General features: G+C 42.9%; 4 protein-coding genes and 1 non-coding gene across 11 annotated transcripts; all 5 read right to left on the reverse strand.

The window, feature by feature from the left end:
• Positions 1-20,405: 20,405 nt before the first annotated feature.
• Positions 20,406-25,150, reverse strand: lg4h2orf42 (linkage group 4 C2orf42 homolog). Of its 3 annotated transcripts, none has more exons than XM_029644554.2 (8): positions 25,020-25,149; positions 23,378-24,609; positions 23,152-23,265; positions 22,503-22,607; positions 22,306-22,413; positions 21,213-21,313; positions 20,872-21,034; positions 20,406-20,769 (listed from the first exon to the last, which is right to left on the reverse strand). In XM_029644554.2, the coding sequence occupies exons 2-8, from the start codon at positions 24,570-24,572 to the stop codon at positions 20,543-20,545; spliced, it is 2,013 nt and encodes a 670-aa protein (XP_029500414.1). In that variant the 5' UTR covers positions 24,573-24,609; positions 25,020-25,149; the 3' UTR covers positions 20,406-20,542. The 3 variants fall into 3 exon arrangements, with proteins under 3 accessions (XP_029500414.1, XP_029500413.1, XP_064873464.1); XM_029644553.2 differs by having other exon boundaries at positions 23,378-24,627; XM_065017392.1 differs by having other exon boundaries at positions 20,703-20,789; positions 23,378-24,627; positions 25,020-25,150.
• Positions 25,151-27,303: 2,153 nt separating this feature from the next.
• Positions 27,304-38,799, reverse strand: LOC115116073 (TIA1 cytotoxic granule-associated RNA binding protein). 4 transcript variants are annotated; one of them, XM_029644558.2, is made up of 12 exons: positions 38,546-38,799; positions 37,025-37,121; positions 35,857-35,955; positions 34,120-34,174; positions 33,786-33,873; positions 32,187-32,262; positions 31,829-31,937; positions 31,598-31,693; positions 31,397-31,481; positions 31,035-31,173; positions 30,597-30,742; positions 27,304-30,335 (listed from the first exon to the last, which is right to left on the reverse strand). In XM_029644558.2, the coding sequence occupies exons 1-12, from the start codon at positions 38,572-38,574 to the stop codon at positions 30,197-30,199; spliced, it is 1,158 nt and encodes a 385-aa protein (XP_029500418.1). In that variant the 5' UTR covers positions 38,575-38,799; the 3' UTR covers positions 27,304-30,196. The 4 variants fall into 4 exon arrangements, with proteins under 4 accessions (XP_029500418.1, XP_029500416.1, XP_029500415.1 ...); XM_029644556.2 differs by having other exon boundaries at positions 31,023-31,173; XM_029644555.2 differs by having other exon boundaries at positions 30,597-30,745; positions 31,023-31,173.
• A 204-nt stretch (positions 38,800-39,003) lies between these two features.
• Positions 39,004-39,074, reverse strand: trnag-ccc (transfer RNA glycine (anticodon CCC)). Its single transcript has one exon. It is a non-coding gene; the product is annotated as a tRNA-Gly (tRNA).
• A 740-nt stretch (positions 39,075-39,814) lies between these two features.
• Positions 39,815-52,618, reverse strand: dtwd2 (DTW domain containing 2). The gene is made up of 6 exons (XM_029644562.2): positions 52,376-52,618; positions 49,898-49,988; positions 47,887-47,981; positions 44,914-45,136; positions 43,562-43,693; positions 39,815-40,242 (listed from the first exon to the last, which is right to left on the reverse strand). The coding sequence occupies exons 1-6, from the start codon at positions 52,570-52,572 to the stop codon at positions 40,063-40,065; spliced, it is 918 nt and encodes a 305-aa protein (XP_029500422.1). The 5' UTR covers positions 52,573-52,618; the 3' UTR covers positions 39,815-40,062.
• A 9,437-nt stretch (positions 52,619-62,055) lies between these two features.
• Positions 62,056-67,056, reverse strand: si:ch1073-398f15.1 (cardiomyopathy-associated protein 5). Of its 2 annotated transcripts, none has more exons than XM_029644560.2 (4): positions 66,403-67,056; positions 65,362-65,723; positions 64,981-65,252; positions 62,056-64,854 (listed from the first exon to the last, which is right to left on the reverse strand). In XM_029644560.2, exons 1-4 carry the CDS (start codon positions 66,528-66,530, stop codon positions 63,019-63,021), a joined length of 2,598 nt encoding a protein of 865 aa, XP_029500420.1. In that variant the 5' UTR covers positions 66,531-67,056; the 3' UTR covers positions 62,056-63,018. The 2 variants fall into 2 exon arrangements, with proteins under 2 accessions (XP_029500420.1, XP_064873465.1); XM_065017393.1 differs by having other exon boundaries at positions 64,981-65,247; positions 65,345-65,723; positions 66,403-67,055.
• Between the last annotated feature and the right edge of the window lie 4,085 nt (positions 67,057-71,141).

Below are 71,141 nucleotides of genomic sequence, written 5' to 3' on the forward strand. Positions count from 1 at the left end.
ACCTCAGCCACGCTCAAGGTACTAAACGATATCATTACCGCCATCGATAAAAGACAGTACTGTGCAGCCGTCTTCATCGACCTCGCCAAGGCTTTCGACTCTGTCAATCACCATATTCTTATCGGCAGACTCAATAGCCTCGGTTTCTCGGATGACTGCCTTGCCTGGTTCACCAATTACTTTGCAGACAGAGTTCAGTGTGTCAAATCGGAGGGCATGCTGTCCGGTCCTCTGGCAGTCTCTATGGGGGTGCCACAGGGTTCAATTCTCGGGCCGACTCTTTTCTCTGTATATATCAATGATGTTGCTCTTGCTGCGGGCGATTCCCTGATCCACCTCTACGCAGACGACACCATTCTATATACTTTCGGCCCGTCATTGGACACTGTGCTATCTAACCTCCAAACGAGCTTCAATGCCATACAGCACTCCTTCCGTGGCCTCCAACTGCTCTTAAACGCGAGTAAAACCAAATGCATGCTTTTCAACCGATCGCTGCCTGCACCCGCATGCCCGACTAGCATCACCACCCTGGATGGTTCCGACCTTGAATATGTGGACATCTATAAGTACCTAGGTGTCTGGCTAGACTGCAAACTCTCCTTCCAGACTCACATCAAACATCTCCAATCGAAAATCAAATCAAGAGTCGGCTTTCTATTCCGCAACAAAGCCTCCTTCACTCACGCCGCCAAGCTTACCCTAGTAAAACTGACTATCCTACCGATCCTCGATTTCGGCGATGTCATCTACAAAATGGCTTCCAACACTCTACTCAGCAAACTGGATGCAGTCTATCATAGTGCCATCCGTTTTGTCACCAAAGCACCTTATACCACCCACCACTGCGACTTGTATGCTCTAGTCGGCTGGCCCTCGCTACATATTAGGTCGCCAGACCCACTGGCTCCAGGTCATCTACAAGTCCATGCTAGGTAAAGCTCCGCCTTATCTCAGTTCACTGGTCACGATGGCAACACCCATCCGTAGCACACGCTCCAGCAGGTGTATCTCACTGATCATCCCTAAAGCCAACACCTCATTTGGCCGCCTTTCGTTCCAGTACTCTGCTGCCTGTGACTGGAACGAACTGCAAAAATCGCTGAAGTTGGAGACTTTTATCTCCCTCACCAACTTCAAACATCAGCTATCCGAGCAGCTAACCGATCGCTGCAGCTGTACATAGTCTATTGGTAAATAGCCCACCCATTTTCACCTACCTCATTCCCATACTGTTTTTATACTGTTTTTTTATTTATTTATTTACTTTTCTGCTCTTTTGCACACCAATATCTCTACCTGTACATGACCATCTGATCATTTATCACCCCAGTGTTAATCTGCAAAATTGTATTATTCGCCTACCTTCTCATGCCTTTTGCACACATTGTATATAGACTGCCCATTTTTTTTTCTACTGTGTTATTGACTTGTTAATTGTTTATTCCATGTGTAACTCTGTGTTGTCTGTTCACACTGCTATGCCTTATCTTGGCCAGGTCGCAGTTGCAAATGAGAACTTGTTCTCAACTAGCCTACCTGGTTAAATAAAGGTGAAATAAAAAAAATTAAAAAAATAAAAACAACAGTGTTGTATTGTGAACCCATGAGTGGACAGAGCGGGACATTTCATGCCAGGCTTCACAGATTCTGTAATTCACAGCGCCCCCTTTCAACCCATCACAGAACAAACAAACTGCTCTTCCCACAATCCTGTTATGACTCTGAATGCCAGGCTGGTTGTCAGGAGACAGTCAGCAGACCCCTTTTACAACTTGCATGTATTAAGGGAGGGAGGTCATCCGAGAGGCGCCACAGCTATGTTCCAACAAAATAACGCTTTTTTCCTCACTCTTCTTAATTAACAAGGAGAAAATGTCAAGAGAAAAAAAGGTCACATTTGCCCTCCTCAGACTATGTACCTCGTCCTAGAGATAGTTCTCACATTCAAAAACACTTTTTTGTATTTTGTGAAAACTTATGAGTAACTTTCATGTTTATCGCCTATGAAAATGGATATGCCAAATCTTGACAATCAACGGGGCATTCCCTTGTTGCATAACTGGGCCGTTAGACCCTGCCTTCTGTGATTCTGATTTTAAATAAGAGGACTTACTAACCAGAAATCAAATCAGATCTTTGTGAGGTGTAGGCCATGCCTTGAAGATTCAATGATCCATCTCCTTGGAAACCAAAACATCGCTGCGAGAAACCTACGCAACTTTGATTTGCAACATCCTATTCCAACAGAAGATTCACCTGAGAGGAACCGTTGAGTCTTCATCGCTCCCAAACAAAACCCGTACCAACATTATATTACACCCCAGTATCTTAACAAACTTTATCTTGTTGAACTGAACGAACTGAGAACTGAACTGAGAGAGCCTATGTTTGAGCTTCTATGAGGGCCTTCTTTGACTGAAAGCTCCAAACGCCAGGACCACAGACCTTTTCCCTGTGTCCCACTGCATCATAACAGAAACTCGACTGAACAAGACGACACTCAAATCCACGTAAATACCTTGTTGCGTTGCATTTTCCTTTTTTGTGACGCTGTCTGTGTAAAAGTGGTGGCAGTAACAGATTATTGTAAGACTGTTAGTCTTAATTAGATATCATAATTAATACTGTTAAGGCATTGTCCACATTTGGATGTGAACTGATAGCCTAGCCACTGGCAACTCTTGGTGGATGAACCTATAATTCCACAATGGTGACGACTATCAGTTAATAAGACCATGTCATCCTCAAAAGTATGGTGAATGTATGTACTGTTGTATTTGCTCAGTTCAAGTACAGAAGTTAATTTATGTTGGCCTGTGGAGATTCTCACTTCAATGATTGTGTTGTATTCTGTTAGCCTGGACCCTGCCTTACTCTGTTCTGCCATATTGTTAATATAGGATTGGTATAACGGTTAATGATAACTACGGACAGAGTTCATTCAAGGGATCTCTATATTTTTTTTAAACTTGATGGTGCACAACCTTTGATTAATTTGGATAAGATAACCAAGTTTAAATTACAAGAAATTACATACATTAATTATTCCAGTAATTAATCAGTAAATTATCTTTAATAGCCATAGCTAAAGTCACAACAGCAGATTTACGAGACAGCCTCTCCTCTATCGCTCTCTATGTCAGCTTGCAGACCAGAGTCGTTGTGGGGGACAGGACCTGGCATTTCCTTCCATGCACCCGATCTCCTGTGTGTGAGTGTGTGTGTCACGGAGGCTGTCACTCGTCACTCGTCCTCTGATAGCTGATGGACAGCAAGGGGGAGTAGTGCTGTGACAGGATGACAGAGGGGACATCTCTCTCTCTCTCTGTCTCTCTCCTACGTTGATCGGATTCAGTTAGTGGGCAGAATCATTGACCAAAATATGCATTCATTTTATGATGCACATTATGAACTTTCATTAATCTGATGAAGTTTTACACATTACTGAGACTCAACTGAATTACAGTACATCTGTTTTCTTCCACGAGAAACAAGTTAATTGAGTTTGTTATTAAAAGCAACTTTCTTACCATCTCTGTCTCTTCCCCTTTTCCCTTGCTGTCTGTCAGCTGCTCAAATACTAGTCTGTCTATTCATTCATCTGGAGGCAAAGGGAGGCTCTGAGGGGAAATATTGACTCAGGTCCACTGATGCAGCAGAATATGAATGGTCCTCATTTCAGCTTGTCATGTTAGCCTGTGCTCTGCACCTCCCTGTGCCAAACACACACGCACACGCCTGCTGCATGGTGTGGCTGGAAAATTGAGCTGATGGCAGCCCTGTCTGTCTGGCGGCATGTTGGGATGTGTTGTACTGCACCACACTCTTCCACAGGGGTTATGTCACATTGTGTACCCCCGCGATCAGCTGTGACCCAGCTGTCAGGCTGCCCATGCTGGAGGTGATGTAGTAATGTGTATGTCTGAGTCTGTGTTGTCTGAGCGTGTGCTAAGATTCCCCTTGCTTAATTGAATCTGGTGTGTTCATACTGGGCTGGAACAAAAGCCTGTACAGCGTATAGTCATTCAGGCCACCTACACTAGTAAGTGAGCAGGGTGTAATTTATGGTTTGTTTGCTCAACACATCCAATCTAATTCCATTCCCAGCCCAGAGCCTGTAAGAAAGGTTTAATGGTGGCGCGGAGAGAAAGAATTAGAGATTACTAACGAGGTTAGAAAAGCTTTAGAGTTTGGGAGGCATGGCTGGCTGCCTAACGACTCCCTGGCTGTTTAAACAAATCAGTTTTTCCCACTGGAGCTGGTGCTCAGCACAATTATACCCACAGTTAACCTCTCTTTTTACCAGGGCTGCCTCTCTCAACTGGCCTCTAACTGGAGATGCTAAGGCCAAGTAGATCTTTGAAAATGACTAATAACGCTACTATATCAATGGCCCAATGAGTCCGTTATTAAGCTGGCTAATGTAGTGATAGAGGGGATACAGCCAATGTGGTGTGTGAACCAGCAATCCTGAGATTATGGGTCAAGTGCTCTACCATAAAAGCCTGGGCCTCTTGGCAGAAGCAGTAAGTGAGTTTCCTTTCAAAAACACATGGTAGAAAGAGATGACCTGTTAATTTAATTATAAGGGATATCAAGTTTTTGATTGGTTGTAAATATGCATATACAGCCACATCACTACATCAGGTGTAGAAGATAGGAGAATGAAGTGAGAGAAGGCAAGACAGAGAGAGAGAGAGAGCGTAAAAGAGATGGAGGAGGAGGGGACAAGCTGGTATTGATTTTGTGCCCGGCGTGATGGATAAAACCATAAGTGGTAGGAGCCAGTGGAGGAGAGGAGAGAGTGATTCTGTTTTTCACAGGTCAAAGGAGGCAGAGGAGGGCCAGTGTCCAGACCTTCGCCACATGATAGACTGATCTGTCCGGATGAAAGACAAACATAGAGGGAGGAAAGGGAGAAGAGGGACTCCAGTCTGACTCCAGTCACAAATTTGATGCCCTGATACTCGACTTGATATAAAATATAATGACTTTACTTGGACCTGGAGCCTCAAGACTCGGGACTCGACATTGACTTGAGACTGATGACTTGAAATGATCTAGCCAGGTTTTGTAATGTTTTGTAACTCATTTTGTGGCACAGAGTCTTCGTTGATTGCTCTCCACGCAGCCAGAGACAGTAGCCACAGGCAGCATCGCAGATTGGCTAGTGAAACGCACACTCAGCCTTCTGATTAGACCAACAAACTGTCAATCAACACATGTCCAGTGAGCCACTGCAGTGGATCTCAAAGTGGAGAACATTCTGGGGTGTCATGAGTATGAAACTGAATGGGAAAAATAACTAATCTGGTACCAAGAAGCAAACAAGTAGCCTAATATCTAGGTTATTACGGTGTAATTACCATTTTACCTTGTGATTCAAGTACACTGAACAAAGATATAAACGCAACATATAAAGTGTTGGTCCCATGTTTCATGAGCTAAAGTAAAAAATGTAAAAGTATACATATTTTAATTGGCTACATATACAGTGCATACTATTTTATATTTAATAACCATTCATCAGCATTAGAGCGCAAAGCCGGACGTGCATATCCAGATTATCCAGATTAGTCTCAAAAAAGCATTTGTTTCATCTACTATGGACGCATCTTTCCCAGAACAATAACAATAGGCTACCTGGATATCATTTTCATTGAATATTTTCCGATTTCAGATAGTCGTAGTTTGGGTGGCTACTGGCCATAAAAACGCAGTTTATTTATGTGTCTTGCATTTTTAAAATGCATCACTGTTTATGTCTGTAATGCAGTGGAGGCTCCTCAGAGGAGGAAGGGGAGGACTGTCCTCCTCAGTGAATTTTATAAAAAATAAGGTATCCTTTTTAGATAAAACTATACTAAATATATTCACATTGTTCACATCACCAAATAATTTATTTAAACACACTGTTTTGCAATGGTCTACAGTATCCTCAACAGCAATATGTAGGGTACCACAGAGGACAGCTAGTTTCTGTCCTCCTCTGGGTACATTGACTTCAATACAAAACCTAGGAGGCTCATGGTTCTCACCCCCTTCCATAGACTTATGACAACTTCCGGAGGACGTCCTCCAACCTTTCAGAGCTCTTGCAGCTTGAACTGACACATAATCAAAGGATCAGAGAATGAATATAGTACTGAAAGCATAAGCTACAGCTAGCTAGCACTGCAGTGCATAAAATGTGGTGAGTAGGTGACTAAGAGAGAAAGATAATAGTTGAACAGTTTATAACAAATTAATTCCTTCCAAAATGAGGGAGATGTAAGAGAGAGAACAAGAGAGACAGCTAGCTATATTTCATTGTATATTGTTTTTTGCTTTCACTTATCTAGCAAATGCAGGTAGCTAGTTTAGCCTACTCAAACACCCAGCTAAACAGAGAGTGATGCAATGTTAGTTAGCAGGCTATGGCTATCCAACACTGGAACTCACCCAGGTCATGGTAAGTTTTAGGTTTAATTCATTTATTGCCACGAGGCCCGCCGGTGTAACTGCTAAAGTGCTCGCTGACTGTACACTGTACTGCATGATTGTAGCAGGTTTACTAACACTTTAGCTCTAGTAGCTATGTTGACTATGACATTAGCTAATATGATGACAACAATGTGTGTAGATGTTAGTGGTTATGATATTGTCGTGTCTTGACTATCATTAATGTGTTTGGCTGTTATTTTATCAGTTAATTACATACCACGTTAAATTATTATGTGATTGAATTAATCATATAACAATGAATTCATTATTAATCTGGGGCACCACGGGAAATTATTTAATGAGTTACTATCTCCCGACTAAACTCTAATGATATAAATATCTCTTACATCAGTAACACTCAATTCATTCATTCTTATTTACCTTCAGTCTCATTGTGAATGTTGCAAAATCCTTGGATATCTCCACGAACCCTAGCATAAATGATGAATCAGCGATATACAAATTGGCTTAATTATTTATTTACTAACTAACTAACTAACTAAATAATCACACAGAATTACATAAACACACAAACAGGATAGCTTACACATTGATTACTACACAATGCAATGAAAAGTCCCTAGTGGACTAAACCGATATGATGGCTTGTTACACTAAATGGTGGATTCAAAAGAGAGGGAGAGGGAAAGGAATTCCACTATCGTGATCCAGCCTTTTGGTGTTGTAGTTTTGGCAGGAGGAATCTCCTTCTAACAAAAGGTTTCTTTCCCCTCAATCCTGCAGAGCCCAAAGGCAGAGTTTCTACAAGGTAGTTACGACCGTCATAAAACGGCCAACTTCACCCCTCTCCCTCTCTGCTGGAGAGAGAGGTCGCTGTAGAGCAGACTCACTGTAACCTGATCCTTCGTGTCCTCACAGGAGAGGCATGGCAATATGAAGGTTTGGCCTGGAAAGGTTTTTTCTTCTGGTCACATACAGCTGATGTGTTGTGCACTGAATTCCACAAGCGAAGGAAAAAGGTGAGAGGAGGAGAGCGCGTAGATGTGAGAAGGAATTATACAATGAACAAATTATCCTGCAGTTTATGGGTGGTCTGTTGGAATAATGATTTCATCCTAGATTAGCTAGATGCAGGCAAGAGTAGGCAAAGTGGTATTGAATCTGTCACCTTGATTACAAAAAAATGTATCTCGACCTGTGTTGTAAACTTTCATTCATAGGCTAGGTTGTAGCAACCTCATGATGGGTATAGGGAGAATTTGAGCATCGTGTATTAGCCTAAACCTATCGATGTTACATTGAACTGGGTGAATGAAATTTGAACGACAGTCATCCAATATGCTTTAATAGAAATAAGGCCATGCTCTTAAAAAAATGTATAATCCTCCCTCATCTTAAACGGCACCGACCGCCACTGCTGTAATGACAGACTACATTTGCACAGAAATTGTGTGCGCGTGTATGTGCGTCTTTGGTGCTTGGGGTCGCCACCTTTGAACCACTCCTTTTAGGGGTTTGCCGGTCAAAAAGTTTCAGAACCACTGAGCTAGCAAATAGATTGCAGATTTACTGCAGCTATACAGGATTGGGTGGATTAGAATGGACAACTTGGACTTGACTCGAGACTCAACCCATTCCACTTGGGCATCAACTTGAGACAGAGACAGAAACGAAGGGAGGAGAAGAGAAGAAGAGAGATGGAGAGGAGGGTCTGGAAAGAAGAGAAGATAGATGAAGGGATGTGATAGAGGGGTGAAAAGAGTTGAAGAGAGCATTGATGAACTGGTGAGAGAGAGAGAGAGAGAGAGAGAGAGAGAGAGAGAGAGATTAAGGAAGGGGTTGATATTGCAGTCAGTTCAACATTATTAATGGCAAAAGAGAGGAGAGGGAGTTATGACAGAATGAGTGTGAAGGGGGTATGAAGTCTCCACGAATAAATTATTTGACTGTATTAGTGATTTAAATACTTGGATGCCTCACAATTTCCTCCAGCTAAATCACGACAAGACCTATGTTCTTATTGTTGGAGCCATATCACAGAGAGAGAATCTAGCCGTACATTTGAATTCACAGGCAATAAAGATAAAACACCAGGTAAAAAACCTAGGTGTTATTTTAGATTCTGAACTAAATTTCAAATCACACATTAGGACCAAACGAGTGTTTTACCACCTGAGGAACATTGCCAAAGTGTGGCCATTTCTCTCTCAGGCAGATACAGAGAGACTGATCCAGGATTTTATTACAAGCAGGTTTGACTACTGTAATGCTCTCCGGTCTGGTCTACCCAAGAAAGCCATTGGTCAACTGCAAAACATACAGAATGCTACACGGGTACTGACCAAGACCAGACGGAGAGAACACATTACACCGATTTTAAGGTCTCTGCACTGGCTACCTGCAAGTTTTATAATTAATTTTAAGATTATTCTATTGGTTTTAAAATCAATCCACGATTGTGCACCCCAATACATGTCAGACACGCTTTTAAGTTATGTGCCCAGTAAGGTCCTCTGGCACTTCCATTTTAACTATCCCAGAACCTGAGGGGGGATGAAACTGTGGACATATTTTAAAGAGATCTTAAAATACATATTTTTAGCTTTGCTTTTCCTTAGGTTCTGCTTAGTTAATCAGTTTGTGTCGTTCTTGAGTTTTTTATCTTATGTTTGTTGTGTAGTATATATTTCAGATTTTATTTTCATTGTTTATTATTTTTTCCTGTAAAGCACATTGTGTTGCATTCCATGTCTGAAATGGGCTGTATAAATCAAGCTTGATTTGATTTGAAGGAGGGAGGGGGGGGATGAGAGGAGAAGTGATGTATGCCCCTTCTGGCAATCCAATAATAACACTGAAGAATGGCCCAGCAGATGGAAGGAGGGAGAGAGGGATGGAAAGATGGAGAGAGGGAGGGTAGGATAGGATGGATAGAGACCAGACTGGGTGTAGAGGACTGTGGCCAGAAGGGGGCATCATTACAAAACATTGTCATAGTGAAGTGTGTCTTTTCAATCTTTTCATTACCTTTATTCACAGTTTAAACAGGCTATTTCAGAAGGGGGGGATACTGTGTATGATATTAGGCAGTTATAAGATATATTTACTGTAATAATGCAGACATTTAAAAAATATAATTTTAGAGAACCTTTATTTTTGCTTTATTTGGAAGAGTGGGTGTAGTCGCACATGCACACACGCCCCCGAGCTTGCATGCACACACTCCTCTGAGCTTGCATGCACACACGCCCCCGAGCTTGCATGCACACACGCCCCCGAGCTTGCATGCACACAATGGGGTTGAGGAGTGGTTATGATTGTGATCCCAGCCAGAACCATGCATCAGGTAACATCTAGCAGCCCAGCCAGGAGACACACAAACATAATAGATATATACCGTAACCAAGTCACTTCCAGGCCCCATATACTCATATACTAACTGTTCTCTCTCTTTCTTTCTTTCTCTCTCTCTCTAATTTCTAGGGCTTTATTGGCATGGGAAACATGTTTACATTGCCAAACAAAGTGTAATAGATAATAAACAAAAGTTAAAGAAAAACATTCAAAAATTAACAGTAAACATTACACTCACAAAAGTTTCAAAAGAAACTGTGGCGACAGGTCACAAAATCTTGCTTACTGTGATGGCATCACTGTGGTACTTCACCCAATATATTTCTCTCTCTCGCTCTCTCATAACATTATATGACACCAGTCAGACACAGACATCTCTCTCCTCTGTCTAGCTCTTCTATTTCTCCCATCAACAAAGAGAGAGGGATAGAGGTTGCCAGACATAGATAGAAAAAAAGAGGAAGAGAGGAGGGGCAGACCCTAGACAATCTCATTAAATTGAATAAAGAAGGAATGATTCAAAAGGGAGAGAAGGAGAGAGGGAGAGTGAAAGTGGCAGAGAGCCCAGCCCAGCTTAGTTTGGTCTGATAAAGACAGATATAGGTGGCCAAACGAAGGAAGGATGAGTAGAGCGAGGGGAAAGAATGGATGAGGAAGAGGAGAGAGGAGGGGTTGGGCCCAGACAAGCTCATTAAGTAGAGGTCCGTGGTGTGACATAAGATGCATCTGGCAGCATCCCTCCACTCTCTGTCTGGAGGAAGATGTATGGCCGCGTGTGTCAGTGTGCGTGGAGTCGTGTGAGTGTTTGTGGAGAAAAATAAACAATTAAATGCAAGGGTCAACTCAGATAGTCCGTTAAATATATTCTGGCAAAAATTACAGACAGTAGCTTATTAGCAAAATATAACTTTATTGAGAGTGTGTGGGGAGAGGCCAGGACCCGCTTTCCTAATAGTGATGGAACTTCAGCTTATGAGTGTATTAATGATGCAGCATTCCTACAACGGCCGAAGATGTAACAAGATTTTCCCAAAACACCACGCAGAGAGAACGTTTCCTAAACGCGTAGTTAGACTATGTGTCAATACCATCGCTTCTCTTGGATCAGCTTTCTCCATTCAAGTCTTACCTTACCGTACAGTGCCTTCAGAAAGGATTCACACCCTTGACTTCTTCCACATTTTGATGTGTTACAGCCTGAATTTAAAATGCATTAAATTGAGATGTTTTTGTCTCTGACATACACACAATACCCCATAATGTCAAAGTGGAATTCTGTTTTTCTAAATTTTTACAAATGAATTAAGACAACCCCTTTGTTATGGAAATCAGAGTCTACAGTCCATTACGGATTAAGAAGGAAGGCCTAACCGTGATCTGCCCAACGATGCCTCTCTACCAGACAAACTCAATGCCTTTTATGCATACTTTGACAATAACAACATCAAGCCGGATGTGAAGGCCGTCACCTACCAAGTGGACTTGGTGACTCGCTCTCCAAGGCCGACGTGAGAAGGGTCTTTAATTAGGTCAACACCTTCAAGGCCGCGGGCCCCGACGGTATTCCAGGGCGTGTTCTCAGAGCATGCGCAGAACAGCTGGCAGGCATGTTCACGGTAATGTTCAACCTCTCCTGGTCCCAGTCTGTAATCCACATGTCTTAAGATGACCACAATCATTCCTGTTCCTAAGAACTCTAAGACTTCATGCCACAATGATTACTGCGCTGTAGCACTCATTTCTGTAATCATGAAGTGCTGTGAAAGGCTGGTTATGGCACACATTAACTCCATCATCCCAGCCACCCTAGACCCACTCCAATTTGCATACGGTCCCAACAGATCCATAGACGATGCAATCTCAATTACTCTCCATACTGCCCTCACCAACCTAGATCACAGGAATACCGATGGAAGAATGCTGTTCATTGACTAAAGCTCAGCATTCAACACCATAGTGCCCTCCAAGTTCATCACCAAGGTTAGGACTTGGGACTAGGACTTCCTGACAAGCCAACCCCAGGTGGTGAGGGTAGCCAGCATCACCTCTACCATGCTGACCCTTAACACAGGGGCCGCACAGGGGTGTGTGAATACTACCCTCCTGTACTCCCTGTTCACCCAACACCATTGTCAAGTTTGCTGACGATACGACGGTGGTATGCCTGATCACCGGCGATGATGAGTCAGCCTACAGGGAGGTGATCAGTGACCTGGAAGTGTATTGCTAGAGCAACAACCTCTTCCTCAACATCAGCAAGAAGAAGGAGCTGATTGTGGACAACAGGAAACAAGGGCGGGGCGTGCACACCCCCTTCCACATTGACGGAGTGGCACTGAAGTACGTAGACAGCTTCAATTTCCTCGGTGTACAAATCATTAAAGACTTAAAATGGTCCAAACACACATGCACAGTCGTGAAGAAGGCGTGACAGTGCCTCTTCCCCCTCAGGAGGATTGAAAAGGTGTGGCATGGGCCCTCAAATCCTTAAAAGGTTCTACAACTGTACAATTGAGAGCATATTGACTGGCTGCATCACTGCTTGGTATGGCATTAGCGCTGCCCAATCGCATGGTGCTACAGAGTGTTGTGCGACAGCCCAGTACATCACTGGGGCCAAGCTCCCTGCCATCCAGGACCTATATATCAGGCGGTGTGAAAAGAAGGCCTGGAAAATCGTCAAACACCCCAACCACTCAAGCCATAGACTATTTTCTCTGCTGCCGCAAGGCAAGGGTTACTGGTGCCACAAGTCTGACACCTACAGGCTATTAAACAACTTCTATTCCCTAGCATTACAACTGATAAGTAGCTAAGAAAATACACAGACCGAGTTTCCCTTGCATCTTTATTTACCTTTTATTTCAATATTTACACTGTCTCTATGCACACTCACAGGGCCCTATACACTCACAGGGCCCTACACACTCACAGGGCCCTACACACTCACAAACACTGTCACTACCAACACACACACAAACACTGTCACTACCAACACACACACAAACTGACTCTACACACCCGCACACTCAAATACATGCAAGCTGCTGCTACTCTGTCTATCTTATATCCTGTTTCCTTGTCCCTTTACCCCTATACATACAGCACCAGTCAAAAGTTTGAACATACCTACTCATTCCAGGGTTTCTTTATATTTACTATTTTCTACACTGTACAATAATAGTGAAGACATCAAAACTATGAAATAACACATGTGGAATCATGTAGTAACCAAAAAAAGTGTTAAACAAATCCAAATATATTTTATATTTGAGATTCTTCAAAGTAGGCACCCTTTGCCTTGAGGACAGCTTTGCACACTCTTGGCATTTTGTTGGGTTACTACATGATTCCATATGTGTTATTTCATAGTTTTGATATCTTCACTATTATTCTACAATGTAAAAAAAATGAAAAATAAAAAAAAATCTTGAATGAGTAGGTGTGTCCAAACTTTTGACTGGTACTGTATCTTGCTCCATCTCTCCAGTTTCCCTGCATATGTAAATATGGTATTGGAACTGACTTTTTAAATATTTCCTGTATATATAGTATGCTTAATTACTTACTGTAAGTAAAAAGCCTAAGTAAGTCCACATAAGTTGCATGGACTCACTCTGTTTGCAATAATAGTGATTAACATGTTTTTTTGATTGACTACCTCATTTCTGTACCCCACTCATACAATTATCTGTAAGGTCCCTCAGTCGAGAAGTGAATTTCAAACACAGATTCAACCACAAAGACCAGGGAGGTTTTCCAATACCTTGCACAGAAGGGCACCTATTGGTAGATGTATAAACAAATATATATTAAATATCCCATGGTGAAGTTATTGATTACACTTTGGATGGTGTATCAATACACCCAGTCACTACAGATACAGGACTCTTTGCCGGAGAGGAAAGAAACCGCTCAGGGATTTCACCATGAGGCCAATGGTGACTTTAAAACAGTTACAGAGTTTAATGGCTTTGAAAGAAAAAAACTGTGGATGGATCAACAACATTATAGTTACTCCCCAATATTATCCAAATTATCCAAAAAATATTCCAAATCATGTATCCTGTTTAAAACAAGGCATTAAAGTAATACTGTAAAAAAAAATGTGACAAAGAAATGAACTTTTTTTCCTGAATACAAAGTGTTATGTTTAGGGCAAATCCAATACAACACATCACTGAGTACCACTCTCCATATTTTCAAGCATGTTTTTGGCTGCATCATCTTATCAAATCAAATTTATTTATATAGCCCTTCGTACATCAGCTGATATCTTAAAGTGCTGTACAGAAACCCAGCCTAAAACCCCAAACAGCAAGCAATGCAGGTGTTGAAGCACGTTGGCTAGGAAAAACTCCCTAGAAAGCCCAAAACCTAGGAAGAAACCTAGAGAGGAACCAGGCTATGAGGGGTGGCCAGTCCTCTTCTGGCTGTGCCGGGTGGAGATTATAACAGAACATGGCCAAGATGTTCAAATGTTCATAAATGACCAGCATGGTCAAATAATAGGTCTGGTACAGGTAGCACGTCCGGTGAACAGGTCAGGATTCCATAGCCGCAGGCAGAACAGTTGAAACTGGAGCAGCAGCACGGCCAGGTGGACTGGGGACAGCAAGGAGTCATCATGCCAGGTAGTCCTGAGTTTTTTGGAAACAATTGGGAATGGCTTCGGGAAGATGTATACCATGAGGATTAAGCGTGATCAGAAAATGGCTGACTGCCAGACACCTGATAGATTCTACTTTCATTCACTCCCACAACACAGTAGAAGTCTCATTCAAATTTCTATAGATGGTTGACATCTAGTGAAACCCGTAGGCAGTGCAACATCATTAATATCTCAAGGGGATTTCATTGTGAACTGTGGTGAATACATACAAAGCTCAGATTTCTCACTTCCTGTTTTGATTTCTCCTCGGGATTTTGCCTGCCAAATGAGTTCTGTTATACTCACAGACATCATTCAAACAGTTTTAGAAACTTTATAGTGTTTTCTATCCAATACTAATAATACTATGCATATATTAGCAACTGAGACTGAGGAGCAGGCCGTTTACTTTGAACAGCTTATTCATCCAAGCTACTCAATACTGCCCCCCAGCCATAAGAAGTTAAGAGGTGGGGATCATACAAGAGTAATAAAGGCCCAGTGCACAAATTTTGAGGGATTTTTTTCTGATTTATCATGGGGTGCTGCAGCACCCTCAACACCCCAACTCCCCGTGGCACTGCAGCTCTGAGAATTAGCAATGTTCCTACTAAGGTTCTAACGGTGAACTTAACCTTAAGATGCATTTGGGAAACTGGGCCCAGGGCCGCCAGTTCACTGATGGATGGGAGGAGAGAGGGAAGAGAGGTGATTAGATAGCTGTGCTTATCATCCCTTCATGATAGAGAGAGAGAGAGAGAGAGAGAGAGAGAGAGAGAGAGAGAGAGAGAGAGAGAGAGAGAGAGAGAAAGCTTCAATAAAAACGAGAAGCACAAAGAGAAAGAAGAAAGAGGATGAGCAGAAGAGAATAATAAGGGAGGGAGGGAGGGAGGGAGGGAGGGAGGGAGGGAGGGAGGGAGGGAGGGGGAGGGGAGGGAGGGAGGGAGGGAGAAAAAGAGAAGAAGTTTGTTGAGATTCTGGCAGCGACACTGGGACTATCATTTCAATACATCAGGACAATGAATGAGGCTTTCAGCGAGCTGTAATAAGAATTTGATAAATCATGAGACCAGAATTAACCAGACGTCACAACAATGAGACTCCTCTGATGGATGGAGGGAGGGCCACGGCACAGATTACTCATAGAGGAAGAGAGGAGAGTGGGAAGGAGAAGGGGAGGAGAGGAGGATGCATTGGGTCCAGCAAGGTCAAAACAGGGTCTGAGAGAGAGGAAAGGAGATGTGCCAGGCAAAGAGAGGGGAGAAGAAAGGGAGATAGGGATGGGAAAAGAGAGAGAAAAGAGGTAACAGACTGCAACTGAGAAGATATAGGAGGACAGAGATAAGAAAGGTGGGGCAGTGAGAAATAAAGAGAGGAAGAGAGGGGGGGTGAGGGAGTGGACACTATGGGAGGCAGACATTATATCTGCCATATCTCTGGTAATGATCTTTGTAGTACTACAGTTATCACAGAACAGTTTATCTCTCACTCCCCTCTCCCTCCCTAACTCCCTCACACTCTGCCTCCCTCCACCTCCCTCCCTCTTTCCTTCCTTCCTTCCCTCCCTCTATCCAGCCCTCTTCTCTCTCTATTTATTTAACCTTTATTTAACTAGGCAAGCCAGTTAAGAACAAATTCTTATTTACAATGACGGCCTACCTGGCTGAGGGATGTTTATTTAATGAGCGCAGTCTGGAGGGGGTAATGGAATCTGCCCTAACACCATTAACCATGAGGCTTATCAGCTCTGCTCTGCATGGGGACACACGTCAGGACACTGCACCCCTTCGTTCTCTACACCAGTGTTCTCTACACCACTCCAGTCCTCCAGTACCCCCAACAAAACACATTTTATTGTAGCCCTGGACAAGCACACCTGATTCAACTAATCGTCAAGCTCTCGATCAGTTAAATCAGGTGTTTTTGTTCGGGGCTACAGCAAAAATGTGGCTGCTAACACAGGTCTGGGATCAGATTACCCATGTAACTGCAGCCTAACCCTGAGTGTGAGGTTTTACAAAAAAGTGGTAAAAAGCTAAACGTGACTAGAGAACAGTCTTAAAGGGGTAACTGTTTATATGTTGTTGTTGCTAAGTTGACATGGAGGACAGTCTTGTGATAAAGGGTTAGGAGGACTAGAGTAAGTTATGGTTAGTATTAGTTCAAGTACAAGTTATAGTTAACTTGCCATATTCCAGGTCAAGTTTATTGGCCATACCCAAGTTACATTTTACCATATATAGTAACTACATTGGAAATAGAGGTCTCCCATTAAAACAGCCTTACATTAGAGAGGTCTGATGATGGCTACACAGCCATGTAAATGAGCAGAGAGTTCTCATCAGTCATCCTGCCAGTCTCTCAGAATTATGACCATAATTGGCCCATGTATCCTCAGGCTACTGACTCCTCTCCTCTCTGATGGAACTACTTACAGCCCTACTCAGCCCAGCCACTCAACACTACACTACTTTGTGTGTGTGTGTGTGTGTGTGTGTGTGTGTGTGTGTGTGTGTGTGTGTGTGTGTGTGTGTGTGTGTGTGTGTGTGTGTGTGTGTGTGTGTGTGTGTGTGTGTGTGTGTGTGTGTGTGTGTGTGTGAGAGCTGGGTTGGACTGGTGTGTGTGATGTCATATGAGCTGATTTGTTGTGATCACCACAGGACTGTGTACTGGAGATCAGAAGGATCCCACTCCCTTTGTGATCAAGTGAATCCCAGACATGCCACACTTTAATACTATTAGTAAATTAGCCAAGCTGAACAGAACGAGACAATGCATGGCTTCATGACCTTCTATAGTAATACTGTACCCTGGACACAACGTCTGAGTGGGAGAAACAAGCAAATAGAGAAGAGAAGAAATGTCTCTCATATGAAGCTCACTGGGATACTAATGGTCCTTATGAGAGTACAACATCACAACAATATAAATGGTTTTAATATTATAATTTTGAACATATATGTTGTGCCATTCTTCTTAGTACATGTACTCACCCTTTACCCCCTCCGTATCTCCTCTTCTCACCTCACCCCTTCACCTCACTATATCTCTTCCACTCTCTGTATCTCTGTAGGGGCCTATTTGTAACAGACAAAGGGTTGAGTTAACCTATTGAGAGCCACAGTCACATTTTGGACTTCTAACTCCTTTTAAACAGTGTTTTTGATCGGTTGTACCGTTGGATTAGTCTATTTCCTCTGCGTCTGCTGATACTAACCAATAGTCTGTGATTAATGAGGGCTGAGTTAGAGCGCTGTTTGTGAGACAAGGGCAGGTCCCGAAGGGGTCCGGGATGGTTCTTCTCACAAAAACATCTGAAGTGTCCAAATGGGTTGAGCTAAAAACTACTATGACCCATCTATGAAAAGCTGAGACTCTCACGAACACACACATGTACTGCTCTATGACTCTCAGAAGCCACACAAGAGTTGTTCGAAGGTAAGGGGTTCCTCTACATAGAAGATCATAGGAAATCCCAGGACATTGTGTCTATAATACTGTAATAAGCTCACATACTTTCACTGACGAGTAAGATATTCATTTCTCATAGAGCAAACCATTTCTGTAGTCTTATAAATACATTTTTATCAGGTTTTTGCTTAGAAGACCTTATTGGTTTGACATTAGTCAATAAAACTCATTAATGCAACTGTTTGTCAAATAGTTTTGTGTTCTACTTGTAACCCTGGTTGTCCTGAAAAATAAAATGGTCAAATACATCAATGTGATGCAGAATATGAGGGCAGAACAAGCATATTCATCAAATGAGTGAATTTCAACTTGTTTTGCTGTGGGAAGCCTGGTTACAATGGAGGAAAACAGGTGGGATAAATGGTGCTGTAATGGGACAGAGAGAGGAACACAGGGTCAGAGAGGATCATTCAAACTAGGGACGAGTGGGGTCACCACTGAACCCAGCACCCCGTCAGTAACCACCAACATTCCAGAGAGAGAGAGACTGAGATAGGGGGGAGAAGGGTGGACAGAGAGAGAAAGAGGGCAGTGGGGGAGGGAGGGAGGGAGGGAGGGAGGGAGGGAGGGAGGGTGGTATTGGCAGGTGAGTGATGTGTGATTGGGTTGGTTGGTTTAATGATTGACAGCCAGGCCTTAGAGGTCAGTAGTTAAGTGATCCATTGAGTCTCAGAGGTACTGATTGACATCTGCTAATTACTTCATTGTCTCAGTGTTCTTTAATTAGACTGTGGGTGAATCTCAAGTCTCAATACTCTCTGAAGTCTGCACTTACTCGCTCCCCATCTTGGATTGGACTAAGCTGAAGGACCTAGAGGGAGTGTCCAAAGGAAGTGTAAAAAATGTTGCACGTAGTACCTGAACATGTATTAAATAATATAAATATGTACAGTATCTCCATCTCGACCACCTGCAGGTTTTCCCTGTATGGTTTGAGTGTGAGCCCCTTTGGATTCTATTTTGTTTTTTACCCTTAGCCGTGTACTATATAGCTTAGGTGCAGACTGACACTCATTTTCTCTGTAATTGAGAAGAACAAGGCTAAGAGAGAGCTGTCGTCTCAGTGTGTCTGTAGGCTGGCGTTGACAGACACAGAGACACATGCACACAGTCACAGAGCGCTGGCTCCTCACAATTCCATCATTAAAGGACACATACACACTACACTAGTGCGCACACAAACACACACTGCGCACCAGCTAAAATAATTTTGTGACCCTGAGATTTGAATCATATTCTACTTGACATGTGGCCTTCGCTCCAATTATTTTACCAATGTAATTCTCTCCCTCCCTCCCTCTTTCCAGCCCGCTCCTTCATCCTCATCCAACTTTCAAGCTCGCTTTCATGCTGTCAAACAGGATGTTTCTCTTCTCTCGCTTAGTGTCACACACTCTTGTGGAGGTTGTCTCCCGGGGGTCTGAGAGGGAGGACGAATAGGGCCGGGAGCCATCGATGTTCTGACACCCACACACACCTCTGATACACTAATGTCCTCCTCCTACTCCGTACATCACTAATTTGGCATGTGGTTCACTAAGGAGCATTAACTGAATCAATTAGTCCATGTAAAAGTGGATCTTATTCTGAGACTGTGTGGTTATGATAATATCCTGAGAAGGAGTGTGTAATTGAAGTGAGCTGTCTGTTCATCGGGGGATGGAGCCATGGCCAAACATTGGACAGTTACGTTTCTATAAAGCAAAACATAATTTCTCTCTTCTGTTGGCACTAGTCCAGTTTGTGGAACACTGGTGTGAAATTGTTAGCCAATGTCACCACCTGGTGGACAAAGACTAAGCTCAACACTTTGGCAGAAAAAAAGCAACATCTAGGACACAAGTGTGCACACTCTTTAATCAGTAAAATAAGTAATGTAAAGGATGGGAGGGAGCATAGCTAAGAAATAGAAAAAGTTGATTTTCAGAGAAGAAAGACGGTCTATTCTCAAAGTCAATAAATGTATTAATCTACACTACAAACAAACAAAAAGACAACAAACCATTATGTTATTCTGTAACTACGGGCACAAATGTAAATGTTCTACTCGACAGTGAATTAGATCACTACACACCAGAAAGTTCTTATTCATTGTACACCACTTATAAATGCACTCAAACATGCAAAGGTTATTCAATCAGATGTCATTCATTTACAATCCTTCAGACACACACATAAGCCTCACACACGTTTGTCATTTGATTAACTCAATGACTTGATATTACATTCAGATGCTACTTCTCTGCAGAGTAGCTAATGTTATCAAGCACCTGCGATTTGATACATAGAAGTCATGTAATAGCGTGAATGAACACAAATCCACGTTAGCTGCAATGGAAGGGACATAGGGTAACTTGGAGAATAGGGTAACTTGGAGGCTAACTGGGAGAAGAGTGTGCAAACAGTGATATAAAAAATACAATTCTTGGCCATCAGCAGCACTCTTTCACATCTCTTCTTTCCTTCTCTCAAAATGCCCCCCCAATTCTCTCTCTAAAAACTGGTCCCCCTTCATCTCCCTCTATCTAAAAACAATGCTCTAGACTTTCATAATTCCCAGAACTATTAACTAACAGATCCTCCAGTGATTTCTCATGGGACAGTTGCCTGTGGAACTTTTTACTTGGGAAGGGAGGTCTCTGATGATGACTTGCAACCCCCCCTCTCTGTCCCCCCTCCCGCTCCGGTGCGTCTCGGCGTTCCATCACAGTATTCCGTCTGTCCTCCGTGCTGGTGACCATACTGGAAGCGGATGCGGAGCTCTCCGACGCGACAGCGAGGCAGGATGTCTGGGATCCACTCGATCACAAAGGGAGTGGGATCCTTCTGATCTCCAGTATACAGTCCTGTGGTGATCACAACAAATCTGATCATATGACATCACACATAGCAGTCCAGCCCAGCTCTCACTCACTCACTCACTCACTCAAACACACACACACACTGACCGACTTGGAGAAAGGTGCGTAGCTCCAGGGGTCGTATGGCCTGGGATCTGTCCGTCCGGCTGTAGCCCTCAGTGGGGTGAGGATGAAGAGGCTCGGGGCAGCGGAACGGAGAGTAGGAACCATCACTGTTCTTCACAAAACTCTGGGTCAACTCCAGGGGCAGCTAGACAGACAGAGGAAGACAGAGAGTGGGAGAAGGATGCATGGTGAGATAGAAAGTCACAGAGTGACTAAGACCAAAACATACCAACACCCTGTGGTAAATACATGACACGAGCTGAAGACCGTGTGAGTGGATGAGATGAAGGAGGGAGATGGGGAGGAGTGAAGAGGGAGCTGACCTCTGGGGTGTCGAAGATGCGTTTCACCTGCATCAGGTTGGTGATGTGCCAGGTGTACTTGGGGAAGGAGCCATGGTGCAGATCATCATTCCTCACAAACGCTGACCAAAGAAAACAAAAAGATAAGATAACAAAACATGTTTCCCTTGTAACTCAGTCTAAAACTGGTGGTTACTTTAGTGTTATGTTTGGTGTTGGGTTAAGGTTTACCTGTAGTTGCATTAGGGTTAGTCTCGTGAGGCCATCTTTCCAAATCTCATCTTGATGACTCAAATATTGGAAGTATAGAGAACTTCAGTATTGGATTTTGCATTTGAATGGGAGTGCTGGCTGTTAAAGCTCACATTTGATTGTCTCAGAGTAGAAATTCAAATTAGTTGTTTTTTCCTAGTTTTGATTGTGCCTCTTTTCCTACCGGTTAGACAACATTTTAGTAGCCTATTCTGCCTTCTTTTTTGTATCGTATGCTAGTTAGCTTGTTGCAAGTCAGAAAATGTTTTAGAAACATAACCTCTGTTTAGAGCTCCACCCAATCAAAATGTTTGATGGTGGCAATGTGTCACTAGCATTCATCTAGACTCCACCGTATTTTTGGCATCTTTCGGCTGACAAGTTCCCCAGGAGTTCGGAACAATGTAAACAAAGCCTGGGTGTCCGAGGCTGTTAGGGTTAGAGTAGGCTCATTTGTAGCGTTATACAGTGAGCTCCAAAAGTATTGGGACAGTGACAATTTTTTGTTGTTGTTTTGGTTCTGTACTCCAGCATTTTAAATGATACAATGACTATGAGGTTAAGTGCAGACTGTCAGCTTTAATTTGAAGTTATTTTCATCCATATGGTGGGAAACAGTTTAGAAATTATGACACTTTTGGTACATACTGCCCCCATTTCAGGGGACCAAAAGTATTTGTACCCTCAAATTAAAGCTGACAGTCTGAACATTAACCTCATAGTCATTGTGTCATTTAAAATCCAAAGTGCTGAAGTACAGAACCAAAACAACAACAAACAAGGGTCACTGTCCCAGTACTTTTGGAGCTCACTATAGTTGAATTCGGGATGGCGTTGGGTTGTGGTTAGGGTTAAGGGTTACCTGAGGTAGCATTAGGCAGCCGTCTCTTCTTGGAGCCCAGGGACAGACGATACTGCAGGGCATTGAAGAACACATGGGGGATGTGGAACACCAGAGGCTCCGGCTGACCTGGAGACAACAACATTTACATCTTTATCATCATCATCAATTAGACAAACACAGAGGCACGGAGGGCTGTGTGTGTGTGTGTGTGTTACCATCAAACTGGTAGTGCATGGTCAGGTGGATCCTCTCTGTAACGCTGGCTAGCCACTGCTGGAAGCCCAGGGTCACCAGGCTCTCATCCACAGGCTGACTGCTCCCTGACACACACACGTCGTAATTAATTAAATTAATTAAAAGAGAATAATATAATATGACCTTTTAATGCTCAAGAATCTGTGGTTTATTGGATACCGTTAAGGGGCAGAAAGGCAGTGAGAAAGTGAGAAAGGCAGTGAGAAAGGCAGTGAGAGACAGAAAGGGAGGACAGATGGACAGGACAGACGCAGTGGTTAAGAGAAAGGAGGCAGGCAGGCTGCACCTGCGTTCTTGAGCCCAATAGAAACAGGAGCACAACGACCAGGAGGTTTCCTCTGACAAGGCCTCCTCTACCCATCCTACCCCTACCCACCCTATAGGACATACAGCTGAATGGAGGGAGGAGAGAGAAGGAAGGAGGGACTTACAGGGGAAAATGAAGAAGAAAGGAGTGACAGAGGAAAAAGAGGATAGATGATAACAGAGGACAGATCGAGAGAACAAAATTGTGCTCAGGCAGATTTCAAAGAACATAAAAAATATCCTATTTTCATGAGGCACTCGCACTTCTATTGGATGAACAGTGTGATTGACAGGGCAGCTCACCAATGAGGTGCTCTTCCAGACGGAGTCTCTTGGTTTTGTGAGCGGTGATTGGTTCAGGCAGCTGAGGTGGGCTGGAGCCACAGAGGACTGTGCAGTCAGCATTCTGTTGTACACCTGTAGTACAGATGACAACATAGTCTCCTACAGGTACTGCAGTGAACACATACATACACCATGAAATATTACACAAAGATCACACACATCAATCCCTCTCCTAGGGACCTACCATTGGAGCTGTAGTTGAGGAAACCTGTGAACTCTGAGGCCAGTTTCTCGTCGCTGGTGAAGGCGCAAACACAGGCATAGAAGTGGAGGCAGAGGTATGGAGCTGTAGGGCCAGCATCAGCACCAGGCCGAGAGGTGGAGTCAGGTAAGACACCAGAGGAGACGCCACCTGAGGACCCTCTCACCTCCCCATCCCCATTCTGGGAGGTTTCCACGGCCACTCTTCCCCCTGCCGTACCTCCTCTGACACCCCCTTGACAGGAACACTGAAACACAGCCCCCTCTCTGACCTTCCCCTTCCCCTTCCCCCCAACAGCAGACCCCCCCGCGCCTACAGTTAGGTGCAGCAGCCCCAGAGGATGACTTGGTCCACTGTGACATTTCACCACCAGAGTATCTTTGTTCACCCGCTGAACCAGGGGTCCCGGGGACTCAGTAGCCAACCTCCAGAGCTCTTCCCTGGCCTCGGCTGAGGCCTGAAGCCCCTCCAGGATAGAGCTCTTCAGGGGGAGAGGGGTGGCCTGCACCTGGCACTCCATGGCCTGCTTCACGTGGACACAGGGAGTGACGGAGTTAGACACGCCATGCTTGGTGGGGGGGTTGGTCAGAACAGCTGCCTGCTGTGACTGGCTCTGGCCTGACCTTTGACCGTTGGCATGGCGGCAGGTGGGCAGGAAGCAGCGGCCCATGTTGACCCGGGTCAGCAGAGTCGCCCCTTCACTCGTGGCAATGGCCGTATCCGTGGGGACAAGCTCTATGAACCCCCGCTGTGTTGCAGCCGCTCCCACCCCTCTCACTCGCTGACAGACAGAGAACACCTGCGCACCTCCACCTGAGGATTCACCACATCTTCCTTCATCTCCCTCTTCATCTTCCCCTCCTCCGTCAATCACCACCCGCACCACCTCCATTGCTCCTCTCTTGGCCCCTCTGCCTCCCCCCACAGCCCCCCCATCTCTGAAGACAATTCCACAAGCCTTGTTCTTGCAGCTGAGCCCACGGGTGCCGTTGAAAACGCCACACTGGGGACACTTCCTGATCCCTCGTAGGGTGGGCTTGCCCAGATTGGACAGAAAGGAGGGGTTGGTGCCGGTAGCAGTCTTCTTGCTACTCTCTCTCTGCTTTGAGCAAAGGTTGTGGGGTGTAGGGGCAACCACCGATGCAGGAGGTGAGGTTACTGCCACACCAGACTCCATTTGGGCAGCCGGTCTCCACTGGCAGTTGGCCTGAAGTCTGGAAGACAGAGTAGGTCTGAAAAGAGAACAGATACAGTCTGATCTAATTTCAGCAAGTAGATATTACTGTAATCAATGTGATCAAAAAATAATTTAGGCCATTATGCAATCTTTTGTTCCAGTCAAGCCTTTGTAGGTCTTTTTCGCGTTTCCTTATGTAACCAAAAATAAGTGGGTTTTTTTTTATACAAAATATAACAAATAATTTATCATTAAAAAAACGGTTACTTTTCAACACGTGTAACTTTGATAAGAAAGGAATAGAAAAGCCTATTTATGTAGGGTGACATTGTTCCTGAAGTGAACAAAAACGGTGCGTAAAATGCGTCCATAATTATACCAGACGCATCGCAATCTACTGCTCCACGCCTGTGTTTGAACCATGATTGGTTACAGCTGAATGCATACCTGTGTTTTTTTCACTACCTATAATCCTGGTGCTGTATGGTCGTTCCAGTTTTCATACACAAACCTCCTCTTCTCCTCGACCGTCGCCATTCCTCCTTACATCCGTGTCTCCGCATTGCGCCTGTAACGAGCATCCTGATTGGGTAGGGTGTTGGACAATGACTTATACATAAAGTAGATGTTTAATTCACCGCACGTCCATCTTGGTACTCCCCCACGGTTGTAAAATAGTAATGGCGTATTTTTGAAAGCTCCACAGATAGCAAAGATCTATTACTAGCTCATTGTTCTAACTCCACAAAGGTTCACTGGACAAAGCCTATGCGGAAATTAATGGTGTTTTTGGATATATGCTGAAAATAAATGTGGTGGTAAAAACAGGTTTAAACCATATTCTCATGGAACTAGTATTACTATAGAACGTCGGTTATGTAATAATAACCCCAACATGTCCGTTTTTTCAGTGGACGATTAGGAGGGGATTAGTTTTACCAAACTGTAATTTTGGGGTGTTTTCTCATTCTCAATTGACCATTATGACGGAAACTCAGAAGCTCTTCTAGGCGTGATGATATGTCAAATGTCTAGGGATAACCTAATATTGGCTTCATGGCCTTCAGTTCGGAGAAAGTCAAAAAATAAAAATGCATATCAATAATAACCATAAACGGTAACCTATGCAGACCTGACGTATTTAGCAATGTATCAATTTATTGGCACAATATCGTCCACTTCATATTTTAAAAGAGAAGTATGGCACTAGAAAGGTTTATATGTGACAAAACATCATTCATCTGTAGGCTAGTGCATAGCGCTTTGTTTTAAGCATAAATGTGCTCCCCATGTTCATACCCAAACTGGGTGCAGCACCAGTTAAACTCTGTAATAATCCCTAAAACACAGGGGTGACGTTTCGCCCGGGATAAATATTATCAGAAGAACTTGGAGTTTTCCGAAAAACAGTAGGTTTTTACGGCTGGGGTAATAACCTTCCTGACAAATAAAAATGACTGACATGGCAGTTCAGACAAAACTAAATTAGGGATGTGGTGATTCGTGCTCGTGGACATAATTACATTACCTGAGCTCCCCAGTAAAATGTATTCTGTTCGAATATGGCTTTATAAGATTTTATACATTTTGTTCTAGGATAATCTTCATCAGATGTCACCTTTTTTGTTAATTTTGAAGCATTTATGTAATTTAAAAAAGCACATAAAGGGCTTCATAATTCAAAAAGGTCAGGTTAACTTGACATCTCATAGAACAAAAGGTATATAATCTCTTAAACTAGTGATAACCTCAGACCTTATTTTCGGCATTTATCCCCAAAACCCTATTCTTTCCCCATTCATTTTTCGCTGAATGAACCAGAGGTAACTAATTTCCGGGTTTTAGGACTACAAACTGGCGAGCTGTATAGAAATGCATTTAATGACTACATTGTTTTTTGCCACGTTTATTCTATTACAGACACCTTCATTCAAATGCTTTAAAATTGTGAGCTATACATAAAAATATAAAAGTCCTTATAGTATATGTTTTTGGTCAATGTTAGTTTTGTTGTTGTCATTCTGCCCCTGAACAAGGCAGTTAACCCACTGTTCCCAGTCATTGTAAATACGAATTTGTTCTCAAATGACTTGCCTAGTTAAATAAAGGTCAAATAAAAAAATGCATTCCTATGGAGGACTGCTCCTACTGGGGAGTGCAAATATGGCTGACCAGTGGCTTCAAAGCCACTCAAATGGTCACTACATAGCATCAGCAATACAATGTTTGTTGCCACGTTCACATGCTATTCAGATCTAGATAGCAAGTCGGAAATGTCCCAAGTTATCTGGTTGGCGTGGTCAACCAGTTAGTAAATCGGATATTTCCGACTAGCAAGTGAAGGCAGCGTATGTACATTACTGGTGTTACTGTATATACATTACTGGCCGAGATGAAAGGCCTTTTCAGAGAAGAGAATCAAGCGACATGTAGTTTCTATGGTTGTTCATACCTGTAGATCAGACATTCAAACCCAGCTTGGGTCAAGTGTATGTAATGTATGTAGGCCTGACCTGCTCTTGTAATTCCAGTTTCTGTTACTTACGTGTTATCTGATGACAAAAATCAATGGATCTGAATACTACAAGAAGGAAAGCTCATTGTAAACAAAAAAAGCATTTCGTTGTAAGACTGGACCACCTCTCACAATACTCTCAACTCAAGCCTGTAAAAAACACAGTAACAAAAAGTGTGATGGAGATAGAAATATGATCCATTTCCGCAAGCAATGTTTATAAGCATCAGCATTTTAATGGGACAAAGCAAGAACACATTATAGCATCAGCAACATAACCCCACCCCCAAAACATAAGGTCTATCCTTAGGCACTGCCTACTCTATGATCAATTGGTTGGTTCAAATTAAATTCACTCAAAGTAAGGCAACACAATGTGTCTCATCCAACTGTATTATTTAAACAACTCCATGGGGGGGGGGGGGCACAGTGCAAAATTATGATCCATTCAAGTTTCATTTTTTACGTTTGATAACTATTTACTACTTTGTCATAAAAAAACACCAAAAAGTTCAATATTTAGGTTGTATACACAGAATAACTTTAATTCTACATTACTTTTCAGTATAGATCATTTTTGCACTGCCGTTCACTCTCCTCAGGCCCCTGGAAGAATCAAATGTTGCACTGTCCCTACATTGTAATGGACCAGCATTTAGCAGTGATGCTAATATGCCCCAGTCTAGTTTAAATCCCCAGCCCTGGCCGTCAAAAAGCAAGCAAGCTTCCATAATTAACATGAGGTTTCTTCCTCTTTATACAGCGTCAGAACAGTTGAACAGACTTTGTTTGGTTATTTACATACAAAACAGTATACGTACGTACGCCCTCCTAAAACAAGTTAACAGGAAAAAAGTGGAATGCAAAACAATTCAAAATACCTAGAATTTGTGTAACATCAAATTTTGTGAAAAGGTAACTAAGTAATAGTATTGTGCAATATTTGTCTGCCTTTAAAAGAAAGAAGAACAGTGGCAGTAATCCCTGCAATTGTTTCTTAGTTGAGATATTGAGATTTTAAAAAATACAACAGTTGACATCCATTTGATTCGTTTTTTATAAACATAAAAAACAAAAAAAGGTTCTTACATTTCACATGATTCCATGGAGTCATTGATTGAAACATTTCTTTAAAATGACAGTCCCAAAAAAACACAACAAAAAAAAAGGCAAAGCTTGTTTCTTAACGATATCAGCAGTGGAAATCGTTCAAAACAAACCAACGAGAAAAAGCAAATCCAAAATATGTCTTTATCATTTAATAGTACTTTAATTAAAAATGGCATAGTCCTTTTTGATTCATGAGTCAGTTGTAGGGTGTGTGTACGCATGTATACAGTACCAGTCAAAAGTTCAAACACCTACTCATTCCAGTTTTTTTTTTTTTGACTATTTTCTGCATTGTAGACTAGTGAAGACATCAAAACTATGAAATAACACATTTGGAATCATGTAGTAAGCAATAAAAAAAGTGTTAAAGAACACATATTTTACATTCTTCAAATTAGCTACCCTTTGCTTTGATGACAGCTTTGCACCCTCTTGGCATTCTCTCAACCAGCTTCATGAGGTAGTCACCTGGAATAAATTTAAATTAAGAGGTGTGCCTTGTTAAAAATTAATTTGTGGAATTTCTTTCCTTCTAAATGCCTTTCAGCCAATCAGTTGTGATGTAACTAGGTAGGGGTGGTATACAGAAGATAACGCTATTTGGTAAAAGGCAAAGTCCATATTATGGCTAGAAAAACTAAAATAAGCAAAGAGAAATGACAGTCCATCATTACGTTAAGACATGGTCAGTCAATGCGGAAAATTTCAAGAACTTTGAAAGTTTCTTCAAGTGCACTCGCAAAAACCATCCAGCGCTATGATGAAACTGACTCTCTTGAGGACAGTCAGAGGAATGGTTGACCCAGAATTACCTCTGCTACTGAAGATAAGTTTATTAGTTACCAGCCTCAGAAATTGCATCCCAAATAAATGCTACAGTGTTCAAGTAACAGACATCAACTGTTCAGAGAAAACTGTGTGAATCAGGCCTTCATGGTCCAATTGCTGCAAAGAAACCACTACTAAAGGACACCAATAAGAAGAGACTTGCTTGGGCCAAGAAACACGACCAATGGACATGAGACCGGTGGAAATCTTTCCTTTGGTCTGATGAGTCCAAATTAGATTTTTGGTTCCAACAGCAGTGTCTTTGTGAGACGCAGAGTAGGTTAACGGATGATCTCTGCATGTGTGGTTCCCCTGTGAAGTATGGAAGATGAGGTGGGATGGTGCTTTGCTGGTGACACTGTCTGATTTATTTAGAATTCAAGGCACATTCTGCAGCGATACGCCATCCCTTCTGGTTTGCGCTTATTGGGACTAAGTGGTTTTCAACAGGAAAACCTCAAAACACCTCCAGGCTGTGTAAGGGCTATTTGACCAGGAAGGAGAGTGATGAGTGCTGCATGAGATGACCTGGATTCTACAATCACCCGACCTCAACCCAATTGAGATAGTTTGGGATGAGTTGGACCGCAGAGTGAAGGAAAAGCAGCCAAGTGCTCAGCATGTGGGAACTCCAACAATGTTGGAAAAGCATTCCTCATGAAGCTGGTTGAGAGAATGCCAAGAATGTGCAAAGCTGTCAAGGTAAATGGTGTCTAATTTGAACAATCTCAAATATAAAAATGTATTTAGATTTGTTTAACACTTTTTTGGTTACGACATGATTCCATGTGTGTTATTTCATAGTTTTGATGTCTTTACTATTATTCTACAATCTAGAAAATAATACAAATAAAGAAAAACACTGGAATAAACTTTTTACTGGTACTGTATACACACACACACACGTGTGTATCTTATATACCAGGACTGGGCAACTGGGCAACTCTATCGCCAATGACACACAAGCGTTTCCTCCTCTTCACCACCATAAAACTTACATGTAAAAACCAGGTTGGGTGGGGGGGACGGACAGGGGAACCCCCCCCCTCCCCGTCATAGAGTTCTTAATCATGTTGTAAAAGACAGGGCACATGTTGGCCCCCCACCCCCTGTATAGGATCCCTGTTGTGGAGGGTAGGAGGCCGACTCTGGGCCGCCAGGCCAACACTGATCAGTGGGTGTGGTAGCCAGCGGTGCCCATGCCGGACTGGTTGGCCAGCACAGTCCCATTGACTCCCTGTCCAGGCTCCACCACACCACCATTACTGACGGCTCCCACGCCCGTCCACCCTGCACCCGCCTGTAAATGGCTACACAGAGACAACATGGAGGTTAGAGGATAGGTGAAGGATGGGGAGAGAAAAGTGTAAACCCAAAATCAGTGATGGTTAAAGGGCAGGAGGGTAAAGGTCATGAGAGGGATGAAGAGAGAGAGAGAGCAACGACATGAACAAGAAGTTCAGATTGATCTTCAAGGGCCACTAATGTTAAACAAGTCTCCTCCCAACATCTGGGCTGCATTTCCTTCAAACACCTTGTTCCCTTCCCTCTAGGAGTCCACGAGTACTCACTTGAATCCCTGCTGGTTCCAGGCCTGTCCATAGACTCCGTAGGTGGGCACCTGCCACCCGTTTGGGACGTATTGGCCAATCTGCTGGGCGTTACCGTACCACTGGGCATACTGGCCGTAGGGCTGCGCTGCAAAACCTATTTTGTTCTGCTGTGGAGACAACACTTAGGGTTCAAACTATGTAATTGATGAACTATTGGAGCAAAATGGGTCTACTATGTTTTTCTGTTTACTTAGATAGCCCACTTTACTCTGTGCTTATGGGCAACTGCTACATCAAGCCCCTAAAGCTAAGCATGTAGATATGTTATTACACGTGTATATCGTAGATATGTTATGACACGTGAACATCATATCCATGTTATTACACATGTATTATATCTAAGAGAGTGTAAAGGATGTTGTATGAGAAAGGAAGTGCTGTTACCTGTGGTCTTACCTGAGGCATCTGTACCTGCTGCATGGGGCTGACCATGTCTGTGGTTTCTTTCCCCCAGTAACACTTCACCACGTGACCATCTATGGACGTCCCGTTCACTGACACTATGGCGTGGGCCGCTCCCTCGTGGGAGTTGAACCTATACCAGGGAGAGACGCAGGTGAGAGGAAAATCTCCAGAACAACTTCAAGGTCACCATCAGGGCTCTTCCCATCGAACTAGAGATGCAGACACCTGGTCAGCAGTGAAAAGTTCCACGTTTTCACCTGGAGATGACCAGGTTTTGCTGTGATTCTGGGTTACTCTGTGGGAATACGGGATTCTGGAACAGTGTATTCTGTAGACAATGTGCATGGACTTACCTCACAAATGAGTAGCCTTTGTCTGGGAAAACTCTGATCTCCATGATCTGACCGAAGGGGGTGAAGGTCTGCCTCATCAGTTGCTCTGGAAACAAGGTACATCAGTAAGGATGGGGTCACCAATGACATCACATATTCCATCTAAATAACCTGCAAGTTATGTTGTGACTTCCATAGTACAGATTGTCTTGAGGTTCTGACCTGTGAGGCCTGTTGTGACACCTCCACAGTAGACGGTACAGTTGCTGGGACTGGACTGGTTCACAACCTCTTCAAACGACAGGTGTTTGGTGTTTGCTGCTCCACGGGGGAGAAGGTTGATTTAAAACATGAATGAAAAAATCTGCCAATTTTTTTCATACATTTTTTCCCAAATCGGATGCCAGCAGGTGTGCGCGCGAGTCCTTCTTTAGACTGTTGTGTCTAACTCACTCTCGTAGGTGGCTTTGGGCGCAGGGGGCTTCCTGGTGGCCCAGTTAGTCCTGATCTGCCGTCCTCCCAACCACTGACCTCCCATCTGTTGGATGGCATTCTCTGCATCCTACACACAAAGGCATACCATTTATTATGCATAGTGATAGTAATAATGGTGTAACATAGAATCTAAATCTCGTCTTCACCCATGTAAACTCAATAGCTCAAAGTGACTAAACATTGCTGGGTGACGTCTGAGGGGGGACACAAAAAAAGGAATGGAGCCTCACACTGCTCCGATGCTAATGATTTCTTGCAAGCCACAAACCCCAGATGCAGCACAGTAAGTGGAAGTTGGGAGGGGGCGGGCACTCACCCATTTGTTGAAGAAGGACACAAAGCCATAGCCTTTAGATTTGCCAGTAGCCATGTCTTTCACCACCCGAGCATCACTGTGGACAGAGACAACAGGAAGTTATGGCCTCTGCCAACTGATCCATTTCTAGGAAGATTTTCCTTGCCACCAACTAACTGGGTTTCTGTCTAGGGAGGTTTCGGCCCCACGTTGCTGTAAAGCGCTGGATGATAAGTATGTTACGAAGAAGTGCTGTGATTAGTATTTCATTAGCTGCTTGATGAGAGACAAAGACCTGTAGAGAACAGATTTTACAGATGAATGCTGCGAATACAGCTTGTTCTCGTGTTCAATCAATAACATTCACGATTGAAGGAACATATCTTTGTCGTGTTTTTGAATAAGCATAACAGAGAACAACTGGGGTAGGGAGAAACAGAGAACAACTGGGGTAGGGAGAAACAGAGAACAACTGGGGTAGGGAGAAACAGAGAACAACTGGGGTAGGGAGAAACAGAGAACAACTGGGGTAGGGAGAAACAGAGAACAACTGGGGTAGGGAGAAACAGAGAACAACTGGGGTAGGGAGAAACAGAGAACAACTGGGGTAGGGAGAAACAGAGAACAACTGGGGTAGGGAGAAACAGAGAACAACTGGGGTAGGGAGAAACAGAGAACAACTGGGGTAGGGAGAAACAGAGAGCAACTGGGGTAGGGAGAAACAGAGAGCAACTGGGGTAGGGAGAAACAGAGAGCAACTGGGGTAGGGAGAAACAGAGAGCAACTGGGGTAGGGAGAAACAGAGAGCAACTGGGGTAGGGAGAAACAGAGAGCAACTGGGGTAGGGAGAAACAGAGAACAACTGGGGTAGGGAGAAACAGAGAACAACTGGGGTAGGGAGAAACAGAGAACAACTGGGGTAGGGAGAAACAGAGAACAACTGGGGTAGGGAGAAACAGAGTACAACTGGGGTAGGGAGAAACAGAGTACAACTGGGGTAGGGAGAAACAGAGAACAACTGGGGTAGGGAGAAACAGAGAACAACTGGGGTAGGGAGAAACAGAGAACAACTGGGGTAGGGAGAAACAGAGAACAACTGGGGTAGGGAGAAACAGAGTACAACTGGGGTAGGGAGAAACAGAGTACAACTGGGGTAGGGAGAAACAGAGAACAACTGGGGTAGGGAGAAACAGAGAACAACTGGGGTAGGGAGAAACAGAGTACAACTGGGGTAGGGAGAAACAGAGTACAACTGGGGTAGGGAGAAACAGAGAACAACTGGGGTAGGGAGAAACAGAGAACAACTGGGGTAGGGAGAAACAGAGAACAACTGGGGTAGGGAGAAACAGAGAACAACTGGGGTAGGGAGAAACAGAGAACAACTGGGGTAGGGAGAAACAGAGAACAACTGGGGTAGGGAGAAACAGAGAACAACTGGGGTAGGGAGAAACAGAGAACAACTGGGGTAGGGAGAAACAGAGAACAACTGGGGTAGGGAGAAACAGAGAACAACTGGGGTAGGGAGAAACAGAGAACAACTGGGGTAGGGAGAAACAGAGAACAACTGGGGTAGGGAGAAACAGAGAACAACTGGGGTAGGGAGAAACAGAGAACACTCACGATATCCTCCCAAAGGGGGCGAAAGCAGCCTTGATGTCATCCGTGGTGATTTCAGGACTGAGGTCTCCAACGAAAACATGGAAGTGATCTGAACGCAAACAGAACCATGTGTATAAAACATTTTTGAAGATGACAAAAAGTCAACTCATTTTAGGCAGCCATGCTAACGATTCTTGGAATAATCTTGGGTAACACAAGTGTGCTCTAAATGCCCCATACACAAAGTCTAGCCACATTTGAATAATTATTATATTTCCATGCTTTATATAGGCACTACTCCTTTAACACAGTTAGGTACAGTGCATGTCAAAGTATAAATAGAGATAGTACTCACTGCTTGTGTCTTTCTTCTGGCTGCTAGGGGTTGTGGCCCAGTTCACCTTGACCTCCTAAAGAAGAGAAAGAGATGGAAAGAGAAAAAGATAGAGGGGGATGGAAAGAGGGGTGAAAAGCAAGCCTTACTTGTACAGCACGCGTCTGTCAGCCTGTTAGAGGTCTTGTTGTAGTCACACCAGTGATAGAGGGAAAGCCTGGTCACACTCAGACTACGTCACAATTCAGTCTCACCGTCTAATCAATCAAATTTGGAACAAAACGTCTAGGAAGTTAAAAAAAAGGTCCAAATAACAAGGGACTTACAAACAAGTGAATTTTACGAACTTGTATTACTCCTCAAATGGTCCTTCAATACCTGTTGAGGATAAAATATTTTCAACTGAATGTGTCTTTAAAGATATAAATAGTATTATTTGGATTCTTTATGCAAAGGATTTTTGCAAAAGAACACATTGTACAGAAAAATAGGGGTAGAAGTATAGGAGTGTTATTTGAAACCGGTCAATGGGGGACACTACTTAGAAAGATTACACAACCCAACCAGGTTTAAAGTCATTGGACATGCTGCCAATATTAATTGCCTATGCCAAGTTGTCTTCTGAGCATGAAACTGTACATGGGTGACGTCCAGAAGCTGTTTCTACCAGTAGGATTAAATAGTGTGTAGAGTAGTAAGCCTATTAGCTACAACCAATCTGGGATGGCCAGGGTGCCCAATCAGTAGCTAGCAAAAAATAAATAAATCCATAACATCTTATCAACAGGAGTTTCATAGTGTTTGAATTCAAGTGCAATCCATCGTCCACGCTCCTTCATTCAGTATCTCCCCCAGGTCAAATGAACCAGACGTTTCATTTACATTGCGAGATCTGCTGGCTTCAAACCCAAATGAATGGGAAAGATTGTAATATGACTGAATTCGATGGTGCCAATGTCAAACTTCCCCATTAATTAGAGATTGAGGCCTGCAGATTGATCCTATTTTTTTTTTTTTTAAATGGCATCTACACAACATTTGTGTGGAATATGTAGTCTTATCTGGGCTATCATTAGACATGTGAGGAATGGAGACAGATTTCAGGGTGAAGAACAAAGTAGCCTACCGTTGTAAGGAATGCTGCAAGACCATTCAAATGTAGCCTACCGTTGTAAGGAATGCTGCAAGACCCTTCAAATGTAGCCTACCGTTGTAAGGAATGCTGCAAGACCCTTCAAATGTAGCCTACCGTTGTAAGGAATGCTGCAAGACCCTTCAAATGTAGCCTACCGTTGTAAGGAATGCTGCAAGACCCTTCAAATGTAGCCTACCGTTGTAAGGAATGCTGCAAGACCCTTCAAATGTAGCCTACCGTTGTAAGGAATGCTGCAAGACCCTTCAAATGTAGCCTACCGTTGTAAGGAATGCTGCAAGACCCTTCAAATGTAGCCTACTTATATTTACAAAATAATAATAAATTCTGGTGTTGCGGTTTCATTGCTAAATGAGGAAACATTCCATGCATGTCATACTCCCTGATGTTTAATGTCAACTGTTGAGATTGAACTGATCAGTGTGATACCCAGTCAATGAGACTCAGTCCCAAATCAACCCCACCCCTAACCATTCCTCATAGGGCAGCCATATTGCTTGCGCCAATCTGACCTTTCCAGTCCTACATCAAGTAGGCCAACCCTCTCCTCCTTCCCCTCCCCAAGCCGACCCAACCAGACTCACCCTGTAGATACGATAGCTTACCTTACCCATTATTTTACGACCATTCATGGCTGCGAGTGACGAGGCAGCGTGCCTGTGTTCGTAGAACTCCACAAAGCAGTATGGGTCATTACCTGCCGTCTGGAGGGGAACAGGGGACAGGAACAGGGACTTTACCTTTGACACCAGACCTGCCCACCGTTTCATCCTACCCTTGTGAAATGTCGGTCTAGTTGAGTCTCCCTCCTTAAATAAGAATTTGTTACTAACTGACATGCCTAATTAAATAAAAACAATTAAAATGTAAAGCATTTTATACTCCAGTTAGCCTATACAAATAAAATCCATTCATCATCATTTACAGATTGGCCAAACAATCTTCCCTCTATTTAGCTTGACAGACTCAATGTAAATCAATACCAGAAGAAAGACTCGCAACAGTACAATGTGTTCTTAAACTGGCAGCTGACTATTACTGGTCAAAGCTATTCTAATTTGGCTAGTGAGTCCTGGGTCACTTTCAGTGGGTGCCAGATAAAGCAAGTGTGTAGGACAGACATCCCTCTGTCATGTAGAACAGTGAATTGTGTGGTCATATTGGTTTTTCTTTAGGCTTTATACATTAAATTCCTATCTGCAATGTGTTGCAGACCACTGAATAGGCCCCTAGTCATGGTTGGCGCTCAGTAGGGACAAAACTAGAGAAAATGTTTTTGAAGCAGTGGTACCCCTCTCAACGAGTGCAAATACAGATGGGACGTTAAACTGAATGATCGACACAGACCATACCAATCACTTATCGCAGGCATTTTGCTGATATTGTTCATTAAGATAAGTAGCATATACAAGATAAATGTGACGTTTGAAATGAAATAAATTATCTAATATGAGTGATTGTTAATGGGACAATTGGTGCCTAGAACCATCAAACTAGTAGTAGTAGTTTAAATGATAATTTACTAAATCTGCAGTGCACATTAATATTATAAACTTGTCCTATTCATTGCCATCACCACAATTCAGGCAATTTATTGCAATATGGATTTTGTCCATAACGCCCAGTTCCAAGTCTAATCATAATGCTCTTTTTGTTTTTCCATTTCAAAACATTCTCTCCCATTTGTTCTGACTAAACATGGTGCAGTGGTAAGTAATTCTGAGTTTAATCTGATTGGAGAAGGTTCATTCCTAGCCAATAGTTAGGACTCACGTCTACTATCATTTTACAGCTCTTGCAGGGGCCGATCTGTCCAAACAGCTGCATGATGAGGGCTTCAGTCACATCCCGGGACAGGTTCCCAACATACCTGCAGCACAGTGACAACACATCAGCATGGACACCCTGGGTTCAACTCAGCAAACACAAGATACTCCGAATGCTCCACTTACCTGATAGACAAGGAAGTGTGGTTGTGAAGATCTGGATTTAAAATGGATAGTTCACCACCATCGACAAAAGTACAGCGGTATAAACCGTCTGGAATTGTTTCTTATTTTGGGGTGAACTATCCCTTTAACTCAGTGTATTCTACCTCACAGCTAACAATTAAGATATTAAAATGGATACCAGCCCATGCAAGGCACCATATAGCAACAGTGGCCACATGAAGACAACTGAGGTGAAACTGAAACCATAACATAAGGCAGTGCCATACAAAACCAGTCAAGTAACGTTAGTCGGCTTTGTTTGGAAAGTAGACACCTGGCTTTTACAGCTACTGAACATAATATTTGCAACATTCTCAAGACAGATTATGTTAGTGTCGCAGTTTGTGTCTAACGCGAGAAAAACTAACACAAATGTATAGAGTAAGTAACATTCAGTTAGAATTGACTAAATTAGGCGCCTAGGCCCCAGAATCTGGGCATCCGAGAGGACTAGGCCGCGCTTTCACATTGCATTCAACAATTTCTATATGTGCATTATCATGCATGGCGAGTGTCGTAGTTCCAACTAACACATTCATGTTAGCTAGCTGGCATACCCAATCTGAATCTCAGATTTGTAGAGGTATGGTAGGTAGTTAGCCAACAGCAACAGATAACACATTGATGTCCGACTATGATTGATCATTGATGTATGCCGAGCAGTGTAGGTATAGCTAGATAGCCAACGTTAGCAGTTAGGTTGTGTTTTCTTGAATACTGTATGGACACCGGTGTAGAAATGTAACGTTATAAGGCTGACGACAACAGCATTGTTCAGCATGATACTGAAGCTAATTTAGAGGCCCGGCATGCTGTCGACAAGAGTTAGTAAGCAAGATAGCTAGTTATCCTGCTAATCATGCGAACGTTAGTCTTCCTCAAATATGACATTACCAAAATATGCTAAATGTACATTTAACACCAATAGGCGAACAAGAACATCACAATATCTCTAAATGATGATATCTAAAAAGGCGGCTTTAGAGACAATTATGCAAGTTTCAACAATGTTCTCTCTTCTACAGCATAGGTGGCTACAGTGCCTTTGTCTTTAAAAAAATGGACACGTCTGACATGTTAGTTAACTAGCCTATTAGCCAGTGCATTTCCATCATAAACCCAGTGGGCTGGCTCAGTTCTAGCTAGCTAATAAACAAGGGGGGGGGGGGGGTAGAGAAATGACTGACATGATTATTATGAACCACATCATATGAAAATGCAATTGACACATAAGACCGATGCACTGATACTTGAAATAAATGGTCATTCGGCTAGCTAATAGCGTGCCGCTATTCATACATACAGGGTCTTGGGTGTTTCGTCGTCCATCATATTTTCCGACCGAGGTTGAGATCGAACCCTGAGAGAAAAATCCACGTGTGTCGTATTCTATGATGACCTTGGATTCTTGCTCCTTTACCCTATTTTGCTGATGTCCACTGAGCAATATCCAAAAATGTTTTAATGCGCAGTAAATCGCTCCGCCGCCCCTGCTAACTTCAATTATGAACAATAGAAAAGCGACATAAAATGGCGGAGAAGGAGAGCGGATATACGGCATCGCTAAGGTATAGCATCGCATGCGCACTGTGGCTTTGGTGAAAGTACTGGCAGGACGGCGCGATGACCAAAATAAGACTTGTAATGCAACGATTGATTAACAGTAACATATGACTTGTGCTATGGATGGCATGTTGGATATTTATTTGTATGCGTATGTAAAATGTAAGAGAAATTTGTGATAGAATGTAACAAAATACGTGCGCCGCCCGGGAATCGAACCCGGGTCGCAAGAATGGGAATCTTGCATGATACCACTACACCAGCGGCGCATTAAAATAGCTAGGACAATATGGGTATTTTACCTTTACCGTAATAACATCACTTCGACTGCAATTTTACATTTATTAAAATGTGTTCCTCTTGTCAATGATTTTGAACGAGGCTGTGTTAGAACAAAGACGGTTCAGGTGTCCTCACTGAAGTTATATGCACCATCAGTGGTGTAACGTGACTTGCCTAGTTAAATAAAGATTAAATAAATACATTACTTGTATTTTTTTGAGGGTATCTGTACTTTACTATTCATATTGACAACTTCTACCCCTCTACAATCCTAAATAGAATAATGTACTTTTTACTCCATACATTTTCCCTGACACCCAAAAGTACTTGTTACACGTAGAATGCTTAGCAGGACAGGAACATTCACATATGTATGAAGAGAATATCCCTGGTCATCTCTTCTACAGCTGATCTGGCGAACTCACTAAACACAAACGTAAATGTCTGAGTGTTGGGAGTGTGCCCCGACTATCCGTGAATAAAATAAAAATCGTGCGGTCTGATTTGCTTAATATAAGGAATGTAAAAAATATTTAAACTTTTGATGTTTAGTATATTTTTGCAATTACATTTCAAACTAAATAATTTCAGACTTTTACTCTAGTAGTATTTCACATTAGTCGTTTTCTATTAAGGTATCTTTACTTTACTCAAGTATGACAACTGGGTACTTTTCCCCACCACTATGCACCAGCCATCAAGTCCTGCATAATCAAATTAGACAGCAGACAATTTACTTATTTATTTCAACACATGTATAAAAACAAATAAGACCATTTCAAATAACCACACATTAGATTGGAAATATAGTGGGTAGCCACACTGACCCAGGGGTCTGAATTTCAGTGCTCTGTACACATCTGGGTAAGGTGGAAGAAATGTTGATTAATCCAAATTGCACTCAGGTCAAAAGTAGTGTTCTATATGAGGATTGGCCAGAGTGTTCTTTTATTTCATAAACAACCTAGTAGTCCCTCATCTAGGGCAGATGTGCTGGTTAGTAATAAGATTCTCCATTCTCTTGATCTTGCGTTTGTTCGTGGGCATTTGTTTGTCGTAAATGCCGTGTCGTATCAGGTGTTCCTTGCTGTGGTGGACCAGGGCCCCATGCTGCAGCTGGAAAGAGCACAGTGCCTGCAGAGGCTTCAACAGAACCTGGAAGGGACAGGAAGATGAAATGTCCAGTCACGTACAGGCAGATTGCTGCAAAGGGCCATCCTCCATCATGGTGTGGGTCTTATGCTCAGGAGCAGTGTTTGGGTCTTTACTCACAAAAAGTAATATATTATTCATTACGCATTACTTCTTTCAACAATAACTAATTACTTCACTTATTACTCCTTGGGAAAAGTAATTTGTTACACTAGTTATTTTTTTACTTTTTGCATTACACACCAAAATGTTGCAAGTCCTCACTAAATGTAAACAACGTTACGTTAAGTAGGCCGATACACCAAAACAAGTACCTTAATAATGACAGATTCTACCATGGATAAGGGCAGCATTTCGTCTTACTACATACCCAGATAAAAGCTTGTTCAGCTCTCCCTAATTCTACACCCTGTCCTGCTGAATGATTCAAATCAAGCCTAGGTTGTGTGAATGAGGTAGGCCTACAGACATCTGCAGCAGCAGTCAGGTATCGGGGGTCTTTCCATACAAGTTTTGTGTTGCCTTTGCAGAGTACTTCCATGTTGAGAAAGTCAATGTATAAGACGCTTGTCATTTTCATCTCTCTCATTAAAGCAGTTAGTAGTAGTGTGTGCATAAACAGGAACTTCGTGAGACTGAGAACAAAAAAAAATGTGTTTAAAAGATATATATTGCAACATTAGAGAGGGAATAATAATCACAAATATTTACTTGGATCAATAACTAAATAGGAAGGGAATGATGACAAAAGTAACAATCAATTTATTTGATCAGAAACTATAAAGTTATTACTCAAATTGGAGCAGTAACTCCATTACATTACTGGTTACTATAAAAATTATTATTACTGTAACACGTTGCTTTACAATACATTACCCACAACACTGCTCAAGAGGGTAAGGTAAGGAGGGTAGAAGTCGTGAGATGTTATAGAAAGTACAGATAGAAATGGATGTTGTCTATTATGCAAACTGGAAACCATATATCTTGAGGCCCATTTATTGTAGCTGGGGATGTTAACAAAGCACATTTGAGAACAAGGCTACCTAAATTCTATCAGCATATTGGCTGTAGCACCCGCACTGGTAAAACACTGGATCACTGCTACTCTAACTTCAGCAATGCATAAAAGGCCCTCCCCCGCCCTCCCTTTGGCAAATCCAACCACGACTCCATTTTGCACCTCCCATCCTATAGGAAGAAACTCAAACAGGATGTACCCATGCTAAGGACTATTCAATGCTGGTCTGGCCAATCAGAATCCACGCTTCAAGATTGTTTTGATCATGCGGACTGGGACATGTTCTGGGTAGCCTCAGAGAATAATATTGACGTATATGCCGATTCAATAAGTGAGTTTATAAGGAAGTGTATAGGAGATGTTGTACCTACAGTGACTTAAAACCTACCCTAAGCAACAACCGTGGATAGATGGTGGCATTCCTGCAAAACGCGAACCTCCGCATTTAACCATGGAAAGGTGACTGGGAATATGGCTGAATACAAACATAGTAGTAATTCCCTCCACAAGGCAATAGAACAAGCGAAATGTCAGTATAGAGACAAAGTGGAGTCGCAATTCAACGGCTCAGACACGAGACGCACAGTTGAAGTCGGAAGTTTACATACACTAGAATCATTCAAACTCGTTTTTCAACCACACCACAAATTTCTTGCTAACAAACTATAGTTCAGGCAAGTCGGTTAGGACATCTACTTTGTGCATAACACAAGTAATTTGTTCAACAATTGCTTACAGACAGATTATTTCACTGTATCACAAATCCAGTGGGTCAGAAGTTTACATACACTAAGTTGACTGTGCCTTTAAACAGCTTGGACAATTCCAGAAAATGATGTCATGGCTTTAGAAGCTTCTAATTGGCTAATTGACATCATTTGAGTCAATTGGAGGTATACCTGTGGATGGATTACCTTCAAACTCAGTGCCTCTTTGCTTGACATCATGGGGAAATCAAAAGAAATCAGCTATACCTCCACAAGTCTGGTTAATTCTTGGGAGCAATTTCCAAACGCTTGAAGGTACCACATTCATCTTTACAAACAATAGTATGCAAGTATAAACACCATGGGACCACACAGCCGTCATACTGCTCAGGAAGGAGACGCGTTCTGTCTCCTAGAGATGAACGTACTTTGGTGCGAAAAGTGAAAATCAATCCCAGAACAACAGCAAAGGACCTTGTGAAAATGCTGGAGGAAACAGGTACAAGAGTATCTATATCCACAGTAAAAACGAGTCCTATATCGACATAACCGGCTCAGCAAGGAAGAAGACACTGCTCCAAAACCACCATAAAAAAAGCCAGACTATGGCTTGCAACCGCACATGGGGACAAAGACGACACTTTCTGGAGAAATGTCCTCTGGTCTGATGAAACAAAAATAGAACTGTTTGGCCATAATGACCATCGGTATGTTTGGAGGAAAAAGGGGGAAGATTGCAAGCCAAGAACACCATCCCAACCATGAAGCACGGGGGTGGCAGCATCATGTTGTGTGGGTGCTTTGCTGCAGGAGGGACTGGTGCACTTCACAAAATAGATGGCATCATGAGAAGGGAAAATTATGTGTATATATTGAAGCAACATCTCAAGACATCAGTCAGGAAGTTAAAGCTTGGTTGCAAATGGGTCTTCCAAATGGACAATGACCCCAAGCAAATTTCCAAAGTTGTGGCAAAATGGCTTACGGACAATAAAGTCAAGGTATTGGAGTGGCCATCACAAAGCCCTGACCTCAATCCCATAGACGATTTGTCAGGCCTACCAACCGGACTCAGTTACTCAAGCTCTGTCAGGAGGAATGGGCCAAAATTCACCCAACTTATTGTGGGAAGCTTGTGGAAGGCTACCCGAAATGTTTGACCCAGTTAAACAATTTAAAGGCAAGGCTACCAAATACTAATTGAGTGTATGTAAACTTCTGACCCACTGGGAATGTGATGAAAGAAATAATAGCTGAAATAAATCACTCTTTCTACTATTATTCTGACATTTCACATTATTAAAATAAAGTGGTGATCCTAACTGACCTATACAGGGAATTTTTACTAGGATTAAATGTCAGGAATTGTGAAAAACTTCAATGTGTGTATTAGGTAGTTGTTGTGGAATTGTTCGATTACATGTTAGATATTGCTGCACTGTCAGAACTAGAACGCTACACTCGCAATAACATCTGCTAACCATGCATATGTGACCAATAAAATTAGATTTGTAGAACAAGTATGATTGTCTGTATATATATATATATATATGATTGTCATGTCACGTACAGTATAGGTCTATATGCTACCCACCTCCTGTATTGCTTCGTTCCTCTCTAGGATGGACAGGGTGACAGCAGCACACTCCAGGGTGGACAGGCAGATGTTAGATGGCTGAGAACGGATCACATACTGGCTAGTCTGCTCACTCCTGCTCAGCTGTACCTGAAATACACAACGCAGCAGACTCCATTTCAACAATAAAAATAACCAGACCATACACTTGAAAGCCCTTGATTTGGCTTGTAGTTTGCACTTTTGGGACTATTGCATTGGCTTTATTGTACTTAATCAATACACCCCTGGTGTAAAGAAACCTGGTTCCATTATACTCAATCTACAGTGACTTGCAAAAGTATTCACCCCATTTATTATAGCTGCGAGTATCTTGGGGTGTGTCTATAAGCGTGGCACATGTAGTCACTGGGATTTTTGCCCATTCTTCAAGACAAAACTGCTCCAGCTCCTTCAAGCTGGATGGGTTCCCCTGGTGTACAGCAATCTTTAAGTCATACCACAGATTCTCAATTGGATCGAGGTCTGGGCTTTGACTAGGCCATTCGAAGACATTTATAGGTTTCCCCTTAAACCACTTGCGTGTTGTTTTAGCAGTATTCTTAGGGTCATTGTCCTGCTGGAAGGTGAACCTCCGTCCCAGTCTCAAATCTCTGGGAGACTGAAACAGGTTTCCCTCAAGAATTTCCCTGTATTTAGCGCCATCATTCCTTTCATTCTGACCAGTTTCCCAGTCCCTGCCGATTTTCTTCTCGGGGTGATGAGGTGTTGGGTTTGCGCCAGACATAGTGTTTTTCTTGATGACCAAAAATCTCAATTTTAGACTCATCTGACGGCAGGGTAGCCTAGTGGTTAGAGTGGTGGACTAGTAACCGGAAGGTTGCAAGTTCAAACACCTGAGCTGACAAGGTACAAATCTGTCGTTCTGCCCCTGAACAGGCAGTTAACCCACTGTTCCTAGGCCGTCATTGAAAATAAGAATTTGTTCTTAACCTCTTGAACCTCTGGGGGCAGTATTTCATTTTTGGATGAAAAACGTTCCCGTTTTAAACAAGATATTTTGTCACGAAAAGATGCTCGACTATGCATATAATTGACAGCTTTGGAAAGAAAACACTGACGTTTCCAAAACTGCAAAGATATTGTCTGTGAGTGCCACAGAACTAATGCTACAGGCGAAACCAAGATGAAATGTCATACAGGAAGTGAGCCAATTTGGACTATTTTGTGTATGTCCATTACATGAAATCCAAATAAAAATGCATTTAAATGACAGGTTATAATGCAACAAAATAGAAAAAGTGCTCCAAGGGGGATGAATCCTTTTGCAAGGCACTGTATTGTGCCCTGTTGAAGTATAGCTGTTCCACCTGTTTGGGCTGGTGGAGCAGGGTGTTTCTGAGGAACATATCTTTTGCCTGGCTCCAGGTGCCATCGATGATAATGACATTGGGTCCCACTGCCCTCACAAATTGCTCTCCCATCCTGTCCTGGTCTTGTTTCTGGACTAGCTCCTCCAGGTTCTGAGCATCTGGTCCCGGGTACAGTATCAGGGTTCTGCTGTCTCGACACACTGCAGCCAGCTCTGGGTTCCTGTAAGGCAGAGAGAGAGGCAACATGTTTAGAGAGAATGATGTACGTGTCACGTTTGTCGTATGGAGGAGACCAAGGCACAGTGTGATATGAATACATCTTCTTTAATAAGACGAAGAACACTTAAACAAACAATACAAAATAACAAAACAAACTTTCCCAATCAGAGACAACGATAAACACCTGCCTCTAATTGAGAACCAATCTAGGCAACCATAGACATATATAAACACCTAGATTTTTTAAATGTTATTTTACCTAGGCAAGTCAGTTAAGAACAAATTCTTATTTTCAATGACGGCCTAGGAATAGTGGGTTAAATAACTGTTCAGGGGCAGAACGACACTTTTGTACATTGTCAGCTCGGGGATTTGAACTTGCAACCTTTCGGTTACTAGTCCAACACTCTAACCACTAGGCTACCCTGCCGCCCCAGATGATAAACAACCCCATAAACCTACTAAACCCCTAGACAGTACAAAAACACCCATGTCACACCCTGACCTAACCAAAACAATAAAGAAAACAAAGAATACTCAGGTCAGGGCGTGACAGTACCCCCCCACAAAGGAGCGGACTCCGGCCGCAAAACCTAATCGAAAGGGGAGGGTCCGGGTGGGCTTTTTTATAGCGGCGGTTCGGGTGCAGAGCGTGGACTCCGCTCTACCTCAGTCTTGGCCCACTTAGGCGGCGCCTCTGGAGTGGGGACCCTCGCAGCGGACCCCGGACTGAAGATCATCGTAGAGGGCATAACTGGACTGAGGAGCGTCTCTGGCAGCTCCGGACAGGAGGGAGATTCCAGCATCGCCGGCGTGACAGGTGGTATCGGCGGCTCCTGGTTGGCTGACGGCTCTGGCGGCTCCTGGCTGACGGCTCTGGCGGCTCCGGACAGGAGGGAGACCCTGGCGGATCCGGACAGGAGGGAGACCCTGGCGGATCCGGACTGGAGGGAGACCCCGTTGTGGTAGGTTCCGGACTGCGGCCCGTCGTAGGTGGTTCCGGACTGGGTACCGTAGCCGGACGCTCCGGACTGGGTACCGTAGCCGGACGCTCCGGACTGGGTACCGTAGCCGAGACGCTCCGGACTGGGTACCGTAGCCGGACGCTCCGGACTGGGTACCGTAGCCGGACGCTCCGGACTGGGTACCGTAGCCGGACGCTCCGGACTGGGTACCGTTGCCGGACGCTCCGGACTGGGTACCGTTGCCGGACGCTCTGGACTGGCGAGGCGCACCGTAGGCCTGGTGCGTGGTGCCGGCACTGGTGGTACCGGGCTGGGGACACGCATCTCAGGGCGAGTGCGAGGAGCAGGGAGTACTGGACCCTGGAGGCGCACCGGTGGCCTGGTGCGTGGTGCCGGCACTATTGGTACCGCGCTGGAGACACGCACCTCGGGGCGAGTGCGGGGAGGAGGAACAGGGCGTACAGGGCTCTGGAGACGCACAGGAAGCCTGGTGCGTGGTGTTGGCACTGGTGGTACTGGGCTGGGGACACGCACCTCAGGGCGAGTGCGGGGAGCAGGCACAGGACGTACTGGGCTGTGGAGGCGTACTGGAGGTCTGGAGTGTAAAGCTGACACAACCCGTCCTGGCTGGATGCTTATTCTAGCTCGGCAAATGCGAGGAGCTGGAATGTAGCGCACCGGGCTAGAAATGCGCACTGGAGACACCGTGCGCATCTCTGCATAACACGGTGCCTGACCAGTTACACGCTCCCCACGGTAAGCGCGAGGAGTTGGCTCATGTCTCCTACCTGACTTAGCTAATCTCCTCGTGTGCCCCCGCCCAAAATTTTTTTTTATTGGGGCTGCCTCTCGATCTTCCGTGCTAGCCGTGTACCCTTATATCTTCGCCGTTCCTCCATTCTCCTGTATCCCTCCTCGCACTGTTCCAAAGAATCCCATGCAGGCTCTGGCACTCCCTGGATCGATCGACCAACTCTCAATCTCCTCCTAAGTTGTTACCCATTCGTCCTTCTCCCGGGTCCATTTCTCCATTAAGCGCTGTTCCTCCCAATCACGCTGCTTGGTCCTTTTATGGTGGGTTAATCTGTCACGTTCGTCGTATGGAGGAGACCAAGGTGCAACGTGATATGAATACATCTTCTTTAATAAGACGAAGAACACTTAAACAAACTATACAAAATAACAAGACGAACGTGAAGCTATACAATAAATGTGCATATGTAACAGTATAACTTTAGACCGTCCCCTCGCCCATACCCGTGTGCGAACCAGGTACCCTCTGCACACATCAACAACTGACACCCACGAAGCACCGTTACCCATCGCTCCACAAAAGCCGCGGGGAACCACTACAAGGGGAACCACTACTTCAAGGTCTCAGAGAATGTGACGTCACCGATTGAAACGCTATTTAGCGCGCACCACCGTCGCTAACTAGCTAGCCGTTTCACATCCGTTACACATACACAGGCAACTAGACATAGACATAGATAATAACCCACGAAATACCCAAAGAAGATGGCTGCCTAAATATGGTTCCCAATCAGAGACAACGATAAACACCTGCCTCTAATTGAGAACCAATCTAGGCAACCATAGACATATATAAACACCTAGATGATAAACAACCCCATAAACCTACAAAACCCCTAGACAGTACAAAAACACATACATCACCCATGTCACACCCTAACCAAACCAATAAAGAAAACAAAGAATACTCAAGTCAGGGCGTGACAGTATGTGTAATGTTCAGTATCGGACCAACATAAAGATAAATGTTTACCTCTCTTCATTGAATCTCCTTCCCACCAAGACCTTGCATTTTCCTGGGGGCAAACACGCAGCAAGGAGAGGGACGGTACGAAGCGCTCGACTCTCCTGAAAACACAGAGGAAATCATTTCCATTGTTATTTTTACTGACACAGTACTCAACCACACACACTGGATCGGAGGAGCATAGGGTCAACTGCAGAGCAGTAACCCTGAAGCAGTTTGGGGCATTACTCAAGGGCTAAACTCAGGGTTGTGAGTGAGTCGTTCCATGGGATTTTAATCACTTTATTAATGGACCCCTTGTGATTTGAACGAAACCTTCCATACATTTTTGCCCACGGTAGAAGTGGTCAGAAAGTGACTTTTTGGACCTGAATGCCAAAACATTGAGGGGCTCAACATTGACCCATTTTGTCTCCTCCACCTACCATGAGACAACCACGTCTTCCATCACCGAATAGAAAAAGTTTGAGTTTGATATATACTGAACAAAAATATAAATGAAACATATAAAGTGTTGGTTCTATGTTTCATGAGATAAAAGAACTGAGAAATGTTCCATACTCACAAAAGCTTATTTCTCTCAAATTGAGTGCACAAATTTGTTTAGATCCCTGTTAGTGAGCATTTCTCCTTTGCTAAAACAATCCATCGACCAGACAGGTGTGACATATCAAGAAGCTGATTAAACAGTATGATCATTACACATGTGCACCTTGTGCTGGGGACATCAAATGGCCACTCTTAAATTGTGCCGTTTTTGTCACAACACAATGCTACAAATGTCTCAAGTTGAAGGAGCATGCAATTGGCATGCTGACTGCAAGAATGTCCACCAGAGATGTTGCCAGAGAATTAAATACTTATTTATAAGTCGACTCTAACATCATTTTAGAGAATTTGGCAGTACGTCGAACCGGTCCCACAACCGCCGACCACATGTAAGTCAGTGAAGAGCCGACTCCGGGATGCTGACCTTCTAGGCAGAGTTCCTCTGTCCAGTGTCTGTGTTATTTTGCCCATCTTAATCTTTTCTTTTCATTGGCCAGTCTGACATATGGCTTTTTCTTTGCTACTCTGCCTAGAAGGCCAGCATAGAAGGCCAGTCTCCTCTTCGCGGTTGACGTCGAGTCTGGTGTTTTGCGGATACTATTTAATGAAGCCGCCAGCTGAGGACTTGTGAGGCGTCTGTTTCTCAAACTAGACACTCTAATGTACTTGTCCCCTTGCTCAGTTGTGCACCGGGGCCTCCCACTCCTCTTTCTACTCTGGTTAGAGCCAGTTTGTAGTACACAGCGTTGAAAGCGATCTTCAGTTTCTTGGCAATTTCTCACATGGAATAGCCTTCATTTCTCAGAACAAGAATTGACTGATGAGTTTCAGAAGAAAGTGCTTTGTTTCTGGCCATTTTGAGCCTGTAATTGAATCCACAAATACTGATGCTCCAGATACTCAACTAGTCTAAAGAAGGCCAGTTTTATTGCTTCTTTAATCAGAACAAACGTTTTTAGCTGTGTTAACATAATTGCAAAAGGGTTTTCTAATGATCAATTAGCCTTTTAAAATGATAAACTTGGATTAGCTAACAACGTGACATTGGAACACAGGAGTGATGGTTGCTGATAATGGGCCTCTGTACGCCTATGTAGATATTCCTTTTTTTTTACTCTGCCGTTTCCAGCTACAATAGTCATTTACAATATTAACAATATCTACACTGTACTTCTGATCAGTTTTATGTTATTTTAATGGACAATTTTTGGGGCTTTTCTTTAAAAAACAAGGACATTTCTAAGTGACCCCAAACTTTTGAACTATTTTGTATGTTGTAGCTCAGACCCTATTTGACATAATCTGAGGTGTTTATGTTGTGTTTGTGTTGTGCCTGCCATCAGTTGAGACACAGCATACTCTTGAATACAGGGTGGTTTCGTTCAAATCAAAAGGGGCGCAGTCAGAGAGTGATTGAAATTATATGGATCGACCCCCCCCCCCACACACACACACACACACACCCCACCTCTGCAGGATGCTGTACGATGTACAGACACGTGGAGACCTCCAGGGGGTGGACTGGCAGGAACGGGCAGAGACACACCTTCTGGGGACGGCTGTTTGGAGAGAAGTGGAGAGGGTGAAGATGTCTCCCAAACAGTCTTAAATAACTACCTTCCTCATCTGATACCTTTATATGTGACTGCCAGGGAGAGGTGAAAGGTATAATTATGGTGGATGACTACTGAGAATTTGCTTTAACATGGCCACAAATCAGTGTGCCGATAAAGGACTCAGTACTGGGGTGGTATTCATTACGCTGATTCTATTCCAAAATGTTTCGTCCAAACGGAAAACATTTTGCAACAAAAACTTGAGTTTTGTATTGGACAAGTTCAGGTAGGTCCCTCCCCGTTTGCTTCCTGTTGAGTCTGGCAAATGGTATCCGTTGCAATACATAATCAGGGTTGGGGAGTAACGGATTACATGTAAGGGATTACAAAAAATGGTAACTGTAATCCCTTACCATAAAAAAATACTGTAATCAGATTACCAATACTTTTGAAAAACTAGATGATTACTTTGAGGATTCGTTTTAAAATCCGAAAGGATGTTTGCGCAAAAAAATCTGTTTTCTAAATGACATTCAAATCAGCATTGAAAAAAGGTGCAAGTTTAAGTTTGTTCCATCTGAGCGAGTCTGACCACAAATCAGAGACCACTATGATGACACACCAAATGTGTTTGATGTATCGCGGGAAAAGAGCATTAATAGGCTTTTGTAGGCTACAGTCCAAGCTATGTCTTCCAATGGTGCGACTGCAGTCGGCATCCAAAGATAATCCAACTTTAATAAACGCTTGGAGGTAAGGATGACAGCAGTGGTGTAATCTACGGCGATACGGATATCACTTATTATTGATATCTACATAGTACATTGATGTGGATCACGCTGCTACTCTTTCATTTAGCTATTTGTGCCTTACGGATTGTGGTTGTTGTAGATGGCTGTTCACAAAACTAAATATGTTTTTGAACCCAATAATGGTTGAATTCAAGAAGTTTAAACTGTCTATCAATCATTGTTTTTGAAACCAGTGGACAGCGAATGAAAAATGCGCTCTTGCAACAGCTGCATAATGCGGATCCAAGCCTATGGAATAAAAGTGGGGCTTTTATTGATCAATCTAATTGATGCTGATAAAATAAATCCATAGGCCTAATGGACATGCTCAAACTTTATTTAACTAGGCAAGTCAATTAAGAACAAATTCTTATTTTCAATGACGGCCTAGGAACAGTGGGTTAACTGGCTGTTCAGGGGCAGAACGACAGATTTGTACCTTGTCAGCTCGGGATATGAACTTGCAACCTTTCGGTTACTAGTCCAACGCTCTAACCGCTAGGCTACCCTGCCACTTTTTGATAGACTTAAAGGGACAAGCTGTACCGGTAGTTGCTACATCCATTTTGGGATTCATAAATATTAAATATACAGTACCAGTCCAAAGTTTGGACACCTACTCATTGAAAAAAAAAAAAAAAAAAAAACATGAAATGAGCCCAATCATTCCTCCATGTCAACAAAATCATAAACAACAGAGTAGGACTGGCTAATATGTCCTTAGTTTTGGGGTCATACTCAGGTAAAATAATTTGGCTAATCTATACTTCCATATTTCCAAGTCCTATTCTTGAAGATCAAGGGTTATAACATTTATTGTAATGACTGGAATTCTGATAGACTTTGGTTTTTAATGTAAAACTATAATTGAATCATATTATTATATGTAGTAGAAAGCAATGGGTTAGAAGAAGCCTACATAACCAACCCATAAAGTAACATTTTACATCCATATATGGCCAGCTATGTAAACTTTGACATAGATTTATGCTGCAATAGATGTCGTTCAATTGATAACATACATTTGTGTGTTCTTCTAATGCCTCTTAAGGGGAAAGTAATCTAAAAGTAAATGAATATAATCAGATTAAGTTACTGCGTTTGGGGTAATCTAAAAATTACGTTACTGATTACAACGTTGGACAGGTAACGTGTAACGGATTACATTTAGAAAGTAACCTACCCAACCCTGGGCATAATGAATGAAGCACTGTACTATTTGAGAAGTAGTCTACCCCTAGCCTCGCGAGGGAATCCTTCCACATATCGTCTCGTTAGAAGCAGCAGAATGGTTCATGGAGAGAATGAATATCCTCATGTAGCTAGCTTGTTCTTAGGCGGGTTGCCTCCAAGGCTCGAACAGGGTACCACGGGTCTAATCATTAATCCAAACGGTTGTGTTTGGCATGAATTCGTGTAATCAATACAGCCCAACTGTAGCTACAGAATTGTAACTGGATATGTGATGGTCCATTACAGTAACTAGCTGATCTTAAATATTTGACTGATAAAGCTTTCGTTCACATACTATCAATCAATGGTGGTGGCAAAGATACTGGTAACTTCTATATTTTGTGGCGGTGCTCCCACTGAACTTACCAACATCGTAAACATGTGGGTCGTCTCTCGCAGACATCTACAGGCAGAGATCGCAAATCCCCAAAGCCGTCCACGTCTTCGTCATCTTGCGAAGAAGAGCTGCCACAATTGGCATATTCAACTGGAGCAAGAGGGTGGTTTAGGGAAAGATTTGAGAGACTTTGGCATGTTGTGTCCATTACAAATGTATGGAACATGAAAAAAAAAGGAAGGGAAACTCGTATCAGCTCTCGTCAGTAACATCAGAAGTACTTCCGGGTTACGGAATTTCGGACCTTTTCTAAATAAAAGTCCACCACGTAATAGTAGGAAGGTGTCATTAACCTGTATTTATTCATATGTATGAAAAATAATTGTCTAAACATTAACAATGATTCATATTCGTTCAGAAATTCTTATTCGTTCACATTTGCATTAAATGTGGGTTTTTAAACAGGTTCCAATGTTAATTAAATGCCCCCAATGCAAATCACTATATATCAGTGGAGGCTGGTGGGAGGAGCTATAGGAAGACGGGCTCATTGCAATGACTGTATTGGAACCAATGGAATGAAGTCAACGCGTTGTTTCCATCTGTTTGATTGGTTTGGTACCATTCCATTGACTCCATTCCAGCCATTACAATGACCCGGTCATCCTAAAACGCTTCCCACCAGCCTCCTCTGTTTTACATGCATTGCATATTGGCTTAAACATAAAAAACAAGTATTTGACCCGATGTAAAAGTAGGGTGGGGAGTACTCAGTAGGGTCTGTAGAATCTATATATAGTGTAATTTCATAGGGCCCTCTTTCATAGGGGGGCACACGGGGAGTCAGGCGATAGACCTGAGCCAACTCCCCGTGTTATGCGGAAGAAGCGTCGTACTGGTCAGGCACCGTGTTATGCCGTCAAGCGCACGGTGTCGCCAGTACGCGCTCATAGCCCGGAGCGCTATAGGCCAGCCCCCCTCAAGCACCTTTAAATAAATGGAGAGAAAAAGTGCCATGCGAGAGTGGGCATCCAGCCAGGGTGTATTGTGCCGGCTCAGAGTGTTTGGTCTCCGGTACGCGGTTTCGGCCCAGGGTATCCTGCGTCGGCTCTGTGTGCTGTGTCTCCGGGGCGCTGGGAGGCTGCGCCCTATGCCTGCGCTCCGCCCGTGCCGGGCGAATGTGGGTATTGAGCCTAAGGGAGAGGTGCGAGTGGTATGCACCATGTGGTCAGATTTTCTTTAACGTTTCTCATTTTAGATGCTGCTATACCAGAGCTTACTCTGACCATTTTTTTAGCTCTCACTCCCTCTATACCCTTGCCTGTTTTAGCACTTTTCAGATGTCGTTTACTCTGTATGACTGTCATAAAAATGCAGGTGCTGGGTTTGTGAGAGGGTTGCTTGGGTACATCTATATACATTCTCTATTATGTATTTTTAAGAGATGTTATTTATTCATGAATTATCCTCCTAAGCCTTATCTCCAAATCTAACATGGAAAAACTATGAGCCAAAACCATGATATATTCGCACATATCATGGAGTGAAAATGTGCACCGTGAGAGTACAGTACTAGTCAAATGTTTGGACACACCTACTCATTCAAGGGTTTTCTTTATTTTTTACACTTTTCTACATTGTAGAATAATAGTGAAGACATCAAAACTATGAAATGACACATATGGAATCATGTAGTAACCCAAATATATTTGAGATTCTTCAAAGTAGCCACCCTTTGCCTTGATGACAGCTTTGCACACTCTTGGCATTCTCTCAACCAGCTTCATGAGGTATTTACCTGGAATGCTTTTCCTACAGTCTTGAAGGAGTTCCCACATATGCAAAGCACTTTTTGGCTGTTTTTCCTTCACTCTGCGGTCCAACTCAACCCAAACCATCACAATTGGGTTGAGGTTGGGTGACTGTGGAGGCCAGGTCATCTGATGTAGCACTCCATCACTCTCCTTCTTGGTCAAATGGCCCTTACACACTCTGGAGATCTGTTTTGGGTAATTGCCCTGTTGAAAAACAAATTATAATCCCACTAAGCGCAAACCAAATGGGATGGTGCATTGCTGTAGAATGCTGTGGTAGCTATTCTGGTTAAGTGTGCCTTGAATTCTAAATACATTTTTTTTCAATCGCTAGGACCCATTTCTCAATACTTTTTCAAAACTCTTCACACAGTTCTCCTAACCAACTTTCAGCCTGGCATAGCAGTTAATTTCACATCCAAAATGCACTAAAACTACCAAAATACTTCATACATGTCTCAAATCAACTCATTCTTCCACACTACCAAAGGTTGTCACCTAACAAGCACACTTTGTCACTCATAAAACAATGACCTAAAAAGCTCTAACACTAAAAACAATGGGTTTTTTGGTTAAATTTCTTTCCTGTTTAGAATTCACTGCAGTATATGTTACGTGAAAGAATAAGACATGATGCAATATGCTTCAATATGTTTTGTCATTTTTTTGTCATTTTCTTATGTCAGACTGTTGGTAACAATGATTCGGAAGACAGGCACAGGAATGCGTAAAAGTTTTTTTTTTTTAATGATACCACAAATTACGGTGTGCCGTGTAAAGGCACGAAGACCAAACAAACACTTACACAAAACACAGGGTTGAAACCCAAACAAAAGAGTGAGGAGTACCTCAAATAAATACACATGCGCACAATGATTAACACACGGGACGAGACCCATAGTCATCTGCGCAATCCACAAGGGCACGAAAGCCCAAAACACACAGCACAGGTACTCGCGCGCACCAAGGGACATTGTAACAATAATGGACAGCACCAAGGTAAACAAAGGGCACATATATACAAATACAATCAGTGGGAATAGGGGCCAGGTGTGCGCAATGAAAGTTCCAAAGAGATCCGTGACAGTTCTGTATATTATAGTCATTTTACCTGGACATATTGGTTCCTGAGTTGCTTGGCTCGTGGGTTTGGAGGCTTTGTTCAATTTACTTCTGTAATGTTCAGTCAGATGTCCTTGCAGAATGCACATCTTACCTGTTGTTTTGCCGGAAATTTCTCACAATAGATGCCACTGTTGAGCGTTGCAGATTTGGCTGCACACTCAGACCAGCCTCTCTCATTGATAGATCATGATTTATTACATGATCAATTATAGTATCTCTAATCTCATCTGAGACTACAACTCTGGATCTTCCTCTCAGTCTTCTTCCTCCACGCATACGTACTCCTCTCCCTCTCCCAGCCACTCTTCTTCCTCTGTCAGCCACTTCTCTATCTCTGGCTGGGTTCATGTTTACATTACAGTACAGCATTACTCCTAAGAGGTCCCCTTTTGTATAGATGGTAATGCAATTGAAAGACTAACACCTGGGTAGGTGTTAGGCTACAATTGTTTTGATAGTACGTTTCTAATTAGCTAAAGTTGTCCAACATTTGGGTTGCTAGGTTTTTGCGTGATAAGACCACCCATCCACCCCAACCAACTGCCATACTAAGTAACCATTTATCTTATGTAACCATACCAAACATAACATATCATATCATTAGAGTATTGGATTTACATTTACTATGTCACATCTAGTCTGAGACCAGGCTGGCCTCGGTAACAGCACCTACTTTGAGGCTATGAGGTCAGTGAGCTCATGTTGAGTCTAAATCATACTTCTGCACTTTTGTAGTCACTTTAACTCTCTGCTGACTCACAAATTCAGGACTATATCTAAATGACAATACAGACTTTACACATTAAATCAGCCCAAAGTCAGCCTTGCCTGACAAAACATGCATCAGGTCAAGCGTTTTGGCTAGACAAATATATATATATATATATTTTTTTTTTATCAGTATCGTTACTGGCATACCTGTATGTAAATGTCCTAATTATCCGAATGATGATGAGCAGGCTGCAGACTTTACACATTTAAATCAGCCCAAGGTCAGCCTTACCTGCTGTCATGACTGTCCTGTAAGGATCTGAGTGGGTCAGATCAGGTTTGCAATGAATAACTCAACCAGACCCCCTTTCACCCACAGAGAGGGGAAGGAGAGAACTGGGCCAGGTTGACAGCTCATGCCCAGTTGTAAAAGTAAAGGAGAAGAAGACTCTCTCTCCATTAACAGACTTTTTCCTGACGAAACTCTAACAGTTTTTAAACAAATACTGGAACAATTTTTCTAAAATATGAAAAGGTTATAAAGGAAATAATGTAACTTGGAAAGTATATCCCCTTTATCTGTCAAATCTCCATCCTCTATATTGTATATGAGTAATGAAAAATGATGTTAAGATAGGAATGTGATTTTAGGAGCCATAAGATAATCTATCTCCTATAAACTCTGCATAGTAAGTAGCCATGCCCCAAGTGTGGTCAGAGAGCGTGTCAGACTGACGGAACCGTCCCCTTCGGCCAGAGTGCATAAAAGGACTGGTATGGAAATTAACATTAGACCAGAAAGGCGTTTGAAATGGTTGGCACTTTGAACCTCAACACGAGGTGAAGAAAATAAACCCACCTCCCAGACCAGAGAGGCGTGTAGAGTTGCAGCTCATGTCCAGAGGGGTTTGAACCTTGAATATCAATATGAGGAAGCAGCAAAAAGCTCACCTTCAGACAATCACTGGTATGGCTGATTATCAAGAAAAGCGAATTTAAGTGGGACCATCCTACTACTCTTCTCAAATCACCGTATTCTACTACTCTCATCACCAATAGGAACCGTCGACACGGCTGGCTGGCTATCTTCCAAGGAGCATCTTCCTGAGTGAACAACAGTAGCAGGCGGGAAAGGGGAGACCCATTTCGGACAATCAGAGCCACACAAGCATGCCGCTGAAAGGCCAACAACCTTCCTAAGTAGGGCTGGTTCCAACAGCGATAAATGGTAAATGAAGGCAGTCACACGTAAATACATTCATGATTTCTTACTTTGTGTGCAAAGTATATGATTACTGTGAGAATAGTTTCTAAAATGTATCAACAATAAGTCTTTCTTTTTCTCTCTCTCTCTCCCTCTCCATGTCATTGTGTAAAAAGCCACCATATTGTGTCAGTCTGCTAGGAACCTTCTTCTCATGTATTAAGTGTGTATGTTTATTCTGTGTTATTATTTAGTTAGCTAGAAAATAAATAATTCAACCAATTTGTGTAGCACTGAATCATAAGTAAGGCTGGGGTTTTTGCAGATCCAAGAAGGTTACGACTGTTCAGAATGATGATACGATAAGAGGTCATGATTTAATACGTTGACTGTTGGATGTGATAGGTAAAGACCTTTAGAGTTTAATTCGGGAGATGGTAACGCTTTAAACAACCGCTCTCGTGGTGCCCCAAATTTCTAATGAGTTAATTGTTACATGATTAATTTAATCGGGTAACAATTAAACATAGTTAGTTGATTCAGTCATCAGATGAATGAAAGTAAAGCCAGAACACTGCCAAAACATGCATCAGGGCAAGCGGTTTTTTTAGACAAATAAAATATTATTTTTTGAAGCTGTATCATAGTAAGATCATAATCACCCCAATTATGCCTGTAGTCTATCAATGGTTATCACGGAGGTTAACAGCACTTTTCTTCAACCAACCCTAGTCGCAATTCATCAAAAGGTTTGTATCTTGGACTTGGGTTTTTGGATTGAAAGTAGCAGGGATGTGGGTTCTGGTTTTTGTGATTGTGTGACATATTGTTGCCTCATAAAATAGCTACAGTGCCTTGCGAAAGTATTCGGCCCCCTTGAACTTTGCGACCTTTTGTCACATTTCAGGCTTCAAACATAAAGATATAAAACTGTATTCTTTTGTGAAGAATCAACAACAAGTGGGACACAATCATGAAGTGGAACGACATTTATTGGATATTTCAAACTTTTTTAACAAATCAAAAACTGAAAAATTGGGCGTGCAAAATTATTCAGCCCCCTTAAGTTAATACTTTGTAGCGCCACCTTTTGCTGCGATTACAGCTGTAAGTCGCTTGGGGTATGTCTCTATCAGTTTTGCACATCGAGAGACTGACATTTTTTCCCATCCTCCTTGCAAAACAGCTCGAGCTCAGTGAGGTTGGATGGAGAGCATTTGTGAACAGCAGTTTTCAGTTCTTTCCACAGATTCTCGATTGGATTCAGGTCTGGACTTTGACTTGGCCATTCTAACACCTGGATATGTTTATTTTTGAACCATTCCATTGTAGATTTTGCTTTATGTTTTGGATCATTGTCTTGTTGGAAGACAAATCTCCATCCCAGTCTCAGGTCTTTTGCAGACTCCATCAGGTTTTCTTCCAGAATGGTCCTGTATTTGGCTCCATCCATCTTCCCATCAATTTTAACCATCTTCCCTGTCCCTGCTGAAGAAAAGCAGGCCCAAACCATGATGCTGCCACCACCATGTTTGACAGTGGGGATGGTGTGTTCAGGGTGATGAGCTGTGTTGCTTTTACGCCAAACATAAAGTTTTGCGTTGTTGCCAAAAAGTTCAATTTTGGTTTCATCTGACCAGAGCACCTTCTTCCACATGTTTGGTGTGTCTCCCAGGTGGCTTGTGGCAAACTTTAAACAACACTTTTTATGGATATCTTTAAGAAATGGCTTTCTTCTTGCCACTCTTCCATAAAGGCCAGATTTGTGCAATATACGACTGATTGTTGTCCTATGGACAGAGTCTCCCACCTCAGCTGTAGATCTCTACAGTTCATACAGAGTGATCATGGGCCTCTTGGCTGCATCTCTGATCAGTCTTCTCCTTGTATGAGCTGAAAGTTTAGAGGGACGGCCAGGTCTTGGTAGATTTGCAGTGGTCTGATACTCCTTCCATTTCAATATTATCGCTTGCACAGTGCTCCTTGGGATGTTTAAAGCTTGGGAAATCTTTTTGTATCCAAATCCGGCTTTAAACTTCTTCACAACAGTATCTCGGACCTGCCTGGTGTGTTCCTTGTTCTTCATGATGCTCTCTGCGCTTTTAACGGACTTCTGAGACTATCACTGTGCAGGTGCATTTATACAGAGACTTGATTACACACATGTGGATTGTATTTATCATCATTAGTCATTTAGGTCAACATTGGATCATTCAGAGATCCTCACTGAACTTCTGGAGAGAGTTTGCTGCACTGAAAGTAAAGGGGCTGAATAATTTTGCACACCCAATTTTTCAGTTTTTGATTTGTTGAAAAAGTTTGAAATATCCAATAAATGTCGTTCCACTTCATGATTGTGTCCCACTTGTTGTTGATTCTTCACAAAAAAATACAGTTTTATATCTTTATGTTTGAAGCCTGAAATGTGGCAAAAGGTCGCAAAGTTCAAGGGGGCCCGAATACTTTCGCAAGGCACTGTATGTGCTCACCAGGAAAAGGTAGATTCTAGTGAGTTGGCAGGACCCTGGTTTTATGGACACACAATCAATTGTTTTGCCTGTACAGTGCAATATTTGTTTCATATAGTGTCCAGGCGTCCCCTTTTAAGCTGTTTGACCACAGTAAATGTCCAGCAACACTTTCTATGATCTAGCTTTTTCTTCAAACTCACCTGATTTGTATTCTAGGGACTCTCATAAGTAGACTGGACCCGGGTTCTATGGACACACTATCAATAATTTTGCCTGTAGAGTGCTATATTTGTACCGTATAGTGTCCAGGCGTTCCATTTTAAGATGTTTGACCACAGTAAAAGTCCTGTAACACGTGCTATGTCCTTGCTTTTTGTTCAAACTAGACCCTGGTTTTATGGACACACAATCGATCCTTTTCCCTCTACAGTTCAGTTTGTTAGTGCAGTAGAAAATACAGAAACACTTTTTTTTAAACATTACATTTCAAAATATAATCCTTGAACGATAGCACCAATAAATGAACAGGAATCATACAATCAAAATAATTATATATATTTTTGAATTGTTTTTGAATATACTTTTTACCAGTAGGCCATTATTGTTATTTACTATACTTAAGCTCCAACCATTTGTCAATGTGCTTCACCTTATAATATTATTTATCTTATATATAGTAATTATCTTTAGTTTAGATTTTCTCCCATGTAATTATATATTTTGTACATAATTTTTACATTACGCACTATGCAAAGCTGCAATTTGGGGGGGATTTGTATCATCCACACAGCGTGTGGACTAGGACTATAATGTTGCTTTTCAAAAATAGATATATATTATTGTAACATTTCAAATTACAATACAACAAAAAAACATAAGACATCACTGCACGTATATTTTCTCTGAAAAACATAAAATAATATTAAAAGTAGAAAAATGTAATAACAAGAACTGAGTTTCATAAATTAAAGTAAAATAAATACAATAAAGTACAGAGGTTACAGTAGTACAAACCTATGATAGAGTTGTAAGAATATATTAGTCAATAGAAGGGAAAAAAAAAATATATATATATATATATATTTAAATTATTGACTAATTCTAGATATTTTATTAAATATTGGATTTCAAGTAAAAAATATATTTTAAATATGTGTTTTTGTGTATATAAAATTTACCATGAAATTAACGACTAATTCGATAGTTTTGTTCTCATTTGATTTGAAAATGTTGCTGCCTTGACATTTGGAATTTCCTGGTGTTAAACTGCAGTTTAGTCTTTACTAGTAACTACAGTCATAAACCTCTCCTATTTCTACAATGTATTTTTAAACCGAACCTTAAACTTAACCACATTGCTAACCGTATTCCTAACCCTAACCTAAATTAAGATCTCATAAAAATGTGGATAATTTTTGTGTTTGTGGTAACTAGCGCACACCGCACAGTCGGTGCATTACCGTTTCATGCCGTTCAGGTGCGGGAAAGACCGTACGATTTTCCATTTGGCCAGAAGATGGCACTAAAGCCTTTCCACAAAATGTTAACAAAATGTTACAATCTCACCTGAAACTAAAAATGAAATAAAACACGCTGACGGTGATGTGAATGTGTTATCAAAATCTCTGTTATAGCCCCATATAACACAATACAATGCAAAACCCTTTGAAAACCAGTGAAAAGCACATCAACTCTTCACAGGGGAAGATAAACATTATGAATAGGCGAATGAAGAGGCATACTACATGAATACAAGAAAGGGAGCAGGTATGCAGATCTACTTCAGTTCCTCAGATTGAGTTGGCAGCTGCTTCAGTCTTCAGTTAGAGCATCTCTACAACAACAAGCTGACACACAGGGAACACTTGGGTGTAAACGTGTAAACTTATATTTCATTTCCATCCATACCTCACGTGGAATAAGAAACCTGAACATACAGTACATATCACACTATGTGTTTATGCTGCAAGGTTCTTTGCAGTGGGAGCCAATCCAAGAAGATGGTTACTAGGCCAATCTGAGAAGAGAACAGGGTTACAGAGACTCGGTGTCAAGATGGGGGTTGTCAGGCTCAGGCCAAGCATGGTTATTTATAGCCCTTTACAGTGAGTGGAGGCAAGGGGTGCACTTTAGACAACACACACACACTCCCTTCCTATAAGGTCATCAATGTGTATAAGAGGCTACTCATTTGACAAACCCCACCTCTCCAATTCCCCCCCTCCCCTTCCGTGATTCATACTTCCTATTTCTAACACACACACACGAATACAGACACACACACACAGGTTTTTTTCAACTGGCCACCATCCATTAACACAGAGGAGATTGGATGATCTGGAGCAGCGGCTATACGGTACACTCCTCTCTCTCAGATACAAAAGGAGAGGAAAATGGGTAGAACTTTATTTTACAGTTCAGAAATGATCAGATATTTATTTAGAAATGAAATGGTTAAATGGTAATAACCTAACAGTTACCTATGAGTCTGACTGACTGCTTAATAGAGAATCTCAGTTGAAAGTGTTTAGGCTGGGCCCGGGAAACCAGACCAAAAAGTGCTACTGTGCTACGGTTTAAAAATGGTCAAATAAGCAAGTATGCATAAAAATAAATATCCAGAAAAAACAGCCTGATCTGATAGACGTAACATAGTAAATGTAAATCCAGGACACTAAAATTAGTATAATAATGTATGTTAGTATGTTTACATAAGACAGATGGTTGTTTACATAAGACAGATGGTTACTTAAGGAAAAATTAAAGTAGGATGGTTAGTTGGGATGGTCGGTGGGCTTGAATGTCTAGCAACCCAATGGTTGCAATTTCACATCACAGACAACTTTAGCATTTAATTCATTAGCAACTTTTCAATTACTTGGTACTTTTAGCTACTTTGCAACTACTTAGCATATTAGCTAACCCTTCCCCAACCTTAACCCTTTTAGCTAATCCTTCCCCTAACATTAACTCTTTAACCGAACTTCTAAACTTAACCCTAACCCCTAGCCTACCTAATGTTAGCCAGCTAGCTAACGTTAGCCACTAGCCACCTAGCTAGAATTCATTACATATCATACAGTTTGAAAATTTGTAACATACTGTACATTCTGCAAATTCATAAAATATAATACAAATTGTAATTCGTAACATATCATCCACAAATTAATACATACCATGCGACCCATAACATATCATACTAAATGCAGTGTTTCGGATTTATGTACAGAATAGTACAAAATACTCTGAGACCAGGTTGAGAAAAAAATATGAAGTTCTGTAATTTTTACTTCAATTCATCATTTGACCTCTCAATTTCAAATTGCTGCAGCATAAAGCCAATAATGCTAAAGGATGATGCATCCGCCTTTGGCTGGGTCATTCACTGGGGCAGGAACGGAAGGAGTGGTCTGGCTAGGTCCTGTTGTAGGTTCAACTTCTAGCTTGGCTGACTCGGCTGGTTCAGCCTCTCCTTTAGCTGGTTCTGTTTTACTGTCCTGTCCTGTCAATACCGGGTCAGCCTCTGGCTTGGGGCTGTCACTCTCCTCAGCCTGAGGTGGTTCTGTGTTTTCTTCAGCCAATTCAGTCTTTTTATCCTCTGCTTTTACTGGTTCAGTAGCTATACTTGAGAGCAGCATAATCTGGGATTGGTAAAATGAGGATGAGCCGTCAACTGGTGTTGTCATATCTTTCTCCTCCTCCCTCTGTCCTGTCTCTCCATCCCCCTCTCCTTCATCAGCAGTCTCAGCTGGTGAAGCCTTCTCTTTCTCCTCCTCCCTCTCTTCCTTCCCTCTATCTCCTCCTCCCTCTAGGATCTCAACTGGGGTCTGGGCTCGAGCCAGTGGCGCTAGTTTCAGAGAGCTCTTGTGAGGTGCAGCTGGCTTCCTTCTAGGGGGGGCTACTGGCTTTGGAGCTTCCTGATTTGTGCCACTGTCACTCAGAGGTGGGAGTTTTTGTAGTTCCACTGTGGGAGCATCATGTTTGTATGAGAGGTCTTTGTCTGTGGGGGGCTCAGTGACACTCCCCCCACCAGCCCTCTCAGAGAAAGACTCTGGGTCAGAAAGTGGTGGATCATTTAAATCTGTGACAACGCCCTGACTCTTGTTCTCCTCCTCTGTGGTTTTCCCTTCTTTAACCACTTGAAGCTGAGGTGCTTCCTGCACCGTCTTTAAAACATTGTCTGCCTTAACATGTTTGTCCTCCTTCACACGTTCTGCATGGTTCTTTTCTTTATCCAGTGATGGGATGTACCGATCATCAGATGGAGAGGAACTGGCGTTCGTCCGGAAAAAATCTGTCATGTCATGCTCAGACTCCTGGATCTCCCCTTCTATCTCTCTATCATCAGGGTGGGAGAGAAAGCTGTCCAGCGTGTACAGTTCCTGTGCCCAAGTTCTGAAGCCTTCCTCTACTGCTGGTTCCCCTTCCAGCTCCACCATGGGAGTCTCGTCCTTCAGGACAAACTTCTCCAAGTACCCCCTGGCCTCCCGGTCTGAGTGTCTGCTGTGGAAGGACCTTTCGGAGGTCATACTCTCAGTGTCTTCCTCCTTCACTCCTTCCCTGCTGCCCACCGCCTCTTCATACAGGTCTGTGTAAAGGAAGGCCATGGCCGTAGGCTCTTCTAGCAGAGTGGGGTTGATGATTTTGGGGGGTCCCGAGGGGAGGAAGATGGGGGTGAGGACGGTTTCCTCGCTGCCGAAGAGGGCCGATCCACTCTCCTTCAGAGGGGACTTGGGTGACTTGTCTACTGCGCCCTCCTCTACTTCCAGATAGTTCTTAGAAGGCATATTGTCCATACCGCCGTAGAACACCTCATCTAGATGGTCACTGGAGATTTCTTCTCCGCTAACGCCTGTGCTGGAACCTCCCAGGTCTTCGGTCACAGGTGCGGCATCTTGGAGCTGTTCCGGCTCCTCACTCACCTGCTGGTTTTCCTCTCCACAGTCTGCTTCCTCCTCCTTCTGTCCTTCTTCAATCATGGTGGGGCCTCCTGGAGCAGGCTCATCCATCTGAGTAAATGTCTCAAAGTAGTCCATGTCACTGGTGGCTCCTCGTCTGGGCTGCTTTGCCACCGGAGCCCCAGGAGGGTCAGTCTGATCAGGCCTGGTGAGATGGGAGGAGTCAGTGTGTTCCACCGTTTGATCTCCACCCCCCACTGATGGTGCGGTGTCCTCCTCAAAAACCTGAATGAATGGATCAATGAATGAATAAACAAACAAGTGAATGAGCAAATAAATGAATGAATGACTGAATGAATGGATGGATAGACAGAGTAAGGTCTACAGATCTAATTAAATTGTGTTTGTCACCTCTTCTATGATTTCGTTACTGGGTTTGGTGAAGGTGGATTCCTCCAGGTAAGACAGGTTGTCCACCATGACTTGGCTCTCCTCCTCGTCAATGCTCACCAGCCTGGGAGGAACCATGATGTTCAGGATCTCTGAGCCTTCTGACACCAGGCGGAACAAACTCTGCTTCTTCTCCTCTTTGGGATCTGTCGTTTCCTCCTCCTCCCCATCTCCCTCTGCCCTCACATTGGGCAGGGAGACCTCCACTAGCTCTGGCTTCTCAACCAACTCACCTGAGGAAGGAAAAATATGCAAAAATGTGTCTCAATAGATTACAGTTTGAGCATATCAGAGTTTGAGGTATTCCCTAATTTCTTTCAGTGACCTCACCTAAGTCATCACCTGTGGGCAGAGGAGTCTGTCCCCGTCTGTCAGCCCGGCTCCTGCGTCCTCCTCCACAATTTATTTTCATCCTTGGCCTCCTCACCATCATTGCCTCATCCATGACAAAGGTTATTTTACCTGCTGTTCCAGATCCTAATCCAGGTGAAACAGACCTTTCATTAATGGGAAAGCAGAATTCCGAGGCGATGGTAGGGGTGGGTTCGGCTTCGGAACCCCAAGGGGTGGAGCAGCGGCTGGAGCTGGTCTCCCATTGGATGCCGCTGTCCTCGCCCTGCACGGTAACCATGGAGAATGAGGGGTCCATCATTAAGCACTGCATCTTGGGACGCACCGCCTCATCCTGAACCGCCAACCGCAAACTGGAAGAGATGGGATAATACAGATAACATGGTGAGGTACTGGGGCAAATGTACATCTTCCCATTTTGAGGCACATCAAGAAATTATAATAAACAATGACTTGAAATAAAAGCCTTATGTATGTGACGATCCCTCTACGTCTGTCTGTCTGTCTGTCTGTCTGTCTCACTAGGAATGTGAACAAGACATGATTACTATGGATTGAACTCTGATTTATCTCGACAAAGTGGAATGCTCAGAGACAGCAATAATTTTCAATCATGTATCAAATCATTTAATTATCTCCCTAACTATTCATCCACACTAATGTGATCTCGACGAAGGAGGGGCTAAGGTTTTTTGCGAATGTACACTGCCGGTCAAAAGTTTTAGAACACCTACTCATTCAAGAGTGTGCAAAGCTGTCATCAAGGCAAAGGGTGAATATTTGAAGAATCTAAAATATATTTACATTTGTTTAACACTTTTTTGGTTACTACATGATTCCATATGTGTTATTTCATAGTTTTGATGTCTTCACTATTATTCTACAATGTAGAAAATAGTAGAAATAAAGAAGAACCCTTGAATGAGTAGGTGTTCTAAAACTGACCGCCAGTGTACTTTGGAAAAAGACTCAGATTTCACTTCTAGTAGGCTGTACAGAATGTCAGAAATGATGTAGGATATAGGCTGCTACCTGTTGCGGAGATCCTCAACCTCGTCATTGATTTGGCAGACTCCCTCTGTGATGTCCACATCATCCTCTAGCATTGTCAGAGTATCTGGATCTATCCTGATACATTCCACCGTTTCCATTGTATCCATTGTAGCAGGTTCTTCTCATCTATTTTCAATGGCTTCTTATCGGCACTCCGCAGAGCAACGTTGATGACATTCCAAGTTGGAGAACTTGCTCAGAGATTTTGTGCTCAGCGTAATCTTGAAATAGAAAGAACGGCATCCAGGGTTTCAAAATGTGTCATCCCTTGACAGTTGACACTAAGTACAGGACCAATAACTATAGCTGTAAAACTATTTTTTGTGGGGGAAAAGTGTATCCTGACCCAGGGTGTGTAGGCTACCTATAGACGTCATATTCAGTTGCAGCAGTATCAGCAGAAAAGACGCCCACTTCTTTTAAAATATTTTTTTTGCCAGGTCTAAAAATAATACTTGTCACCAGCCTGTATCCATTGGCACGGTGCTGTCTGCCAGTCTGACACAACAAGGGTAGATAAGAAGGATTGAAATTGACACATGTAGAATGTCATTTAGCGGTGCATAATTAACAAGGGAGTATCATGCTTATTATAATCAATTTTCTCAAAGTCCAGCACCATGGACAGCACCAGTGGTCAGAGCCTCTCTCTCTTTCTCTTCTCAGTGTGCAAGAGTAGAGTGAGCCTGTAGTCATGCAAGCCAATCAAATTCAATACATTTATTTCACATTAAAATTAGGATCATATTTCTGCCTACAGGGTCTCTCTCAGGTCTTGGTGAGACTTGAATGTCAAAGTGTCATCTGCTAATGTCCTTCCATTCGCAATGTGAAACAGATACTGGACAGGGAATATGAGACTCAAGGAGAGGGGTGGGGGTTGCTGTTGGAGCACATGACAGGGGTTCTTTCTCAGATATAGTCTCCTACTACAACCGTTAACAATGTACAAACATATCTAGGAAAAGATTACTGTCCTAAAACTGTGAAGGCAGGTAGCCTAGTGGTTAGAGTGTTGGGTCAGTAACTTAAAGGTTGCTGGATCAAATCCCAGAGTTGACAAGGTAAAAATCTGTGGTTCTGCTCCTGTGCAAGGCAGTTAACCCACTGTTCCCTGGGTGCTGTGGATGTTGATTAAAGGCAGCCCCCTGCACCTCTATGATTCAGAGGGGTTGGGTTAAAAGCATAAGACACATTTCAGTTGAATGCATTCAGTTGTAAAAATGACTAGGTATCCCCCTCCCCAATGCAGATGTTTTTATATCAAATCATTTGGATAACAATTAACTACTTTATATTTTAAATATTACCTTTTAAAATAATTGTACTATGACTGTCTGAGAGTGGTCTGAGTTGGGAGGAGAAAACTTAAATCTGGCTGTTATTGGCAGAGTTTTGGAACTATCTTTGTTATTGGTCTATTAACCAATTTACCGCCTGGTGATATCATCAGGGAAGCCGAAACTCCCGCTCATGCAAACAGGCTGATTAGAAGTTCCTGAATTTTAACTGCACTGGGCCTTTAACAATTAGGGGAGGAAACACAAAACTGAACTTAGATCAGTGTCTACGGGTAACTTCATCCTACCCTTTTAAGACCCCTGTGGGTTATGGTTGTAATATTCTCAGTCGCCTAGGAGCCTCCAGTTTAGGGAATGTGGGGAAAGGGAGTGTGAAGTATTATGTGAGGGTTTCACCAACTGGGGTGAGGGTTACGGAACACATCAGGCAGGCGTGGTGGTGTTGGAGGCTAAAAACAGACAGGCACTTTTGGCCTGTCCTACAGCGTTCTCAGTTTTGACTCTTCTGAGAGGAAACAGGAGAGGAGAGGAGGTATCTATCTAGTCAGAAGAACCCTATAATGCTATGTCAACATGTTTTGGAACAGTGGAATAATCAAGGGGGGAGGAAGGATAGGAAAGGAAAGGAAAGGAAAGGAGGGGAGGAGAGGAGTAGGAGAAGATAAGGAGAGAAGGGTTGGGATACTGTGACTCCACTGTGCTGACGGTAGTGATGTCCCTGCCATCCAAACCTTGGCTGTGTGCTAATTCTACACTTAATGAGTGTACAAAACACTACAAACAGCTGCCCTTTCCAGGACATAGACTGATCAGGTGAAAGCTATGATCCCTTATTGATGTAACTTGTAAAATCCTGTGGATCGTTTTCAACACCTTATATAGTCCATGTCCTGGTGGAGTGGGCAGGGCAACTCAATATTAGGAAGATCAGTGTATATCAATGTTCCCTGCTCCCTCTCTTGTCGGGTGGTCAATCAGATGTGAGGGGCAGGGCATGAGGATCTTATGTTTCAGTGAAATACCACCCCCAATATCTGTGATTTATGTGAAGCCATGAACAGCCCAGGAAAATGTAATAACAGTATTTGATCATTAGCATTAACACTGAAAGATTCAACCATTTAAGATTTCAGTTATTGACCTGAGTTGTGTTTTTGACACTATCTTAGTCACGCCATGGCCATGCTATCCTCAAAGCTCAAGTCAACACTCCACCTGTATTATATTGGATGTATTATATCATGTATTATATAAGATCCACAGTGCATTCAGAAAGTATTCAGACCCCTTCCCTTTTTCCACATTTTGTTATGTTACAGCCTTATTCTAAAATGTATTAAAATATTTTTTCCCTCAACAATCTACACACAAATACCCCATAATGACAAATCAAAAAGAGGTTTTTAGAAATGTTTGCTAATTTATAAAAAACAGAAATACCTTATTTCCATATGTATTCAGACCCTTTGCTATGAGACTCGAAGTTTAGCTCAGGTGCATCCTGTTTCGATTGATCATCCTTGAGATGTTTCTACAACTTGATTGGAGTCCACCTGTAGTAAATGCAATTGATTGGACATGATTTGGAATGGCACACACCTGTCTATATAAAGTCCCACAGTTGACAGTGCATGTCAGAGCAAAAAACCAAGCCATGAGGTCGAAGGAATTGTCCGTAGAGCTCCGAGACAGGATTTTGTCGAGGCACAGATCTAGGGAAGGGTACCAAAACATCTATGCACCGTTGAAGGTCCCCAATAACACCGTGGTCTCCATCATTCTTAAATGGAAGAAGTTTGGAACCTCGCCGTCTGGCCAAACTGAGCAATCTTTGGAGAATAGCCTTGGTCAGGGAGGTGACCAAGAACCCGATGGTCACTCTGACAGAGCTCCAGAGTTCCTCTGTGAAGATGGGAGAACCTTCCAGAAGGACAACCATCTCTGCAGCACTCCAAAAATCAGGCCTGTATGGTAGAGTGGCCAGACAGAAGCCACTCCTCAGTAAAGGGCACATGACAGCCCACTTGGAGTTTACCAAAGGGCACCTAAAGGACTCTCAAACCATGGCAGCATCATGCTGTGGGGATGTTTTTCAGCGGCAGGAACTGAGAGACAAGTCAGGATCGGGGGAAAGATGGACGGAGCAAAGTACAGAGAGATCCTTCCAACAGGACAACGACCCTAAGAGCACAGCCAAGACAACGCAGGGCTGGCTTCAGGACAAGTCTCTGAATGTCCTTGAGTAGCCCAGCCAGAGCCCAGACTTGAACCCGATCGAACATCTCTGGAGAGATCTGAAAATAGCTGTGCAGCGACGCTCCCCATCCATCCTGACAGATCTTGAGAGCATTTGCAGAGAAGAATGGGAAAAACTCAGTTCCCTCCTGTACTCCCTATTCACCCACGACTGCGTGGCCAGGCCCGACTCCAACACCATCATTAAGTTTGCAGATGACACAGCAAATCATTAAAATCCAGACAGAAAATATTTACACAAGAAGCTAATATCACACAGTCAAACTATCTGTCGTTTAGTAAGTTCACCATTCTGCGATTCTCGCTGTTAATAACAGTCTGATCACCGACAACGACGAGACAACCTATAGGGAGGAGGTCAGAGACCTGGCCGGGTGATGCCAGAATAACAACCTATCCCTCAACGTAATCAAAACAAAGGAGATGATTGTGGACTACAGGAAAAAGAGGACAGAGCACGACCCCATTCTCATCGACGGCGCTGTAGTGGAGCAGGTGAGAGCTTCAAGTTCCTTGGTGTCCACATCACCAACAAACTAGAATGGTCCAAACACAGCAAGACAGTCGTGAAGAGGGCACGACAAAGCCTATTCCTCATCAGGAAACTAAAAAGATTTGGCCTGGGTCCTCAGATCCTCAGATCCTCAAAAGGTTCTACAGCTGCAACATCGAGAGCATCCTGACTGGTTGCATCACTACCTGGTATGGCAACTGCTCGGCCTCCGACCGCAAGGCACTACAGAGGGTAGTGCGTACAGGCCAGTACATCACTGGGGCTAAGCTGCGTGCCATCCAGGACCTCTACACCAGGCGGTGTCAGAGAAAGGCCCTAAAAATTGTCAAAGACCCCAGTCCCCCCAGTCATAGACTGTTCTCTCTACTACCGCATGACAAGCGGTACCGGAGTGCCTGGTCTAGGACCAAAAGGCTTCTCAACAGCTTTTACCCCCAAGCCATAAGACTCCTGAACAGGTAATCAAATGGCTACCCGTACAATTTGTATTGTGTACCGCCCCAACCCCTCTTTTACGCTGCTGCTACTCTCTGTTTATCATCTATGCATAGTCACTTTAACTATACCTGTATGTACTGTACATATTACCTCAATTAGCCCAAATAACCGGTGCCCAAGCACATTGGCTACCCAGACTATCTGTATTG

The sequence above is a fragment of the Oncorhynchus nerka genome, linkage group LG4 (assembly GCF_034236695.1).
Source record: "Oncorhynchus nerka isolate Pitt River linkage group LG4, Oner_Uvic_2.0, whole genome shotgun sequence".
Classification (NCBI taxonomy): domain Eukaryota; kingdom Metazoa; phylum Chordata; class Actinopteri; order Salmoniformes; family Salmonidae; genus Oncorhynchus; species Oncorhynchus nerka.

Coding starts and splice junctions, on each gene's coding strand:
- LOC115116073 (XM_029644555.2), bottom strand. CDS start 38,574: ATGATGGACGACGAAACACCCAAGACCCT. Junction 35,956..37,024: donor GCTGTAAAATGATAGTAGAC/GTGAGTCCTAAC, acceptor GTTCCCCTCCAG/ACGGCAGGTAATGACCCATA. Junction 30,746..31,022: donor TGCCTCAGGTAAGACCACAG/GTAACAGCACTT, acceptor TTGTCTCCACAG/CAGAACAAAATAGGTTTTGC.
- lg4h2orf42 (XM_029644554.2), bottom strand. CDS start 24,572: ATGGAGTCTGGTGTGGCAGTAACCTCACCTCCTGCATCGGTGGTTGCC. Junction 23,266..23,377: donor CCTCAACTACAGCTCCAATG/GTAGGTCCCTAG, acceptor TCTGTACTACAG/GTGTACAACAGAATGCTGAC. Junction 22,414..22,502: donor CATGCACTACCAGTTTGATG/GTAACACACACA, acceptor TGTTGTCTCCAG/GTCAGCCGGAGCCTCTGGTG.
- dtwd2 (XM_029644562.2), bottom strand. CDS start 52,572: ATGTTCCATACATTTGTAATGGACACAACATGCCAAAGTCTCTCAAAT. Junction 43,694..44,913: donor TGCTCCACCAGCCCAAACAG/GTGGAACAGCTA, acceptor TGTGTATTTCAG/GTACAGCTGAGCAGGAGTGA. Junction 40,243..43,561: donor GGAACGAAGCAATACAGGAG/GTGGGTAGCATA, acceptor TGTCCCTTCCAG/GTTCTGTTGAAGCCTCTGCA.
- si:ch1073-398f15.1 (XM_065017393.1), bottom strand. CDS start 66,530: ATGGATACAATGGAAACGGTGGAATGTATCAGGATAGATCCAGATACT. Junction 65,248..65,344: donor CAGGTGATGACTTAGGTGAG/GTCACTGAAAGA, acceptor TCCTCAGGTGAG/TTGGTTGAGAAGCCAGAGCT. Junction 64,855..64,980: donor GTAACGAAATCATAGAAGAG/GTGACAAACACA, acceptor CCATTCATTCAG/GTTTTTGAGGAGGACACCGC.